The sequence below is a fragment of the Oncorhynchus clarkii genome, chromosome 12 (genome assembly GCF_045791955.1).
Source record: "Oncorhynchus clarkii lewisi isolate Uvic-CL-2024 chromosome 12, UVic_Ocla_1.0, whole genome shotgun sequence".
Classification (NCBI taxonomy): domain Eukaryota; kingdom Metazoa; phylum Chordata; class Actinopteri; order Salmoniformes; family Salmonidae; genus Oncorhynchus; species Oncorhynchus clarkii.
In genome coordinates this window covers 11,298,341-11,370,429 of record NC_092158.1, presented here as the reverse complement: position 1 = coordinate 11,370,429, position 72,089 = coordinate 11,298,341, and the positions used below count along the sequence as shown (strand labels likewise).

At 44.4% G+C, this 72,089-nt stretch overlaps 1 protein-coding gene across 2 annotated transcripts; it reads left to right on the top strand.

Moving 5' to 3' along the window:
* Positions 1-28,581: 28,581 nt before the first annotated feature.
* On the top strand, positions 28,582-62,223 carry LOC139421862 (zinc finger and BTB domain-containing protein 7C). 2 transcript variants are annotated; one of them, XM_071172990.1, is made up of 3 exons: positions 28,582-28,719; positions 57,994-59,337; positions 59,921-62,162. In XM_071172990.1, the coding sequence occupies exons 2-3, from the start codon at positions 58,022-58,024 to the stop codon at positions 60,669-60,671; spliced, it is 2,067 nt and encodes a 688-aa protein (XP_071029091.1). In that variant the 5' UTR covers positions 28,582-28,719; positions 57,994-58,021; the 3' UTR covers positions 60,672-62,162. The 2 variants fall into 2 exon arrangements, with proteins under 2 accessions (XP_071029091.1, XP_071029092.1); XM_071172991.1 differs by lacking the exon at positions 28,582-28,719 and adding an exon at positions 48,048-48,434 and having other exon boundaries at positions 59,921-62,223.
* Positions 62,224-72,089: the final 9,866 nt, after the last annotated feature.

The following is a 72,089-nucleotide window of genomic DNA, read 5'->3' as shown; positions in this document are numbered from 1 at the left end:
ACAAGTAGTTATGCAAAGCAATACATGTTAGTTGTGTGGTGTGTAAACGTAAGGCTATGGGTGTTAAAACTCACGTCTTGGTTTAGTGTTATTTGCCAGTGCGTTCGGTGAGGTTTGGGCGGGACACAGATCTGGCAGTGGGGTTGAGTGGGAGGGTCGGCCTCGGTTGGGTCGGCGAGGGAAGGAGTGAGGCTGCCCTGCCTGCCCATCTGCACCCATTCAATTGTAGGTTGTAGGTTGGTGCATCGTGCGGAGAGACTCAAACTATGATAAATAATGAGAACGGCGGTTCCTGAAATAGCCGCCCCCTCTTCTCTGTGGTCCGCTCTTGTGAAGCTCTCGTCCAGCCGTTACTTTCCAGCTGAACCCTCCCTTCTGCCTCCTCCGTTCTGGTTAGCATCCTGGCTAAATCTGTTGCCGTGTGCCTGTAATTAGGCCCTCTGTTGGAGAGCGCTCCATACACCAGCTAGGCTAAACACGGCTAGGCTATACACGCTGGCAGCTGGTTGGCTGAGGGGAAAGAGAGAACAACACACTGCCACTGGGGAGAGCCAGGAGAGGAAGCTGATTGGTTAACAAGGTGATGTGTCAAAGTTCAGAGGTGTCCATGTGTTTCCCGACCCTGGTCCTCCAGTACCACCAACCCTGGTCCTCCAGTACCACCAACCCTGGTCCTACAGTACCACCAACCCTGGTCCTCCAGTACCACCAACCCTGGTCCTCCAGTACCAGCAACCCTGTTTCTCCAGTACCACCAACAGTAGACATTGGAGGTACTGGAGGACCAGGGTTGGCGGTACTGGAGGAAAAGGGTTGGGGGTACTGGAGGACCAGGGTTGGCGGTACTGGAGGAACAGGGTTGGTGGTACTGGAGGACCAGGGTTGGTGGTACTGGAGGACCAGGGTTGGCGGTACTGGAGGACCAGGGTTGGCGGTACTGGAGGACCAGGGTTGGCGGTACTGGAGGACCAGGGTTGGCGGTACTGGAGGAACAGGGTTGGTGGTACTGGAGGACCAGGGTTGACGGTACTGGAGGAAAAGGGTTGGCGGTGTGGAGGTTGGAGGCGGTACTGGAGGTTGGAGGCGGTACTGGAGGAACAGGGTTGGCGGTGTGGAGGTTGGAGGCGGTACTGGAGGAACAGGGTTGGCGGTACTGGAGGAACAGGGTTGGGAAACACTGATGTGTATTATAGGCCTACATGTATTTCTGTAGAAGAAGCTTATCTACGAACTGTATCTCCCTCTCCTCCTCGCTTCCTCTCTCTCTCTCTCTCCCTCTCTCTCTCTCTCTCTCCCTCTCTCTCTCTCTCTCCTCGCTTCCTCTCTCTCTCCCCCTCTCTCTCTCTCTCTCTCTCTCTCCCTCTCTCTCTCTCTCTCTCTCCTCGCTTCCTCTCTCTCTCTTTCTATCACTCTCTTTCTCTCTCTCCATCACTCTCTCTCCCTCCCCTACTTCCCCAGTTTGCCACCCTTGAATACAGAGTAGGCAGTAGGCTGTGTGTGTTAAAGATTGTAGGAGATGTAAGAGCTTTGTACTTGCTATATAAAAACATCTGAGTGATATTACCTCAGTTCTCCGTCCTCCATCCGCCCAAAGGAAGAGAAGGGGCTAACTAGCTAGCACTGTGTGAAACACAGGCGGGGACTCATCTTTTTTCCATTCCCCTCACTAGTGATTCATAAATTGCATAAGAGAACATAGTGCGAGCCATGCTATGTCAGTCTGAACACTACTGAGACCCCGATGCTGCTGTCCTGTTATCAACCCTGCATTAAATTAATAGTAACCTCTTCTTCATTGACTTGCCTGTATAAATGTAGGTTAAATACTTCTTTTTTTTTTAAACACACGAGACTATAGTGACCAGTAAACAGAGCATCTCATCATGGAAGCACACATGAAATGAAGGGAATGTACTCATATGATGCCATTTCTGTATGGTAATGGTATTTCTAGAACAAATACAAGAGAACACCTCATGTATGTGCAAAGTGTACATGACTCACTTTAAACTGAGATGTTACGGGGTGTCCAAGGTTGCAGACAGATCTTGCAAAGTGCCAAACGGAGGGTTGTTCTGAGATGTAGTAACGTAGCTTTAATACAAGGTTTCTGTCAGTCCTCACACACACACACACACGCACACACACACAGACTGAGATGTTGTCCTCCCTGTGTACCGACCACAATATAGATATTAAGTAGAACAGAATACAGTGCATCTCAATGGGCCACATGACCTGGCCAGCACCAGTCAGTAATCACCTGCCAAGCCTCGTCCTCATGTGGCATGTAGTTATGCTTTCTGACAGGTTGTTTGATTCTGAAGGCAGATAAAAAGCACTGGGGCAAGTCATTTCTGCCAGCGCTGGCCTCGGTCCGGGTGGTTTGATAGAACCTGCCAGATCCATGCAGACACACTTGTTACCTTTCTATGACTGCTCTCTCTCTCTCTCTCTCTTTCTTTATTTCTTTCTCTCTCTCTTCTAATCTCTCTTTCTCCCCCTCTCTCTCTCTCTCTTTCTTTCTTTCTCTCTCTCTTCTAACCTCTCTTTCTCCCTCTCTCTCTCTCTCTCTCTTTCTTTCTTTGTTTCTCTCTCTCTTCTAACCTCTCTTTCTCCCTCTCTCTCTCTCTCTCTCTTTCTTTCTTTCTCTCGCTCTTCTAACCTCTCTTTCTCCCCATCTCTCTCTCTCTCTCTCTTCTAACCTCTCTTTCTCCCCCTCTCTCTCTCTTTCTCCCTCTCTCTCTCTCTCTCTTTCTTTCTTTCTTTCTCTCTCTCTTCTAACCTCTCTTTCTCCCTCTCTCTCTCTCTCTTTCTTTCTTTCTTTCTCTCTCTCTTCTAACCTCTCTTTCTCCCTCTCTCTCTCTCTCTTTCTTTCTTTCTTTCTCTCGCTCTTCTAACCTCTCTTTCTCCCCATCTCTCTCTCTCTCTCTCTCTCTCTCTCTCTCTCTTCTAACCTCTCTTTCTCCCCCTCTCTCTCTCTTTCTCCCTCTCTCTCTCTCTCTCTCTCTCTCTCTCTTCTAACCTCTCTTTCTCCCTCTCTCTCTCTCTCTCTCTCTGTCTCTTCCCCTCTCTTTCTCTTTGTTTCTTTGTTTCTCTCTTTCTCTCTCTCTGTCTCTCTCTCTCCATAGCTAGCTACTCCTCGCTCTCTTTGCCTGGCTATTTTAACAGCTTTCCACAGCTAACCCACAATCATTCACTGACCAGCCCAGCCCTCTACTCTCCTCCTCCCCATAATCATTATGTAGGATATTGATAGTCTACACTGATGATTATGTACTGAATATATATTATATTGTCCCCACGTGGTCACTTCAATCTGGAAAACATTAAACAAGTAATCATGGGTAACTGTTTGATAACGACTGAGGTAAGTTGAAGTCCTTGCCGAATGACCTACAGTGCTAGGTTATTTAATATTTTAATATTTTTTTCTACACACAATACCCCATAATGAGAAAGGAAGAACTGGTTATTAGACATTTTTACAAATATCACATTTACATAAGTATTCAGACCCTTTACTCAGTACTTTGTACCTTTTGACAGTGATTACAGTCTCAAGTCTTCTTGGGTATGACACTACAAGCTTGACACACCTGTATTTGGGGAGTCTCTCCCATTCTTCTCTACAGATCATTTCAAGCTCTGTCAGGTTGGATGGGGAGCGTCTCTGCACAGCTATTTTCAGGTCTCTCCAAAGATGTTCGATCAGGTTCAAGTTCGGCTCTGGCTGGGCCACTCAAGGACATTTAGAGACTTGTCCCGAAGCCACTCCTGCATTGTCTTGGTTGTGTGCTTAGGGTCGTTGTCCTGTTGGATGGTGAACCTTCGCCCCAGTCTGAGGTCCTGAGCGCTTTGGAGCAGGTTTTCATCAAGGATCTCTCTGGACTTTGCTCCGTTCATCTTTCCCTCGATCCTGACTAGTCTCCCAGTCCCTGCTGCTGAAAAACACTTCCACAGCATGATGCTGCCACCACCAAGCTACATCATAGGGATGGTGCCAGGTTTGCTCCAGACGTGACACTTGGCATTCAGGCCAAAGAGTTCAATCTTTGTTTCATCAGACCAGATAATCTTGGTTCTCATGGTCTGAGAGTCATTTAGGTGGCTTTTGGCAAACTCCAAGTGGGCTGTCATGTGCTTTTTACTGAGGAGTGGCTTCAGTCTGGCCACTCTACCATAAAGGCCTGATTGGTGGAGTGATGCAGATATGGTTGTCCTTCTGGAAGGTTCTCCCAACCCCACAGAGGAACTCTGGAGCTCTGTCATGGTGACCATCGGGTTCTTGATCACCTCCCTGACCAATTACACATTACAGAACAGAAAATGTTACAACAACCCCTTCTCAAAGGGTGATACTTCCTCTCATGTGGGGACAAATGAGTTGTGGCAATCACTTTCTTCTTTTCTGAAAAGTATGTTTAGTAGATTAGTGCAGCAGCTCTGAGAAAAATCTGTTGAGATAAAGGTGCTGTGATAGACCTCACCTTTCCTCTTGGGCCTGTTTCTAAACCACAACAATGAGGTGATGATACACTGAGGCCTGATAACAAATACTATAACATTTTAGAGTCTGTTTCTCTATTAACCCAGACTCACATCCTGTCTCCCCCACATCAGCATATTCTCAAACACAACAGAAAAAAACAGAGTGAATGAGTACATATAGAAAAAAACGAAACTTTGATCATCAAAGTATTGAAGTCACATATGTTTTTTAAGAAGAAGTTGACCTTTTTCATAGGATAGATACAGTATACTCCCTGTCTGGAAAGGGGAGTGACCTTCGTCTGTCAATTACAAGATTATGGGAGGGACTTCCATATGACTGATGATTGGCTGAGAGAAATTGATGATACAGTTATTGTGAGGGTTGTCTTGTTGAGGGTTGTCTTCAGTGCAGCTTTTGACATTATTGATCATAGTCTGCTGCTGGAAAAACGTATGTGTTATGGCTTTACACCCCCTGCTATAACGTGGATAAAGACTTACTTGTCTAACAGAACACAGAGGCTAAGGTGTTCTTTAATGGAAACCTCTCAAATATAATCCAGTTAGAATCAGGAATTCCCCAGGGTAGCTGTTAAGGCCCTTTGTTTTTTTCAATTTTTACTAACGACATGCCACTGACTTTGAGTAAAGCCAGAGTGTCTGTGTATGCGGATGACTCAACACTATACACGTCAGCTACTACAGCGACTGAACTGACTGCAACACTCAACAAAGAGTTGCAATTCGCTTCAGAATGGGTGGCGAGGAATAAAACTAAAAGCATTGTATTTGGTGACAAAACATTCACTAAACCCTAAACCTCAACTACATCTTGTAATAAATCATGTGAATGTTGAGCAAGTTGAGATGACTAAACTGCTTGGAGTAACCCTGGGTTGTAAACTGTCATGGTCAAAACATATTGATGGAACAGTAGCTAAAATTGGGAGAAATCTGTCTATAATAAAGCACTGCTCTGCCTTCTTAACAACACTATCAACAAGGCAGGTCCTACAGGCCCTAGTTTCTACCTTCTTAACAATACTATCAACAAGGCAGGTCCTACAGGCCCTAGTTTCTACCTTCTTAACAACACTATCAACAAGGCAGGTCCTACAGGCCCTAGTTTCTACCTTCTTAACAACACTATCAACAAGGCAGGTCCTACAGGCCCTAGTTTCTACCTTCTTAACAGCACTATCAACAAGGCAGGTCCTACAGGCCCTAGTTTCTACCTTCTTAACAACACTATCAACAAGGCAGGTCCTACAGGCCCTAGTTTTGTCGCACCTTGACTACTGTTTAGTCGTGTGGTCAGGTGTCACAGAATAGGACTTAAAATAGCAATTGGCTCAGAACAGGGCAGCACGGTTGGCCCTTGGATGTACACAGAGAGCTAATATTAATAATATGCATGTCTCCTGGCTCAAAGAAGAGCTTGACTACATCTACTTGTATTAATGAGAGGATTTGACACACACAGCACACAGCTCGGACACCCATGCACACCCCACAAGACATGCCACAAGAGGTCTCTTCACAGTCTCCAAGTCCAGAACAAACTATTGGAGACGCACAGTACTAAATAGAGCCACGACTACATGTAATTCCACATCAAGTAACTCATGCGACAGTGAAATTAGATATAAAAAACACCTTATGGATGCAGGGACTGTGAAGCAACACAAACATTGGCACAGACACATGCATACACACACACACACACACACACACACACACACACACGATAACATACGCACTATACATACATACACATGGATGTAGTACTGTAAATATGTGGTAGTGGTGGAGTAGGGGCCTGAGGGCACATAGTGTGTTGGGAAATCTGTGAGTGTATTATAATGTTTTTGAAATTGTATAAACTGCCTTAATTTTGCTGGACCCCAGGAAGAGTAGCTGCTGCCTTGGCAGGAACTAATGGGGATCCATAATAAACCCCAGGAAGAGTAGCTGCTGCCTTGGCAGGAACTAATGGTGATCCATAATATACCCCAGGAAGAGTAGCTGTTGCCTTGGCAGGAACTAATGGGGATCCATAATAAACCCCAGGAAGAGTAGCTGCTGCCTTGGTAAGAACTAATGGGGATCCATAATAAACCCCAGGAAGAGTAGCTGCTGCCTTGGCAGGAACTAATGGGGATCCATAATGAATACAAATATTTCCTCTTTCTTCCTGGTTATGTAACATGTTTGTCACATTGTATATCTAAATACTCTACATTAACTCCTCTTCATACATTCAAATAACTCCAGCCTGGTTTATATATTCTCTCTACCCCATGCAGTGACAGGGTTAAGTTGACAGAAGTGCTCCCTCCCTCCCTCCCTCCCTCCCTCCCTCCCTCCCTCCCTCCCTCCCTCCTGCAGCTGCCCACCCACCCACCCACCCACCCACTCCCTCCTCCTGCTACAGGGTGGGTAGGATGTACAGTATGTTGAGAGAGGAGTTCTGTGAAACTGTGTAGGAGAGGCTAAGAAAAACATTCCGGCCTGGCAGCAATATCGTTGAAGAGGAGGAGTGGAGGAGGGGGAGAACAAGGGAGAGAGAGAGGGTCGAGTTGGTGGATGGAGGGGTGGGGGGGGTGAGGCGAATGAGGGTGTGGGTGCGGGGGGTGAGGTAATATATCTCTGGGAGAGAGCGTGTGGTTAGATCACATTCCTCTCCCTGTCTTCTCATGCCGTGGGTTGAGGGCCTGACTGGGAGGGAGGGAGGGGGGGAGAGAGCTGCTCGTGTGAACCAGTCCGACCGCTCCAGGGGTGTAGCCTTGGCATGGCCTCACTTAGAACCACGGACACGCAGCTCTATTTCGGCTCTATCTTACCTCTTGCTCTCTCCTTCCACCTCTCTCTCTCTCTCTCTCTCTCTCTCTCTCTCTCTCTCTCTCTCTCTCTCTCTCTCTCTCTCTCTCTCTCTCTCTCTCTCTCTCTCTCTCTCTCTCTCTCTCTCTCTCTCTCTCTCTCTCCCTCTACTTCTTTTGTGAGTGAGGTATTGGTTTCCTAGCCAGACTTTGCCTGTGGTGGGTGTCGGCTTTTGCAAGTTCTATGGAGTTTATGGTACATGGCACAATGTCTACGGTACATACCGATACATAGCGTTTCTTGGCAGAGATGTGAACTTGACTGGTTTCACCCCTACTCCAATAGCAACACACCCTGTAAAACGTTAGAGTTAACACCAAGTCACAGAACTCTCAGGGACAGGGAGTTCTTAGGGTGCGTTCCACTTGATTTGTGTATCGGTTAAGGAGGATTATGTGCTTTGTTATAACCAATACCAACTCATGAAAGACATAGCCTACCAACTTCGGAAAGACGGCCAACTTCTGAAAAACAACCCTGTTAACCTCTGAAAGACATTCTTAACAGACTGAAAAGTCTAAATCGTGTTTTTTATGAAATTGGATAATATTTGGATGAAAAAAAGACCGAAGTGTGATGACTGTTGCTTCTACATTGATAAAGTTTGATCGTAAAGTGACTGGTCCCCTCCTCTGGGACAAACACTTAAGGAGACGGCATTATTAACCCCTGAGAATCGATTGGCGCACACACACACAAAAAATCCATCAGTTTAAGCTAGAGATATCTGTCTCAATCCACAACATCCGTCAGTTTCACACTTCCGCATCTGTGGTGAAAGATGGCTAGAGTGGTGTTTGTCAGACCATGAGACATCCTGAAAATCGGTCTTCTCACGAAAAACGTCTGTAGCGTCCAAACAGTTGAAACCTACAATCTATTACTAACTATTACCACTCTATATACCACTATATTACCACTCTATATACCACTATATTACCACTCTATATAACACTATATTACCACTCTATATACCACTATATTACCACTCTATATACCACTCTATGGAAAGGAGAGACTCTCGTGAACACGACGGTGTTCTCCATTTTACTCTATGACCCCCACAGGGGTCACGGGACTTGTCTAACGGTAACCGGTACTGTTTTCTGTAACGAATGGAAGTATGAAGGTAGTTTTGTGCCTAGCCAAAAAAAAGGGGTTAATATGTGTAAATATATATATAAATCCCTCTATATATATATATACAGTACCAGTCAAAAGTTTCTACATTGTAGAATAATAGTGAATCAAATCAAATCAAATCAAATTTTATTTGTCACATACACATGGTTAGCAGATGTTAATGCGAGTGTAGCGAAATGCTTGAAGTGAAGACAACATAACTATGAAATAACACATATGAAATCATGTAAACTCAGCAAAAAAAGAAACGTCCCTTTTTCAGGACCCTGTCTTTCAAATATAATTAGTAAAAATCCAAATAACTTCACAGATCTTCATTGTAAAGGGTTTAAACACTGTTTCCTATGCTTGTTCAATGAACCATAAACAATTAATGAACATGCACCTGTGGAGCGGTCGTTAAGACACTAACAGTTTACAGACGGTAGGAAATTAAGGTCACAGTTATGAAAACTCAGGACACGAAAGAGGCCTTTCTAATGACACTGAAAAACACCAAAAGAAAGATGCCCAGGGTCCCTGCACATCTGTGTGAATGTGCCTTAGGCATGCTGCAAGGAGGCATGAGTACTGCAGATGTGGTCAGGGAAATCAATTGCAATGTTCGTACTGTGAGATGCCTAAGACAGCGCTACAGAGAGTCAGGACGTACAGCTGATCGTCCTCACCGCATGTAACAACACCTGCACAGGATATGTACATCCGAACATCACACCTGCAGGACAGGTACAGGATGGCAACAAAAACAGCCCAAGTTACACCAGGAATGCACAATCCCTCCATTAGTGCTCAGTAGGCTGGAGAGAGGCTGGACTGAGGGCTTGTAGGCCTGTTGTAAGGCAGGTCCTCACCAGACATCACCGGCAACAACGTCGCCTATGGGCACAAACCCACCGTCGCTGGACCAGACAGGACTGGCAAAAAGTGCTCTTCTCTGACGAGTCACAGTTTTGTCTCACCAGAGGTGATGGTCGGATTCGCGTTTATCGTCGAAGGAATGAGGCCTGTATTCTGGAGAGGGATCGATTTGGAGGTGGAGGGTCCGTCATGGTCTGGGGCGGTGTGTCACAGCATCATCGGACTGAGCTTGTTGTCATTGCAGGCAATCTCAACGCTGTGCGTTACAGGGAAGACATCCTCCTCCCTCATGTGGTACCCTTCCTGCAGGCTCATCCTGACGTTACCCTCCAGCATGACAAAGCCACCAGCCATACTGCTTGTTCTGTGTGTGATTTCCTGCAAGACAGGAATGTCACTGTTCTGCCATGGCCAGTGAAGAGCCCGGATCTCAATTCTATTGAGCACGTCTGGGACCTGTTGGATCTGAGGGTGAGGGCTAGGGCCATTTCCTCTAGAAATGTCCGGGAACTTGCAGGTGCATTGGTGGAAGAATGGGGTAACATCTCAAGAACTGGCAAATCTGGTACAGTCCACGAGGAGGAGATGCACTGCAGTACATAATGCAGCTGGTGGCCACACCAGATACTGACTGATTTGGACCTCCCCTTTGTTCAGGGACACATTATTCCACTTCTGTTAGTCACATGTCTGTGGAACTTGTTCAGTTTATTTCTCAGTTGTTGAATCTTGTTATGTCCATACAAATATTTACACATGTTAAACGCAGTTGACAGAGAGGACGTTTCTTTTTTTGCTGAGTTTAGTAACCAAAAAACTGTTCAACAAATTATAATATATTTTATATTTGAGATTCTTAAAAGTAGCCACCCTTTGCCTTGATGACAGATTTGCACACTCTTGGCATTCTCTCAACCAACTTCATGAGGTAGTCACCTGGAATGCATTTCAATTAACAGGTGTGGAATTTGTGGAATTTCTTTCCTTCTTAATGAGTTTTAGCCAATCGTTTGTGTTGTAACAAGGTAGGGTTGGTATACAGAAGATGCCCTATTTGGTAAAAGACCAAGTCCATATTAGGGCAAGAATAGTTCAAATAAGCAAAGAGAAACAACAGTCCATCATTACTTTAAGACATGGAACATTTTCAAGAACTTTGAAAGTTTCTTCAAGTGCAGTCGCAAAAACCATCAAGCGCTATGATAAAACTGGCTCTCATGAGGACCGCCACAGGAAAGGAAGACCCAGAGTTACCTCTGCTGTAGAGGATAAGTTCATTAAAGTTACCAGCCTCAGAAATTGCAGCCCAAATAAATGCTTCAAGTAACAAACACATCTCAGCATCAACTGTTCAGAGGAGACTGTATGAATCAGGCCTTCATGGTCGAATTGCTGCAAAGAAGCCAATACTAAAGAACACCAATAAGAAGAAGAGACTTTCTTGGGCCAAGAAACACAAGCAATGGACATCAGACCGGTGGAAATCTATCCTTTGGTCTGATGAGTCTAAATTTGAGATTTTTGTTTCCAACTGTCGTGTCTTCGTGAGAGTCAGAGTGGGTGAACGGATGATCTCCGCATGTGTGGTTCCCACCATGAAGCATGGAGGAGGAGGTGTGATGTTGTGGGGGTGCTTTGCTGGTGACACTATCAGGGATTTATTTAGAAATCAAGGCACACTTAACCAGCATGGCTACCACAGAATTTTGCAGCAATACGCCATCTTATCTGGTTTGGGCTTAGTGGGACTATCATTTGTTTTTCAACAGGACAATGACTCAACACACCTCCAGACTATGTAAGGGCTATTTGACCAAGAAGGAGAGTGATGGAGTGCTGCATCAGATGACCTGGCCTCCACAATCACCTGACCTCAACCCAATTGAAATGGTTTGTGATGAGTTGGACCGCAGAGTGAAGGAAAAGCAGCCAACAAGTGCTTTATCATATGTGGGAACTCCTTTAAGACTTTTGGGAAAGCATTCCAGGTGAGGCTGGTTGAGAGAATGCCAAGAGTGTGCAAAGCTGTCATCAAGGCAAAGGGTGGTTACTTTGAAGGATCTAAAATATAAAATATATTCTGATTTCTTTAAAACTTATTTGGTTACTACATGATTCCATACGTGTTATTTCATAGTTTTGATGTCTTCACTATTATTCTACAATGTAGAAAATAGTACAAATAAAGAAAAACCCTTGAATGAGTCCGTGTGTCCAAACTTTTAACTGGTACTGTAGGTGTTTCAAAGAGCTGCCAGTCAAGGCGAGCTCATGAATATAAGCTCCCCACCCACTCAGCCTCTCTATTCAAACTTCCTGGTCATTAAAACAATATATATGTTTTTCTCAAATGTTGAGCATTTCTACCCCCCCCCCCCCCCCCCCCCCCATTTTATTTATTTATTTATTAATTAATATTGATATTTAATTACTCAAAAGGCTATTTTACATGGGAATCAGAATGACTTTTCGGGACCTTTAAACGTTTCCCAAACTTTTTGTTCAGTCTGTCATTTTACAAGTGTCTGTTGTGTGATCTCCAGAATTACTAAGTCTATAGAGAGGGAATAGTCAACCGTACCTGACCTGTATGTACACAACCATACTCTATTCCTCTCGGCTAACTGGACATTCCTTTCATATATACAGAGTTAGGTATATCAGCTTTTAGGGGGTTTTTTGCATCTTATTTGTGAAACAATCTTCAAAATGTTCTTAATTTTGATGTTTTGGTGCTTCTAGGACAATTCAGAAAGATGATTGAGGACCTTATTACTGATGAATGTGTTTGGTTTTATTGACTCTGTTTTTCTTTCTTTCTGTTTGCATTTTGTATTTCTATTTTGATGTGTGTATTTTCTGTCATTTCTGTCATCTAGGGGTAATCTGTAAAAGACGTCTCAGTATGACTCCCTGATAAAATAAAGCTTAAATAAAATACTCCTGACAACTATACCTACTCTTCTCTACCTACTCTACTCTACCTAACCTGTGCCCCCGCACATTGACTCAGTACCGGTACCCCACTGTATATAGCCTCGCTATTGTTATTTTACTGCTGCTCTTTAACTATTTTTTACTTTTATTTCTTATTTTTCTTTAGGTATTTTTCTTAAAACTGCATTGTTGTTTAAGGGCTTGTAAAGTAAGCATTTCACTGTAAGGTACCTGTTGTATTCGGCGCATGTTACAAATACAATTAGATTTGATTTGATAAAATGACACGACACCTACAATCTTAACATAGTCAGACAGCCTGACACCACTTTAATTCACATAAACCTGGTTAATAGTTACAGTGAGACTAGATAAGAATGTAGGAATTAAAGTGGTGGCAGGCTGTCTGACTAGATAAGAATGTAGGCACAGCGCTTCACAGGTAATGCCATCCCAAAGGCCAGGTTGTCTGATTACAACCTGCAGTCAATATCAGGTAAGGCCAGATGAGGCCAGGCGAAGGTGGGACAATCTTCAGGATCTCAGGTGAGGCTAGATGAGGCCAGGCGAAGGTAGAACAATCTGCAGAATCTCAGGTGAGGCCAGGGGAAGGTGGGACAGGACAGCTGGCAGGTACAGTATGGGAATGAGGAAGGCAAGGAGCAGGATGTTTGCCTTGGGTGTGTCTGTCAGCTCGACAACCTCCTGAGGCTCAAGGGCCTAACCTCACCCACCCTTGACATATACCCTACAATGATCTACCCCTACGCTCTCCCTACCACTGACCCACCCTTAACATATACCCTAAAATGATCTACCCCTATGCTCTCCCTACCACTGACCCACCCTTACCTTATACCCTACCCTGACCCTACCCCTACGCTTTCCCTACCACTTACCGACCCATACCATATACCCTACCCTGACCCTCACCCTACCCCTACACTACCACTCAACCACTCTTACCGTATACCCTACCCTACCCCTACGCTCCTCCTACCCCTCACCCACCCTTACCTTATACCCTCACCCTAGCGGGGTCGGGGGTATAACTGTGGCAACAAATCCCAAGCATGTGCAGACAATTAAAGAGTTTCTTTTCTCGTCTATAGGCTACACTCATTGCACAGAGTTAATAATAGCATTCTTCACCAAGTAACATTAGCCTATGGAAAATGAACGATTACCCCTCTGAAATGAAATCAAAAGTTCAGTACTATCTTACAACATTACAGAAAAACAGGCTTCATTTTTTTATCAATATCATGCAAATCATTACATGTGGTAAAAGCTCATTGCTAGTGAAAATGTGGGTATTAGTGAATGCAAATCAAATGTTATTTGCACAGAATACAACAGGTGTAGTAAACCTTACTGTGAAATGCTGAATACAACAGGTGTAAACCTTACTGTGAAATGCTGAATACAACAGGTGTAAACCTTACTGTGAAATGCTGAATACAACAGGTGTAAACCTTACTGTGAAATGCTGAATACAACAGGTGTAAACCTTACTGTGAAATGCTTACTTACAAGCACTTAACCAACAATGCTGTTCAAGAAATAGAATTAAGAAAATATTTACTAAATAAACTAAGGTAAAAAAAAAATATATTTTTAAAAGTAACACAATAAAAAATTACATAACAATAACGAGGTTATATACAGGGGGTACCGGTCAATGTCAATGTGCGGGGTATAGGTTAGTCGAGGTAATTTGTAAATGTTGGTAGGGATGAAGTGACAATACATAGATAATAATCAGCGAGTAGCAGCAGTGTAAAACCATGGGGGGGGTCAATGCAAAAAGTATGTGTGGCCATTTGATTAATTATGGCTTGGGACGTAGAAGCTTTTAAGGAGCCTTTTGGACCTAGACTTGTCGCTCCGGTACCGCTTGCCGTGCGGTAGCAGAGCGAACAGTCTATGACTTGGGTGACTGTAGTATTTGACCATTTTTGGGGCCCTCCTCTGACACCGCCTGGTATAGAGGTCCTGGATGGCAGGAAGCTTGGCCACAGTGATGTACTGGATCGTACGCACTTCCCTCTGTAGCGCCGTATGGTCAGATGCCGAGCAGTTGCCATACCAGGCGATGATGCAATCGGTCAGGATGCTCTCGATGATGCAGCTTTAGAACTTTTTGAGGTTCTGAGGACCGAAACCAAATCTTTTCAGTCTCCTGAGGGGGAAAGGTGTTGATGTGCCCTCTTCACTACTGTCTTGGTGTGTTTGGACCATGATAGTTTGTTGGTGATGTGGACCCAAGGAACATGTTCGGCTCTCATTTTCCTGTAGTCTGCAATCAGCTCCTTTGTCTTGCGCACATTGAGGGAGAGGTTGTTGTCCTGGCACCACACTGACATGTCTCTGACCTCCTCCCTATGGGCTGTCTCACCGTTGTCTGGGATTAGGCCTACCACTGATGGTGTTGGAGCCGTGTTTGGCCACACAGTCATGAGTGAACAGGAAGTACAGCAGGGGACTAAGCACGCACCCCTGCGGGGCCCCGGTGTTGAGGATCAGCGTGGCAGATGTGTTGTTGCCTACCCTTACCACCTGGGGGTGGCACGTCAGGAAGTTCAGGATCCAGTTGCAGAGGGAGGTGTTAAGTCCCAGAGTCCTTAGCTTAGTGATGAGGTTTGTGGGCACTATGGTGTTGAATGCTGAGCTGTAGTCAATGAACAGCATTCTCACATAGGTGTTCCTTTTTTCCAGGTGGGAAAGGGCAGTGTGGATTGAGATTGAGTCATCTGTGGATCTGTTGGGACGGTATGCGAATTGGAGTGGGTCTAGGGTTTCCGGGATGATGGTGTTGATGTGAGCTGCCATGACCAGCCTTTCAAAGCACTTCATGGATACCGACGTGAGTGCTACGGGGCGGAACCACCAAGACTCTTTATAGAACTGGCTGCCCGGACAAAATGAGCAATCGTGGGAGAAGGGCCTTGGTCAGGGAGGTGACCAAGAACCCGATGATTCCTCTGACAGAGCTCCAGAGTTCCTCTGTGGAGATGGGAGAACCTTCCAGAAGGACAACCAACTCTGCAGCACTCCATCAATCAGGCCTTTCTGGTAGAGTGGCCAGATGGAAGCCACTCCTCAGTAAAGGGCACGTGACAGCCCGCTTGGAGTTTGCCAAAAGGCACCTAGAGGACTCTCCATGAGAAAGAAGATTCTCTGGTCTGATGAAACCAAGATTGAACTCTTTGGCCTGAATGACAAGTGTCACATCTGGAGGAAACCTGGCACCACCCCTGAGGGGAAGCATCATGCTGTGGGATGTTTTTGAGCGGCAGCGACTGGGAGACTAGTCAGGATCGAGGGAAAGATGAACGGAGCAAAGTACAGAGAGATCCTTGATGTAAACCTGCTCCAAAGCGCTCAGGACCTCAGACTGGGGCGAAGGTTCACCATCCAGCAGGACAACGACCCTAAGCACACAGCCAAGAAAACGCAAGAGTGGCATTTAGACAAGTCTCTAAATGTCCTTGAGTGTCCCAGCCAGAGCCAAACTTTAACTCGATCGAACATCTCTGGAGAGACCTGAAAATAGCTGTGCAGCGATGCTCCCCATTCAACCTGACAGATCTTGAGAGGATCTGCAGAAAAGAATGGGAGACACTCCCCAAATACAGGTGTGTCAAGCTTGTAGGGGCATACCCAAAAGACTCTAGGCTGTAATCACTACCAAAAGGTGCTTCAACAAAGTACTGAGTAAAAGGTCTGAATACTTATGTAAATGTGATATTTAGGAGCTCTATGGATAATTCCTTCGACCTCACGGCTTGGTTTTTGCTCTGACACGCACTGTCAACTGTGTGCCTTTCCAAATCATGTCCAATCAATTGAATTTACCACAGGTGGATTCCAATCAAATTGTAGAAACATCTCAACGATGTTCAACACAAAAAAGGATGAACCTGAGCTCAATTTCGAGACTCATAGCAAAGGGTCTAAATACTTATGTAAATAAGGTATTTCTGTTTATATTTTTAATACATGTTTTCATTTTGTGTGTAGATGATGACATGTTTTCTTTATTTAATCCATTTAAAAATAAGACTGTAACGTAACAAAATGTGGAAAAGGGGAAGGGGTCTGAATACTTTCCGAATGCACTGTACATGTATACTTTCATATAATTATATGCTGCTACTGCACTGTACACTTTTCCACTCCAGTCACATGGGAAAACAATGTCCATACAAAATTGTGGCTATTTTTTTAAATGGTATTTTCAGTTATATTTTATATTTATATCTGCATGCCTCTTGTACTTGATTTAGTTCATGTTGTCCTTTTTATTAGGCCCTACGCTGTTATATATTTACAATTTCACTTATTTGCTTGCTTCCCTGTGTTACTAATTTGATTACTTTGTCACCTTTGTCACCATTGCACTACTGTGTGAGAAGCCTGCAAGTACATGACAATAACGTTTGATTTAGGTGGATTTGATTCGTCGTCACCAGTGGATCCACGTGACCAGGACTGGCCCTTGTTATCTGATATATTACACACATTAACAGTATTTTTCCACAAACCATTTTTAAATGGACATGGCATACAATGTATCTTAAATAATAAATATATAAGAAATAAGTGGTGTCAGGGTGTACGCATACCGCTGGCTTTGACGCTCCAACTGGCAGCTGTAGTGTACCCGGGAGGAGGGCGGCTGCCGCTTGACAAATTGTCATATTCGCGGGCGCCCGGTGAACGTGAGGCGATGGGCAAAAAAACCTGTCCCACGGCGCTCGACCACTTTGTAGGGATGCCGTTGTCCCGAGTGCTCATTGCAAATTGGGTCTTTGTCTGCTGTGTAAAGGGTTTTAATGTTTTCATCCTCCCAAGGGCCAGGAGTTTTTCCAGGAGTTAAAAAACAACAACGTATGACCTGATTAGAAAAAATATCTGGTCCCATCATACATAGCCTAAATAAAACCTTTTTGTTTATTCCACTGATTTATGACTATGTCCTAAACTACAACTAGGGTCCAGAGTTGGTTTGGTTACCTTACTACCAGATCAGGAAAAACTCTGGGCACCAGGAAAATAATCCCCCCCACCGCTCTGGAACCTGTGGTGCCACCTGTGAAATCAGAACACAATGTTTCAAATGAAAAAAACATATCCTATTTGTGATCTACATCAACAATAAAAAAAATGGTGGTGTGGATGGGCTTCCATAGTTCTACATGGCTCAGTGCAGCCAGCAGCTACTGCGACAATTTCAAAATGTAACAGGCTGTTACTGCAATTTCAGGTAAAAAAAACTAAATAAAACGAGTCTCAAATATCAAGAAAAGGTCTTTACATTGAGCTGTTTAAAAAACATGGCTCTACTATTTACCATTTACCAGTGCTTTACTTAGACATATATAGGTGCCCGGTAGCCTATTCATTTTAGGTGCCGGTAGGCTACTGTTTAAATGCACAGGATCTCAAACAATACTTTTGAGGCTACAGTAATGGTCTATGAGGAACAGGAGCTCAGTAGAAAATTGGAGGTGCCGGTAGCCTACTCAGCTCTGGTAAACTCCGGCCTAAATCAAGCACTGCCATTTACTTATAGCCTACTGAGTGTTGGCTCAACATGACTCAACTGTCGGGTGACACGACAAACTGTCGTGGTAGCGGTTGAGACCTAGCAAGTCCGCAAGTTTACATTTGAGTAATATGTGTAGCCGACGGGAGGCTATTTTTTACGAAAAGTGTAGCAAGTGTGAAACGGCTCTGTCTTTCTGCCTCTCACCGCTGCGCATATCAGCCAACCAGACCGAAAATTGATGATGTAGGCTAAATCAAGTGTTAATCGAACGTTATGCTGATGTGGCAGTACCGTTGATTTTTAAACTAGGTAGCTTGCTAGCTACACACACTCGAGCGGTGACTGTATTTCTCAGACAATGCATGTTTGGATACCGGGCGCGCGCAATCTCCATACAATTCAGACTGGGGAAAGGCGCAACCGGTCTCCCTGTCTCCGCAACCAACGGACGGGTGACATTTATACAAAAACTATTATACTGATTATTATAGACTGAAATGGCAATGGGGAATGTGCTCTGTAGAGGTAAAGTCCAATCTGTGCACGTGCTTGCCCTACACCTACCCCCTCCCTACCCCTCACCCACCCACCCTCACCTTATTCCCTACCCTGTCCCATCCCCTTACCATATATCCTCCCCTAACCCTATGCCTACCCTCTTTCTGCACCTCTCCCACCCACCCTTACATTACACCCTATCATAATCCCCCTACCCCTGTTCTCTCCATACCCCTCACCCACCTTACCACTACCCTCACCCACCTTAAAACTACCCTCACACACCTTACCACTACCCTCACCCACATTACCACTACCCTCACCCACCTTACTACTACCCTCACCCACCTTCCACTACCCTCACCCACCTTACCACTACCCTCACCCACCTTACCACTACCCTCACCCACCTTACCACTACCCTCACCCACCTTACCACTACCCTCACCCACCTTACCACTACCCCTCACCCACCTTACCACTACCCTCACCCACCTTATCACTACCCTCACCCACCTTACCACTACCCCTCACCCACCTTACCACTACCCTCACCCACCTTACCACTACCCTCACCCACCTTACCACTACCCCTCACCCACCTTACCACTACCCGCACCCACCTTACCACTACCCTCACCCACCTTAACACTACCCTCACACACCTTACCATTACCCTCACCCACCTTAACACTACCCTAACCCACCTTACCACTACCCTCACCCACCTTACCACTACCCTCACCCACCTTACCACTACCCTCACCCACCTTACCACGACCCCTCACCCACCTTACCACTACCCCTCACCCACCTTCCACTACCCACCCACCTTACCACTACCCTCACCCACCTTACCACTACCCTCACCCACCTTACCACTACCCCACACCCACCTTATCACTACCCTCACCCACCTTACCACTACCCTCACCCACCTTACCACTACCCCTCACCCACCTTACCACTACCCTCAACCACCTTACCACTACCCTCACCCACCTTACCACTACCCTCACCCACCTTACCACTACCCTCACCCACCTTAACACTACCCTCACACACCTTACCACTACCCTCACCCACCTTAACACTACCCTAACCCACCTTACCACTACCCTCACCCACCTTACCACTACCCTCACCCACCTTACCACTACCCCTCACCCACCTTCCACTACCCTCACCCACCTTACCACTATCCTCACCCACCTTACTACGACCCCTCACCCACCTTACCACTACCCCTCACCCACCTTCCACTACCCACCCACCTTACCACTACCCTCACCCACCTTACCACTACCCTCACCCACCTTACCACTACCCCTCACCCACCTTACCACTACCCTCACCCACCTTACCACTACCCTCACCCACCTTACCACTACCCCTCACCCACATTACCACTACCCTCACCCACCTTACCACTACCCTCACCCACCTTACCACTACCCCTCACCCACCTTACCACTACCCTCAACCACCTTACCACTACCCCTCACCCACCTTACCACTACCCTCACCCACCTTACCACTACCCTCACCCACCTTAACACTACCCTCACACACCTTACCACTACCCTCACCCACCTTAACACTACCCTAACCCACCTTACCACTACCCGCACCCACCTTACCACTACCCTCACCCACCTTACCACTACCCCTCACCCACCTTACCACTACCCTGACCCACCTTACCACTACCCCTCACCCACCTTCCACTACCCTCACCCACCTTACCACTACCCTCACCCACCGTACCTCTACCCTCACCCACCTTACCACTACCCTCACCCACCTTACCACTACCCTCACCCACCTTACCACTACCCCTCACCCACCTTCCACTACCCTCACCCACCTTACCACTATCCTCACCCACCTTACCACTACCCTCACCCACCTTACCACTACCCCTCACCCACCTTCCACTACCCTCACCCACCTTACCACTACCCTCACCCACCTTACCACTACCCTCACCCACCTTACCACTACCCCTCACCCACCTTACCACTACCCTCACCCACCTTAACACTACCCTCACACACCTTACCACTACCCTCACCCACCTTCCACTACCCTCACCCACCTTACCACTACCCTCACCCACCTTACCACTACCCCTCACCCACCTTACCACTACCCTCGCCCACCTTACCACGACCACTCACCCACCTTACCACTACCCCTCACCCACCTTCCACTACCCACCCACCTTACCACTACCCTCACCCACCTTACCACTACCCTCACCCACCGTACAACTACCCCTCACCCACCTTACCACTTCCCTCACCCACCTTACCACTACCCTCACCCACCTTACCACTACCCTCACCCACCTTACCACTACCCTCACCCACCTTCCACTACCCTCACCCACCTTACCACCACCCTCACCCACCTTACCACTACCCCTCATCCACCTCCCACTACCCTCACCCACCTTACCACTATCCTCACCCACCTTACCACTACCCTCACCCACCTTACCACTACCCCTCACCCACCTTCCACTACCTTCACCCACCTTACCACTACCCTCACCCACCTTACCACTACCCTCACCCACCTTACCACTACCCCTCACCCACCTTCCACTACCCTCACCCACCTTACCACTACCCTCACCCACCTTCCACTACCCTCACCCACCTTACCACTACCCTCACCCACCTTACCACTACCCCTCACCCACCTGCCACTACCCTCACCCACCTTACCACTATCCTCACCCACCTTACCACTACCACTACCCCTCGCCCACCTTACCACTACCCTCACCCACCTTACCACTACCCTCACCCACCTTACCACTACCCTCACCCACATTACCACTACCCTCACCCACCTTACCACTACCCCTCACCCACCTTACCACTACCCCTCACCCACCTTACCACTACCCTCACCCACCTTACCACTACACTCACCCACCTTACCACTACCCTCACCCACCTTACCACTACCACTACCCCTCACCCACCTTACCACTACCCTCACCCACCTTACCACTACCCTCACCCACCTTACCACTACCACTACCCCTCACCCACCTTACCACTACCCTCACCCACCTTACCACTACCCTCACCCACCTTACCACTACCCTCACCCACCTTACCACTACCCTCACCCACCTTACCACTACCACTACCCCTCACCCACCTTACCACTACCCTCACCCACCGTACCACTACCCTCACCCACCTTACCACTACCCACACCCACCTTACCACTACCCTCACCCACCTTACCACTACCACTACCCCTCACCCACCTTACCACTACCCCTCACCCACCTTACCACTACCCTCGCCCACCTTACCACGACCCCTCACCCACCTTACCACTACCCCTCACCCACCTTACCACTACCCTCGCCCACCTTACCACGACCACTCACCCACCTTACCACTACCCCTCACCCACCTTCCACTACCCACCCACCTTACCACTACCCTCACCCACCTTACCACTACCCTCACCCACCGTACAACTACCCCTCACCCACCTTACCACTTCCCTCACCCACCTTACCACTACCCTCACCCACCTTACCACTACCCTCACCCACCTTACCACTACCCTCACCCACCTTACCACTACCCCTCACCCACCTTACCACTACCCTCACCCACCTTATCACTACCCTCACCCACCTTACCACTACCCCTCACCCACCTTACCACTACCCTCACCCACCTTACCACTACCCTCACCCACCTTACCACTACCCCTCACCCACCTTACCACTACCCGCACCCACCTTACCACTACCCTCACCCACCTTAACACTACCCTCACACACCTTACCATTACCCTCACCCACCTTAACACTACCCTAACCCACCTTACCACTACCCTCACCCACCTTACCACTACCCTCACCCACCTTACCACTACCCTCACCCACCTTACCACGACCCCTCACCCACCTTACCACTACCCCTCACCCACCTTCCACTACCCACCCACCTTACCACTACCCTCACCCACCTTACCACTACCCTCACCCACCTTACCACTACCCCACACCCACCTTATCACTACCCTCACCCACCTTACCACTACCCTCACCCACCTTACCACTACCCCTCACCCACCTTACCACTACCCTCAACCACCTTACCACTACCCTCACCCACCTTACCACTACCCTCACCCACCTTACCACTACCCTCACCCACCTTAACACTACCCTCACACACCTTACCACTACCCTCACCCACCTTAACACTACCCTAACCCACCTTACCACTACCCTCACCCACCTTACCACTACCCTCACCCACCTTACCACTACCCCTCACCCACCTTCCACTACCCTCACCCACCTTACCACTATCCTCACCCACCTTACTACGACCCCTCACCCACCTTACCACTACCCCTCACCCACCTTCCACTACCCACCCACCTTACCACTACCCTCACCCACCTTACCACTACCCTCACCCACCTTACCACTACCCCTCACCCACCTTACCACTACCCTCACCCACCTTACCACTACCCTCACCCACCTTACCACTACCCCTCACCCACATTACCACTACCCTCACCCACCTTACCACTACCCTCACCCACCTTACCACTACCCCTCACCCACCTTACCACTACCCTCAACCACCTTACCACTACCCCTCACCCACCTTACCACTACCCTCACCCACCTTACCACTACCCTCACCCACCTTAACACTACCCTCACACACCTTACCACTACCCTCACCCACCTTAACACTACCGTAACCCACCTTACCACTACCCGCACCCACCTTACCACTACCCTCACCCACCTTACCACTACCCCTCACCCACCTTACCACTACCCTGACCCACCTTACCACTACCCCTCACCCACCTTCCACTACCCTCACCCACCTTACCACTACCCTCACCCACCGTACCTCTACCCTCACCCACCTTACCACTACCCTCACCCACCTTACCACTACCCTCACCCACCTTACCACTACCCCTCACCCACCTTCCACTACCCTCACCCACCTTACCACTATCCTCACCCACCTTACCACTACCCTCACCCACCTTACCACTACCCCTCACCCACCTTCCACTACCCTCACCCACCTTACCACTACCCTCACCCACCTTACCACTACCCTCACCCACCTTACCACTACCCCTCACCCACCTTACCACTACCCTCACCCACCTTAACACTACCCTCACACACCTTACCACTACCCTCACCCACCTTCCACTACCCTCACCCACCTTACCACTACCCTCACCCACCTTACCACTACCCCTCACCCACCTTACCACTACCCTCGCCCACCTTACCACGACCACTCACCCACCTTACCACTACCCCTCACCCACCTTCCACTACCCACCCACCTTACCACTACCCTCACCCACCTTACCACTACCCTCACCCACCGTACAACTACCCCTCACCCACCTTACCACTTCCCTCACCCACCTTACCACTACCCTCACCCACCTTACCACTACCCTCACCCACCTTACCACTACCCTCACCCACCTTCCACTACCCTCACCCACCTTACCACCACCCTCACCCACCTTACCACTACCCCTCATCCACCTCCCACTACCCTCACCCACCTTACCACTATCCTCACCCACCTTACCACTACCCTCACCCACCTTACCACTACCCCTCACCCACCTTCCACTACCTTCACCCACCTTACCACTACCCTCACCCACCTTACCACTACCCTCACCCACCTTACCACTACCCCTCACCCACCTTCCACTACCCTCACCCACCTTACCACTACCCTCACCCACCTTCCACTACCCTCACCCACCTTACCACTACCCTCACCCACCTTACCACTACCCCTCACCCACCTGCCACTACCCTCACCCACCTTACCACTATCCTCACCCACCTTACCACTACCACTACCCCTCGCCCACCTTACCACTACCCTCACCCACCTTACCACTACCCTCACCCACCTTACCACTACCCTCACCCACATTACCACTACCCTCACCCACCTTACCACTACCCCTCACCCACCTTACCACTACCCCTCACCCACCTTACCACTACCCTCACCCACCTTACCACTACACTCACCCACCTTACCACTACCCTCACCCACCTTACCACTACCACTACCCCTCACCCACCTTACCACTACCCTCACCCACCTTACCACTACCCTCACCCACCTTACCACTACCCTCACCCACCTTACCACTACCACTACCCCTCACCCACCTTACCACTACCCTCACCCACCTTACCACTACCCTCACCCACCTTACCACTACCCTCACCCACCTTACCACTACCCTCACCCACCTTACCACTACCACTACCCCTCACCCACCTTACCACTACCCTCACCCACCTTACCACTACCCTCACCCACCTTACCACTACCCTCACCCACCTTACCACTACCCTCACCCACCTTACCACTACCACTACCCCTCACCCACCTTACCACTACCCTCACCCACCTTACCACTACCCTCACCCACCTTACCACTACCCTCACCCACCTTACCACTACCCCTCACCCACCTTCCACTACCCTCACCCACCTTACCACTACCCCTCACCCACCTTCCACTACCTTCACCCACCTTACCACTACCCTCACCCACCTTACCACTACCCTCACCCACCTTACCACTACCCTCACCCACCTTCCACTACCCTCACCCACCTTACCACTACCACTACCCCTCACCCACCTTACCACTACCCCTCACCCACCTTCCACTACCCTCACCCACCTTACCACTACCCTCACCCACCTTACCACTACCCTCACCCACCTTACCACTACCCTCACCCACCTTACCACTACCCTCACCCACCTTACCACTACCCTCACCCACCTTACCACTACCCTCACCCACCTTACCACTACCCTCACCCACCTTACCACTACCACTACCCTCACCCACCTTACCACTACCCTCACCCACCTTACCACTACCCTCACCCACCTTACCACTACCCTCACCCACCTTACCACTACCCTCATCCACCTTACCACTACCCTCATCCACCTTACCACTACCCCTCACCGACCTTACCACTACCCTCACCCACCTTACCACTACCCTCATCCACCTTACCACTACCCTCACCCACCTTACCACTACCCCCACCCATATTACCACTACCCTCACCCACCTTACCACTACCCTCACCCACCTTACCACTACCCTCACCCACCTTACCACTACCCTCACCCACCTTACCACTACCCTCACCCACCTTACCACTACCCTCACCCACCTTACCACTACCCTCACCCACCTTACCACTACCCTCACCCACCTTACCACTACCACTACCCTCACCCACCTTACCACTACCCTCACCCACCTTACCACTACCCTCACCCACCTTACCACTACCCTCACCCACCTTACCACTACCCTCATCCACCTTACCACTACCCTCATCCACCTTACCACTACCCCTCACCGACCTTACCACTACCCTCACCCACCTTACCACTACCCTCATCCACCTTACCACTACCCTCACCCACCTTACCACTACCCCCACCCATATTACCACTACCCTCACCCACCTTACCACTACCCTCACCCACCTTACCACTACCCTCACCCACCTTACCACTACCCTCACCCACCTTACCACTACCCTCACCCTATCCTGAGCTGTTCTTATAAATTCATATTCTGTATTATGTCATGTTTTATGTTCTGTGTGGACCCCAGGAAGAGGAGCTGCTTTAGGTTCTGTGTGGACCCCAGGAAGAGGAGCTGCTTTAGGTTCTGTGTGGACCCCAGGAAAAGGAGCTGCTTTATGTTCTGTGTGGACCCCAGGAAGAGTAGGTTCCTTATGTTCTGTGTGGACCCCAGGAAGAGTAGGTTCTTCAGGTTCTGTGTGGACCCCAGGAAGAGTAGGTTCTTTATGTTCTGTGTGGACCCCAGGAAGAGGAGCTGCTTTAGGTTCTGTGTGGACCCCAGGAAAAGGAGCTGCTTTATGTTCTGTGTGGACCCCAGGAAGAGTAGATTCCTTATGTTCTGTGTGGACCCCAGGAAGAGTAGGTTCTTCAGGTTCTGTGTGGACCCCAGGAAGAGTAGGTTCTTTATGTTCTGTGTGGACCCCAGGAAGAGTAGGTTCTTTATGTTCTCTGTGGACTCCAGGAAGAGTAGGTTCTTTATGTTCTGTGTGGACCCCAGGAAGAGTAGGCTCCTTATGTTCTGTTTGGACCCCAGGAAGAGTAGGATCTTTAGGTTCTGTGTGGACCCCAGGAAGAGTAGGTTCTTTATGTTCTGTGTGGACCCCAGGAAGAGTAGGTTCTTCAGGTTCTGTGTGGACCCCAGGAAGAGTAGGTTCTTTAAGTTCTGTGTGGACCCCAGGAAGAGTAGGTTCTTTATGTTCTGTGTGGACCCCAGGAAGAGTAGGTTCTTTATGTTCTGTGTGGACCCCAGGAAGTGTAGGTTCTTTATGTTTTGTGTGGACCCCAGGAAGTGTAGGTTCTTTATGTTTTGTGTGGACCCCAGGAAGAGGAGCTGCTTTAGCAACAGTTAGTTGGGCTCCTAATAAAACACAGAAAAGAGTGAATGTCTTCCCTTTTAATGATCTATTCTCTGTCCAGTCGTTGTCCTTGGTTTGTGATCAGAATGAAAGGCCAACAGCGATTAGCCAGGCGTTTGAGACCTTGCTGAGGGGTTTTATGGTAATCAGTGTAGTAGTAGTGGGCCACTGCTAATTGCATTGTTTTAAATCACTGTGTTGAGAGGGACTCATTACGTTTTCAATGATATTTCAAATTAAAATGACTCAACGTATGAATGTGTTTGTAGAAGTTAAAACAAGCAACAATTGTGTAACAGCATATTTAATTTGAAGCAGACATTCTTGTTTGTGTGCTATTGTATTACTGTAAGTATTTTAATAGTGCACAGCACACCTGTTTTCTAAGGCTGGTTCTTCACAAGCAATGAAAACCAAACATCCGATTTTGGGGCCATTTAATTGCAGTGCCCAACCTGATACTTGGGCCCCTCCCTTGTACGCCTCTGTGCTTTGGGAGGGTAATACTGGGAGACGTAGATGTTGACAAATTTTCCAAAATAGTGGACACATTTACAAATTTGAGACAAAAATAAACAAGCAAGGAAACAAGAAAGATTTGTAGCTACTCTTTTAATACTGTACAGCTAAAAAGAAGAACAAAAACTCAGTATGAGGTCTGAGGCGCGACCTTGATCGACCCAAAGAATATAGGTATGCAGTAGGTCTATACTTGGTAAGCATTGACATCACTAATTACACCTTTTCATTATGTTCTCAATACGAGTCTAAAGAGCCTTCACAATGATGTGTGTTTCTACCTGCCACCAGGTACCAACCGACACACACCAGCACACACCCAACGCGATCACACAATCAGCCCACCACACCACAGCACACACCCTGACCCAACATAAAAAGAAAGATAGCCCACCACACCACAGCACACACCCTGACCCAACATAAAAAGAAAGATAGCCCACCACACCACAGCACACACCCTGACCCAACATAAAAAGAAAGATAGCCCACTTATGTCATTGCCTTTCTTCACTGTTATTTGCCTTTGTAATATTATATTGCTTAATTCCTGGCAGCAAGGGCTTTGTATTGAGCCCCTACCACAACCCTAGACAACCCCAGTCCTAGCCCCAGTTCCAGAGCACCAATTTCAGCCTAAGCTCCAATCCCAAACCCAGTCCCAGTTCTAGAGACCCAGTCCCAGTTCTAGAGACCCAGTCTCAGCTACTATTTCAGTTCCAGCCCCAGTCCAAACATACCCCAGTTCTATTCCCAGCCAAAGTCCCAGACCAGACCCACCTGGGTTTCAGAACCAGCCCTAGCCCCAGCTATTGTTTCAAACCCAAGCCACAGACCTGGCCATAGCACCAAGCCTTATCATAAACCCAAACAAATCCAGTTCTTGTCCCAGGCCCAGCCCCAATGCCATTACTGTGTGAGCAGGTTGATTTGTAGGCTTGGCCTGTGTGTGCGTTACTCTCCTACCCTCCTCACAGCACAGGTGGACGTGTGGGGAACACTGCCAAATAGTTGGGCCTGGAGAGAGGGAGGGGTTTTGGTAGGTAGGTGGGTGGGTGTTCACATTTTAACTGTTGGTAATGCTCAATTTCCCCACACTTCCTAAATCAGTGACACACCTTCAGAGCAAAGTCGAGCTCTTCTGTCTCTGTCTACCTCTCTTTGTTTCTCTCTCACTTTCGCATGCCTGCCACAGAGGACAGGACTCTGCTTCCTGACAGACAGGGACTGAGAGTAGCGTGAGAAGAAGAAACTGAAATCCAAAACGCCTATCTGCTAAAAGGTCAGTAAACATCTTTCGTTCACACCAACTCATTATTAAAGATGTCTGTTGTAGTGAGTAGAGTTCCGTGTTCACATTATGATACATCCTCAGGGTTTATTTTACATTATAGGGTCTGCATGTACCCCACACTTACTGCCTAAACTGTGGCTGGTCTCATTTCAACAAGTCTCTCCTTTACTAGAAAGTCAAACTGTACAGAGGAAGCAGTACAATTGATGATGACTTGTTGACTAGATTGCAGTGCAGTCACTCTGTTGTGTGTTGGTTATTGTCAGAAGCATGTAATGTCTTAGTAATTACATCACAAAATCATGCACATGAATGCACTTGTGGTAATATAATGCCTTGGCATGACAGTGACATCTCCTTGTTGTCTTGAGACTTCCTCAAGAGCATCTTCAATGGAATACTGGAATGGGTTTGAAAAAGGCTAACATAATAATAAAGTGACCGAATAGCACTTTCAAACAGTTATATCAGAAAATTATACAACAACATTTTAGTAAATCTTACAGATTTTACATAACAGAAATGTATATATTTTTATTAACCACCCGCAACAACATTACACCCTCATAATCGTGTATAAATGTCATTATGCCCAGAAATAGAGAGAATCCAGCGGGCCGGCTCTCAATGGACAAGGCTATATCAGGCTATATTAGGTTATATCATTCTATATCAGGTTATATCAGGTTATATCAGGTTATATCAGGCTATATCAGGCTATATTAGGTTATATCATTCTATATCAGGTTATATCAGGTTATATCAGGCTATATTAGGTTATATAATTCTACATCAGGTTATATCAGGTTATATCAGGTTATATCAGGCTATATTAGGTTATATCAGGCTATATTAGGTTATATGATGTTAATTCAGGCTATATCAGGCTATATTAGGTTATATCAGGCTATATCAGGCTAGATTAGGTTATATCATGCTACAGTGCCTTGCGAAAGTATTCGGCCCCCTTGAACTTTGCGACCTTTTGCCACATTTCAGGCTTCAAACATAAAGATATAAAACTGTATTTTTTTGTGAAGAATCAACAACAAGTGGGACACAATCATGAAGTGGAACAACATTTATTGGATATTTCAAACTTTTTTAACAAATCAAAAACTGAAAAATTGGGCGTGCAAAATTATTCAGCCCCCTTAAGTTAATACTTTGTAGCGCCACCTTTTGCTGCGATTACAGCTGTAAGTCGCTTGGGGTATGTCTCTATCAGTTTTGCACATCGAGAGACTGACATTTTTTCCCATTCCTCCTTGCAAAACAGCTCGAGCTCAGTGAGGTTGGATGGAGAGCATTTGTGAACAGCAGTTTTCAGTTCTTTCCACAGATTCTCGATTGGATTCAGGTCTGACTTGGCCATTCTAACACCTGGATATGTTTATTTTTGAACCATTCCATTGTAGATTTTGCTTTATGTTTTGGATCATTGTCTTGTTGGAAGACAAATCTCCGTCCCCAGTCTCAGGTCTTTTGCAGACTCCATCAGGTTTTCTTCCAGAATGGTCCTGTATTTGGCTCCATCCATCTTCCCATCAATTTTAACCATCTTCCCTGTCCCTGCTGAAGAAAAGCAGGCCCAAACCATGATGCTGCCACCACCATGTTTGACAGTGGGGATGGTGTGTTCAGGGTGATGAGCTGTGTTGCTTTTACGCCAAACATAACGTTTTGCATTGTTGCCAAAAAGTTCAATTTTGGTTTCATCTGACCAGAGCACCTTCTTCCACATGTTTGGTGTGTCTCCCAGGTGGCTTGTGGCAAACTTTAAACAACACTTTTTATGGATATCTTTAAGAAATGGCTTTCTTCTTGCCACTCTTCCATAAAGGCCAGATTTGTGCAATATACGACTGATTGTTGTCCTATGGACAGAGTCTCCCACCTCAGCTGTAGATCTCTGCAGTTCATCCAGAGTGATCATGGGCCTCTTGGCTGCATCTCTGATCAGTCTTCTCCTTGTATGAGCTGAAAGTTTAGAGGGACGGCCAGGTCTTGGTAGATTTGCAGTGGTCTGATACTCCTTCCATTTCAATATTATCGCTTGCACAGTGCTCCTTGGGATGTTTAAAGCTTGGGAAATCTTTTGTATCCAAATCCGGCTTTAAACTTCTTCACAACAGTATCTCGGACCTGCCTGGTGTGTTCCTTGTTCTTCATGATGCTCTCTGCGCTTTTAACGGACCTCTGAGACTATCACAGTGCAGGTGCATTTATACAGAGACTTGATTACACACAGGTGGATTGTATTTATCATCATTAGTCATTTAGGTCAACATTGGATCATTCAGAGATCCTCACTGAACTTCTGGAGAGAGTTTGCTGCACTGAAAGTAAAGGGGCTGAATAATTTTGCACACCCAATTTTTCAGTTTTTGATTTGTTAAAAAAGTTTGAAATATCCAATAAATGTCGTTCCACTTCATGATTGTGTCCCACTTGTTGTTGATTCTTCACCAAAAAATACAGTTTTATATCTTTATGTTTGAAGCCTGAAATGTGGCAAAAGGTCGCAAAGTTCAAGGGGGCCGAATACTTGCGCAAGGCACTTGCGGTTATATCAGGCTATATCAGGCTATATCAGGTTATATCAGGTTAATTCAGGCTATATCAGGCCATATCATCCCATATCAGGCTATATCAGGCTATATCATGTTATATCAGGCTATATCAGGCTATATCAGGTTATATCAGGTTAATTCAGGCTATATCAGGCTATATCATCCCCTATCAGGCTCTATCAGGCTATATCAGGTTATATCAGGCTATATCAGGCTATATCAGGCTATATCAGGCTATATCAGGTTATATCAGGCTATATCAGGCTATATTAGGTTATATCATGCTATATCAGGTTATATCACTGACTGACAGATTCATATCAATGACTGACAGATTCAATTATTCATCTAGAATTATTGTGCCCCCGTCACATTGCATAGACATCTGTTGTAGATGCACGCTAGTCTGAGATTTCCTTTCAAACCATAAGTGAGAATGAGTTTGGATCAGGGCTCCTTCATTCTCCCTACATGTCAGTCATTAGTCAATGATTGATATCTGATGATGATTACACCAGCAGACCCACCCTGCAGAGAAAGGTGTGTGTGTGTGTGTCAACACTCGAAAAGGGTTACTTAAGCAATAAGGCCCGAGGGGGTGTGGTATATGGTCAATATACCACGGCTAAGGGCTGTTCTTATGAATGACACAACGCGGAGTGCCTGGATACAACCCTTAGCCGTGGTATATTGGCCATATACCACAAACCGCTGAGGTGCCTTATTGCTGTTATAAACTGGTTACCAATGTAATTAGCACAGTAAAAATACACGTTTTGTCATACCAATGGTATACGGTCTGATATACTACGGCTTTCAGCCAATCAGCATTCAGGGCTCGAACCACCCAGTTTATAATTGTGGATAGCCAACATGTGCCACCGTAGCGCACCACACCTCTGTCTATTGAATATAACTACCAGGGCTCTTTCATTTCAGTCACTCACCGGGACAACAAGGTTTATCACAGTTGAACCTGATCCCAGAGGTTGTTTTGTTACAGCATTCCGGATACATTTACCCTGTGTGTTAACAATACAACCCAGGCACAGCCAGCCTCTTTCGCGTGTGTGTGCGCAGCAACAGGCAGTACAATGGGAATGCAACAGGTAGTACAATGCTCAGACAGGCATGTTTACAGTGGAGTACCAACATCCCACATGGCAACAACCCTGCCATGTCTCTTTCTACCCTCCCCTGCCTTTGACTCAAAACCACAAGTATGGCCGCCGGGCACTTCAATCCATCCCGCAAGACATATATATATTTTTTAAATACTTATTTAATATATATATATATATATATATTTTTTTACACATTTTTTCTCCCCAATTTCATGGTATCCAATTTGTAGTAGTCACAGTCTTGTCCCATCGCTGCAACTCCCGTACGGACTCGGGAGAGGCGATGGTTGAGAGCCGTGTGTCCTCCGAAACACAACCCAGCCAAGCCGCACTACTTCTTGACAATGCCCATCCAACCCAGCCGCACCAATGTGTCGGAGGAAACACCGTACACCTGCCGACCGTGTCAGCGTGCATGTGCCTGGCCCGGCACAGGAGTAGCTAGAGCGCGGTGGGACAAGGAATTCTCAGCCTGCCAAACCCTCTCCTAACCCGGACGAAGCTGGGCCAATTGTGCGCCGCCTCATGGGTCTCCCGGTCACAGTCAGCTGTGACACAGCCTGGGATCGAACCCGGGTCTGTAGTGACGCCTCTAGCACTGCGATGTAGTGCCTTAGACCGCTGCACTACTCGGGAGGCCCCTGCAAATTGATTTTAACTAACAATTGGTCCCCCAAAAAATGCGTCCCTCCGTTGAATTTCAAAATCCCAAAGTGGCCATCGAGCCAAAATGTTTGTCCACCCTGATCTAGACGGTCATTTAACAATAACAGTACAAGCTACACGATAATCCATTCATACAATACTGAGGTGTAATAATAGCAGCTAAATTATCATCCATAGTCCCATAGTGGACAGATAAATTATCATCCATAGTCCCATAGTGGACAGATAAATTATCATCCATAGTCCCATAGTGGACAGATAAATTATCATCCATAGTCCATAGTGTTTTAATGCCTGCTGAGGCCCTGTCCTATAGTGTTATAATGCCTGCTGAGGCCTTGTCCTATAGTGTTATAATGCCTGCTGAGGCCTTGTCCTATAGTGTTATAATACCTGCTGAGGCCCTGTGGCCCTGTCCCATAGTGTTTTAATGCCTGCTGAGGCCCTGTGGCCCTGTCCTATAGTGTTTTAATGCCTGCTGAGGCCCTGTGCCCCTGTCCTATAGTGTTATAATGCCTGCTGAGGCCCTGTGGCCCTGTCCCATAGTGTTATAATGCCTTCTGAGGCCCTGTCCCATAGTGTTGTAATGCCTGCTGAGGCCCTGTGGCCCTGTCCTATAGTGTTATAATGCCTGCTGAGGCCCTGTCCCATAGTGTTGTAATGCCTGCTGAGGCCCTGTGGCCCTGTCCTATAGTGTTATAATGCCTGCTGAGGCCCTGTCCTATAGTGTTATAATGCCTGCTGAGGCCCTGTCCCATAGCGTTATAATGCCTGCTGAGGCCCTGTCCCATAGTGTTATAATGCCTGCTGAGGCCCTGTGGCCCTGTCCTATAGTGTTTAAATGCCTGCTGAGGCCCTGTGGCCCTGTCCTATAGCGTTATAATGTCTGCTGAGGCCCTATCCTATAGTGTTATAATGCCTGCTGAGGCCCTGTGGCCCTGTCCTATAGCGTTATAATGTCTGCTGAGGTGTAGTGTTATAATGCCTGCTGAGGCCCGTTCCTATAGTGTTATAATGCCTGCTGAGACCCTGTCCTATAGTGTTATAATGCCTGCTGAGGCCCTGTCCTATAGTGTTATAATGCCAGCTGAGGCCCTGTCCCATAGTGTTATAATGCCTGCTGAGGCCCTGTCCTATAGTGTTATAATGCCTGCTGAGGCCTTGTTCTATAGTGTTATAATGCCTGCTGAGGCCCTGTGGCCCTGTCCTATAGTGTTATAATGCCTGCTGAGGCCCTGTCCCATAGTGGTTATAATGCCTGCTGAGGCCCTGTCCTATAGTGTTATAATGCCTGCTGAGGCCTTGTTCTATAGTGTTATAATGCCTGCTGAGGCCCTGTCCTATAGTGTTATAATGCCTGCTGAGGCCCTGTGGCCCTGTCCTATAGTGTTATAATGCCTGCTGATGCCCTGTGGCCCTGTCCCATAGTGTTTTAATGCCTGCTGAGGCCCTGTCCTATAGTGTTATAATGCCTGCTGAAGCCCTGTGGCCCTGTCACAGTAACATGACGAGAAACTAGCTCATGGTCTGCGGGCTTTAAGGGGCTGTCTCTGCAGTGTGTGTGAGTGTGTGTGAGTGGTCATGTGTGAGTACCATCCTCTTCCACCTCCTCATCAGGTTGTGTTGTGTGTGAGTAAGCAGCCATCACAGAGCAAAGCAGCTGAACAGAGGAAGTGGGAGGATACTTGAAAAGGGTGGGAGGAGACTTGAAGAGGGTGGGAGGAGGCTTAAAGAGGGTGGGAGGAGGCTTGAAGAGGGTGTCGTGGGTGGGAGGTCTGATCACTGCCAAAAAAGCAAGTTTGGGGGATTTGTGTACTCTGTGTTACTCACGAACAAACGCCGTTTTCAAATCGTCAGGCATACACTCACACACCCAGAGCTCTCACCCTCCCTCTCTTTCTGTCCCTCTATCTATTTCTGTTCCTCACACACACACACACACACACACACACATACACACACACACACACACACACACACACAAACACACACACACACACACACACACACACACACACACACACACACACACACACACACACACACACACACACACACACACACACACACACACACACACACACACACACACACACACACACACACACACAACCTATCTCTCTCCCCTTCTCTCTATTCAATTTAAATTTAGCTATCTTTCTCTCTCTCTCACTCTCACTCTCACGCTCTCCTTCTTGCCTCATCTCTCTCTCTCTCTCTCTCTCTCTCTCTCTCCCTCTTGCCTTCTCTCTCTCTCTCTCTCTCTCTCTCTCTCTCCCTCTTGCCTTCTCTCTCTCTCTCTCTCTCTCTCCCTCCCTCTTGCCTCTTCTCTCTCTCTCCCTCTTGCCTCTTCTCTCTCTCTCTCTCTCTCTCTCTCTCTCTCTCTCTCTCTCTCTCTCTCCCTCCCTCTTGCCTCTTCTCTCTCTCTCTCCCTCTTGCCTTCTCTCTCCTTCTCAATTCAATTCAAATTGCCAAAACAAGTGAAATAGATAATAAACAAGTGAAATAAACAATAAAAAAATTAACAGTAAACATTACACTCACAAGTTTCAAAAGAATAGACACATTTCAAATGTCATCTCTCTCTCTCTTGCCTCTTCTCTCTCCCTCTCCATCTCTCTCTCTCTCTCTCTCTCTCTCCTTGCTCTGAAGATTGAATAGACTGACATGCAATAGTGTATGGCTTAGTCAATCACTTGAGACAGTTTCCCTCCAATCCTTGTCCTCGACTCACACCGTCTTTCCCCCAATGCTAAAGGAATCTAAAATGATATACTGGTAATAGGCTAGTGTGAACCAAGTCTTTATACGGCCAAAAAACAACAACAAAAATATCATGGATCAGTTTAGGGATTTACAGTAAACTGCTTATAATAATTTTATCTGAACTAGAATATCAAACCTCAAATATGAATGTTGTACAGTAATTGTCTTGAACACAAAGCATACTGTATGTGACATGATGGTGATAAAGTCCTTGAGAAGAGAATCTTTCTACTGTTAGTTATGTAGGAGTTTCCTGTGTGGACAAGCGAGCTCATCATAAATAGTCCTGGTAACCACTGGCAACCCCCTGAGCAGAGCTCACTTTCCACCTAGCCTCTCCTAGCCTGCACAGTCACGACTCTCAGACGATCAAGTGAAATGAACTCAAAGTAAATCAACAAGACAACAACAGACTGGAAGAACAGAAAATTAGACCACATAATTTGGTACGTCTTTCGAAGATCTGTGTTGAAGAAGTGGGTCTTACCAACCTGTGTGATGCGGGACATGGGGAGGGAAGGGATGTCCGTTTAAAGAAGACGTGAGTGTGTGGGCTGTAGTGTGTGCTGTACTTCGGAAGGCTGCAGTGATCTTCCCACCCACCCCAGACACACAGCAACTTGTATGGGTCTGGTTCATGAAAGCAGATTACTCTACAGTACATTCCCATGCTCAGAGAGACATGCTGACAAAACATTCCCATGATCAGAGAGACACAGTGACAGTCTGAAGATTGACACGGGACAAGGCTAGCCACTAGACTAGGATGGCCCAACCTGTACAGTATCTGATAGACACAGAGCACCTGCTACGGGCCAGACTGTGTGAGTGCATGTTTTAGAGTGTGGGTGGGGGCGCATTGTGCATACTTGTATACACGGATGTCTGTGTGTGACCATGTGCGTGCCTGTACTGTACTATATGTGCCCACTTGTGTCTATCTCTGTCTGTGTGCATGTGTGTTTCTCGCTGTCTGTTGTGTACCGGTCTCTGTGTGCCTGCACTGTAAGTGTGTGTGTACCTTGGCGTGACAAGCATCTGTCTGCCCTGCCCTACAGCCTGGCTGCTTTTAATTAGGAGGTGCCAGAGCGCCCCAGGGCAGACAGAGGCTCTCCGCCTCTCCCTCCTCTACTCTCGTCTCTCCTCCCTCCTCCCTCCTCTCCTTCCTCGTCTTCTCCTCTCTCTTCTACTCTCCTCCCTCCTTTCCTCTCTCCTTCCTCCTCTCTCCTCCCTCCTCTCCTCTCTCCTCCTCCCTCTCTTCTCTCCTCTCCTCCTCTCCTCTCTCCTCTCATCTCCCCTTGTCTCCCTCCCTAGTCTCCCTTTTCTGTCCTCTCCACTTCCTCCTCTATCCTCCTCTCCCTTCCTCCTCTCTCCTCTCTCCTCTCATCTCCCACCTTTCATCTCTCCTTTCCTCTCCCCTCCACCCCCTTATCTCTCCTCCTCTTCTCTCGCTCCTCTCCTCTATCCTCCTCTCCATCCCTCCTCTCCCTACTCTCTCCTTTCTCCTCCTCTCCCTCATCCCACTCTCTCTCTTCTCCTCCTGCCCCTCCCTCCTCTATTCATCTCCCTCTTATCCTCCCCCTCCTCCTCCCCCTCTCCCTCATCCCACTCTCCCTCTTATCCTCCCCCTCCTCCTCCCCCTCTCCCTCATCCCACTCTCTCTCTCTTCTCCTCCCCCTCCCCTCCCCCTCCCCTCTCTCCTCCCTCCATTCCTCAGCCTGGCCTCCCCCTCGTTATCATCAGCAGAGCCAGGAGATGTCCTCACTCACCCCACAGACCCACACACTGGAAGCACACACACACGCACGCACGCACGCACACACACACACACACACACACACACACACACACACACACACACACACGCACACACACACACACACACACACACACACACACACACACACACACACACACACACACACACACTATGACCACCTGTGAAATAAGCCAGCCAAAGTATAGCTATCTCTCTGTCTGGCTGGTTATACTCATATATGGTTGTGAGTAGATTGTGTATTACAGTACATCTCTCCAGAACATGTATATTTCTGGTAATTAAAAAAAACTCCCAACCAGATTAGGATGTTTAGAAACAGACAAAACAAGAGGAATAGTTTCAGTATGTCAGCAGAAAAACAGCTCTGAGCCTGAACTCATCCTGAATAGTGGGCTACTTAGAGGTGAGCTGGTCTAATGACCTTGCTGTGTGTGTGTCTACTGTACTGTACTGCCTGTAAGCTGTCCTTGGAGATGGTTTTTAAGGAGGTCTGTCTGTCTGGTCTGGCAGGTGGGAGATGCGGGGTCTATCTACAGTGGGCATAATAGCTGGCAGAGCTGAACTGTGTGGGGGGGGGGGGGGGGGCTCCCCCCCTGCCTCGGCCCACGTCTGCTTCTTTTCCACAGCAACCTTGTCCTCCAGACAACAAGAGCCACATGGTGTGGAGTGGGTTGGGGGGTTGTGGCAGGTGGGGTGGTGGGGGGCAAGATGGCTGGCCTCTGGGTTGGCCTACTCTTACCCATGAAACTGCACTAGCAGCAGAACAGCCCAAACCCACAAGCCTCATTGGTTTACTTTAAGTGGCTGTAGAACAGATTTCTTTCCCCTTTGACCCCTACAGTACAAACAGTAACAACGCAAACAGAAACACACATTTAGGCCTAAAGGCCTTGTCTCCCTTCAAATCAGTTCAGCTGTCGATGATCGAGAGAGCCTTGTTTGCTTAACTAATTTTATGTAAGATCTATGCCAGTCTCTGTGCCAGTCTGCCCCTCCTCATGGGTAAGAGATTGAGAGCCGATCTGCTGCTGAGAGCTGAGTATGGCATGCTGGGAACACAGCGGGTGGAAGCAAACAGGTACTGCAGTGCCCAACACTTACTCAGACCCAGCCTCCTGTGCAGTGTGAACAGACTGCACGAACCCTTAAAGACAAGTCCAACTGAGATGGAGCAGTATTTAACCCCTTGTTAGGGAAGCTCTTCAGAGATGGACCAGTATTTAACCTCTTGTTAGGGAAGCTCTTCAGAGATGGAGCAGTATTTAACCTCTTGTTAGGGAAGCTCTTCAGAGATGGAGCAGTTTTTAACCTCTTGTTATGGAAGCTCTTCAGAGATGGACCAGTATTTAACCTCTTGTTAGGGAAGCTCTTCAGAGATGGAGCAGTATTTAACCTCTTGTTAGGGAAGCTCTTCAGAGATGGAGCAGTATTTAACCCCTTGTTATGGAAGCTCTTCAGAGATGGACCAGTATTTAACCTCTTGTTAGGGAAGCTCTTCAGAGATGGAGCAGTATTTAACCTCTTGTTAGGGAAGCTCTTCAGAGATGGAGCAGTATTTAACCCCTTGTTAGGGAAGCTCTTCAGAGATGGAGCAGTATTTAACCCCTTGTTAGGGAAGCTCTTCAGAGATGGACCAGTATTTAACCCCTTGTTAGGGAAGCTCTTCAGAGATGGAGCAGTATTTAACCCCTTGTTAGGGAAGCTCTTCAGAGATGGAGCAGTATTTAACCCCTTGTTATGGAAGCTCTTCAGAGATGGACCAGTATTTAACCTCTTGTTAGGGAAGCTCTTCGGAGATGGAGCAGTATTTAGCCTCTTGTTAGGGAAGCTCTTCGGAGATGGAGCAGTATTTAACCTCTTGTTAGGGAAGCTCTTCGGAGATGGAGCAGTATTTAACCTCTTGTTAGGGAAGCTCTTCGGAGATGGAGCAGTATTTAGCCTCTTGTTAGGGAAGCTCTTCGGAGATGGAGCAGTATTTAACCTCTTGTTAGGGAAGCTCTTTGGAGATGGAGCAGTATTTAACCTCTTGTTAGGGAAGCTCTTCAGAGATGGAGCAGTATTTAACCCCTTGTTAGGGAAGCTCTTCAGAGATGGACCAGTATTTAACCCCTTGTTAGGGAAGCTCTTCAGAGACTTGCGGAGAACAAACATTAGAAGATTATAGGAAATACTTGTTAAGTTTTTAAGCATTAAAACAAACCTCAGATATGTGTCGCTAGTAACTAATTTGACAAATTTTTGTTATTTGTTTTAAAAATCTATACACAGTGCCTTCAGAAAGTATTCACCCCTAACCATATTCAGCCTGAATTCAAAATGGATTAAATATACTTTTTATAGTTTTATTATTTGTATTTATTAATTTGATTTACCTTTATTTAACCAGGAAGGGCTCATTGAGATTTAAAATCTATTTTTCAAGAGCGTCCTGGCCAAGATAAGGAGCACCAAGTCATTACAAAAATTACAGACAAACAACATGAAAAACTACAAGTAATCTAGTAAAAACCATAGAATTCTCACCCATCTACACACAATACCACATAATGATAAAGTGAAAAGATGTTTTAGATTTTTTTCGCAAATTTATTGAAAATGAAATACAGAAATATTGAATTAACTTAAGTATTCACACCCCTGAGTGTTAGCATCACCTTTGGCAGCGATTACAGCTGTGAGTCTTTCTGGGTCTGGGTCCCTCTCTGTTTATATATACCAAGACTCCCTCTCTGTTTATATATACCAAGACTTCCTCTCTGTTTATATATACCAAGACTCCCTCTCTGTTTATATTTACCAAGACTCCCTCTCTGTTTATATATACCAAGACTCCCTCTCTGTTTATATATACCAAGACTCCCTCTCTGTTTATATATACCAAGACTCCCTCTCTGTTTATATATACCAAGACTCCCTCTCTGTTTATATATACCAAGACTCCCTCTCTGTTTATATATACCAAGACTCCCTCTCTGTTTATATTTACCAAGACTCCCTCTCTGTTTATATATGCCAAGACTCCCTCTCTGTTTATATATACCAAGACTCCCTCTCTGTTTATATATACCAAGACTAATATTTAGTGGCTTTCCTGTTTATATATACCAAGACTCCCTCTCTGTTTATATATACCAAGACTCCCTCTCTGTTTATATATACCAAGACTCCCTGTCTGTTTATATATACCAAGACTCCCTCTCTGTTTATATATACCAAGACTAATATTTAGTGGCTTTCCTGTTTATATATACCAAGACTCCCTGGCTGTTTATATATACCAAGACTCCCTCTCTGTTTATATATACCAAGACTCCCTCTCTGTTTATATTTACCAAGACTCCCTCTCTGTTTATATATACCAAGACTCCCTGTCTGTTTATATATACCAAGACTCCCTCTCTGTTTATATTTACCAAGACTCCCTCTCTGTTTATATATACCAAGACTCCCTCTCTGTTTATATATACCAAGACTCCCTCTCTGTTTATATATACCAAGACTCCCTCTCTGTTTATATATACCAAGACTTCCTCTCTGTTTATATATACCAAGACTCCCTCTCTGTTTATATTTACCAAGACTCCCTCTCTGTTTATATATACCAAGACTCCCTCTCTGTTTATATATACCAAGACTTCCTCTCTGTTTATATATACCAAGACTCCCTGGCTGTTTATATATACCAAGACTCCCTCTCTGTTTATATATACCAAGACTCCCTCTCTGTTTATATATACCAAGACTCCCTCTCTGTTTATATATACCAAGACTCCCTGTCTGTTTATATATACCAAGACTCCCTCTCAGTGTACTTAAACTCTCACAATGTAGGCTACAACACATTGCAACCACCAGGAATAAGGCTGCGGTCTCGCTGGACACTCCTAAGGGGACGTTGGCCTACGGTATGCATGAGGACAAGTCTATCTTGCTACAGAATGTGAGGAAGCATGTGAGCATTCAAGTACTAACATAACACATGTTCCTATAACGACACAATAATTCACTATAAACAGACCCATCTAGGTTTTGGCAAGAACATTTTTGGGATGTTGATTTGACTTAAACGATATAGGGTTGTTTAACAAGCTTTATTCTGCTATGCCAAACGCCAACTTGTACCATTTTAGTAGTGACCTTGACATGAGTAGAGGTCTATCATAGAGAATGGGGAGATCTGAGTTAAACATCCTTATGTAACTAACTCGTATTACTTGTTGTTATTGGCAGAGAGGTTTGGAACTCTCTTTCTTATTGGTCTACTAACTCATTTACCTCTTGGTGATGTCACCATGGAAGGCCGAAACTCCCACCAAAACAGGCTGAAATTTCAGGCGGTCTTTTCAAACAGCTCTTACACTGAAAGGGCATTATCATCATTTTCACAATTTCACAGTATTATTCCAACCTCATAGTGTACATAAATCTCAGGAAAATACATATTTTTTGACTGCACTGGGTCTATAATAACATAATATCAATGGAATTGAAACATATTTGTTTAACAAGATTCATTTGACTAAACCAAACTCTGGTACCACATAAAAACAACAACATTCAGAACCTGTTTAGATTCTAATTTTGATGAGCGAAATTGCAAGAATTGACCAAAATCCTATAATACTGGTCATTACATATTAAGCAATAGGGTTGATCTAGGAAATGATGTCCTAATGGGCCAGTCTGTCAGTAACAGAAGCTATCCTGTGAAAGTGTCCTGTCATGGTAAAACAAGGGGCTTGTAAAATTCAGGAAACACTGGGAGAGAATGAGATCTACATTGTTATGTTTGTCCTGGCTGTGATGCCATAGACACCGAGCAGTGAGTTCATTGTTATGAGACAAGAAAAAATGACTTCCTTTGCCATCTCACTTTTTCATTGCCTTAAAGTTCAGTGAAGCCCACCCCTCTGAGAGTGTGTGAGGTTTTTCAGTCTCTCTATTGCTCTCTTTCACTCTCTCTTGCCCACCTATCAAAGTCCACATGCCAGACAGATACTTTCCCTTTCTAAATTGAAGAAGCGGGTGACCACATCTTTTCTCTTTTTTTTCTGTTCTATGTCAACACCCTGGTCTTAGGAGTCTGTCCTCCACCTCTACAGACGGGCTGAGCAGTATAATATAGCTGAGCAGTATAATATGGCAGATCAGTATAATATAGCAGAGCAGTATAATATAGCAGAGCAGTATAATATAGCAGAGCAGTATAATATAGCAGAGCAGTATAATATAGCAGAGCAGTATAATATAGCATATAGCAGAGCAGTATAATATAGCAGAGCAGTATAATATAGCAGAGCAGTATAATATAGCAGAGCAGTATAATATAGCATATAGCAGAGCAGTATAATATAGCAGAGCAGTATAATATAGCAGAGCAGTATAATATAGCTGAGCAGTATAATATAGCAGAGCAGTATAATATGGCAGAGCAGTATAATATAGCAGAGCAGTATAATATGGCAGAGCAGTATAATATGGCTGAGCAGTATAATATAGCTGAGCAGTATAATATAGCAGAGCAGTATAATATAGCAGAGCAGTATTATATAGCTGAGCAGTATAAAATAGCAGAGCAGTATAATATAGCAGAGCAGTATAATATAGCTGAGCAGTATAATATAGCAGAGCAGTATAATATGGCTGAGCAGTATAATATGGCAGAGCAGTATAATATAGCATATAGCAGAGCAGTATAATATAGCAGAGCAGTATAATATGGCAGAGCAGTATAGCAGAGCAGTATAATATAGCAGAGCAGTATAATATAGCAGAGCAGTATAATATAGCAGAGCAGTATAATATAGCATATAGCAGAGCAGTATAATATAGCAGAGCAGTATAATATGGCAGAGCAGTATAATATAGCAGAGCAGTATAATATAGCTGAGCAGTATAGCAGAGCAGTATAATATAGCAGAGCAGTATAGCAGAGCAGTATAATATAGCAGAGCAGTATAGCAGAGCAGTATAATATAGCAGAGCAGTATAATATAGCAGAGCAGTATAATATAGCAGAGCAGTATAATATAGCTGAGCAGTATAGCAGAGCAGTATAATATAGCAGAGCAGTATAGCAGAGCAGTATAATATAGCTGAGCAGTATAGCAGAGCAGTATAATATAGCAGAGCAGTATAGCAGAGCAGTATAGCAGAGCAGTATAATATAGCAGAGCAGTATAATATAGCTGAGCAGTATAATATAGCAGAGCAGTATAATATAGCAGAGCAGTATAGCAGAGCAGTATAATATAGCAGAGCAGTATAATATAGCAGAGCAGTATAATATAGCAGAGCAGTATAATATAGCAGAGCAGTATAATATGGCAGAGCAGAATAATATGGCTGAGCAGTATAATATAGCAGAGCAGTATAATATAGCAGAGCAGTATAATATAGCAGAGCAGTATAATATAGCAGAGCAGTATAATATAGCATATAGCAGAGCAGTATAATATAGCAGAGCAGTATAATATAGCAGAGCAGTATAATATAGCTGAGCAGTATAATATAGCAGAGCAGTATAATATAGCAGAGCAGTATAATATAGCAGAGCAGTATAATATAGCAGAGCAGTATAATATAGCAGAGCAGTATAATATAGCAGAGCAGTATAATATAGCAGAGCAGTATAATATAGCAGAGCAGTATAATATAGCATATAGCAGAGCAGTATAATATAGCAGAGCAGTATAATATAGCTGAGCAGTATAATATAGCTGAGCAGTATAATATAGCAGAGCAGTATAATATAGCAGAGCAGTATAATATAGCAGAGCAGTATAATATAGCATATAGCAGAGCAGTATAATATAGCAGAGCAGTATAATATAGCTGAGCAGTATAATATAGCAGAGCAGTATAATATAGCAGAGCAGTATAATATAGCTGAGCAGTATAATATAGCAGAGAAGTATAATATAGCAGAGCAGTATAATATAGCAGAGCAGTATAAAATAGCAGAGCAGTATAATATAGCAGAGCAGTATAATATAGCAGAGCAGTATAATATAGCATATAGCAGAGCAGTATAATATAGCAGAGCAGTATAATATAGCATATAGCAGAGCAGTATAATATAGCAGAGCAGTATAATATAGCAGAGCAGTATAATATAGCAGAGCAGTATAATATAGCAGAGCAGTATAATATAGCTGAGCAGTATAATATGGCGGAGCAGTATAATATGGCAGAGCAGTATAATATGGCTGAGCAGTATAATATAGCAGAGCAGTATAATATAGCATATAGCAGAGCAGTATAATATAGCAGAGCAGTATAATATAGCAGAGCAGTATAATATAGCAGAGCAGTATAATATAGCAGAGCAGTATAGCTGAGCAGTATAATATAGCAGAGCAGTATAATATAGCAGAGCAGTATAATATAGCAGAGCAGTATAATATGGCAGAGCAGTATAATATAGCAGAGCAGTATAATATGGCAGAGCAGTATAATATAGCTGAGCAGTATAATATAGCTGAGCAGTATAATATGGCAGAGCAGTATAATATAGCAGAGCAGTATAATATAGCAGAGCAGTATAATATGGCAGAGCAGTATAATATAGCTGAGCAGTATAATATAGCTGAGCAGTATAATATGGCAGAGCAGTATAATATAGCAGAGCAGTATAATATGGCAGAGCAGTATAATATAGCTGAGCAGTATAATATAGCTGAGCAGTATAATATAGCAGAGCAGTATAATATAGCTGAGCAGTATAATATAGCAGAGCAGTATAATATAGCAGAGCAGTATAATATAGCTGAGCAGTATAATATAGCAGAGCAGTATAATATAGCAGAGCAGTATAATATGGCAGAGCAGTATAATATAGCAGAGCAGTATAATATAGCAGAGCAGTATAATATAGCTGAGCAGTATAATATAGCAGAGCAGTATAATATGGCTGAGCAGTATAATATGGCAGAGCAGTATAATATAGCAGAGCAGTATAATATAGCAGAGCAGTATAATATAGCAGAGCAGTATAATATAGCAGAGCAGTATAATATAGCAGAGCAGTATAGCAGAGCAGTATAATATAGCAGAGCAGTATAATATAGCAGAGCAGTATAATATAGCAGAGCAGTATAATATAGCAGAGCAGTATAATATGGCAGAGCAGTATAATATAGCAGAGCAGTATAATATAGCAGAGCAGTATAATATAGCAGAGCAGTATAATATAGCAGAGCAGTATAATATAGCAGAGCAGTATAGCAGAGCAGTATAATATAGCAGAGCAGTATAGCAGAGCAGTATAATATAGCAGAGCAGTATAATATAGCTGAGCAGTATAATATAGCATATAGCAGAGCAGTATAATATAGCTGAGCAGTATAATATAATAGAGCAGTATAATATGGCAGAGCAGTATAATATAGCAGAGCAGTATAAAATAGCAGAGCAGTATAATATAGCAGAGCAGTATAATATAGCAGAGCAGTATAATATAGCAGAGCAGTATAAAATAGCAGAGCAGTATAATATAGCAGAGCAGTATAATATAGCAGAGCAGTATAATATAGCAGAGCAGTATAATATAGCAGAGCAGTATAATATAGCAGAGCAGTATAATATAGCAGAGCAGTATAATATAGCAGAGCAGTATAAAATAGCAGAGCAGTATAATATAGCAGAGCAGTATAATATAGCAGAGCAGTATAAAATAGCAGAGCAGTATAATATAGCAGAGCAGTATAATATAGCAGAGCAGTATAATATGGCAGAGCAGTATAATATAGCAGAGCAGTATAATATAGCAGAGCAGTATAATATAGCAGAGCAGTATAATATAGCAGAGCAGTATAATATAGCAGAGCAGTATAATATAGCAGAGCAGTATAATATAGCTGAGCAGTATAATATGGCAGAGCAGTATAATATAGCAGAGCAGTATAATATGGCAGAGCAGTATAATATAGCAGAGCAGTATAATATAGCATATAGCAGAGCAGTATAATATAGCTGAGCAGTATAATATGGCAGAGCAGTATAATATAGCAGAGCAGTATAATATAGCAGAGCAGTATAATATAGCAGAGCAGTATAATATAGCAGAGCAGTATAATATAGCAGAGCAGTATAATATAGCAGAGCAGTATAATATAGCTGAGCAGTATAATATAGCAGAGCAGTATAAAATAGCAGAGCAGTATAATATAGCAGAGCAGTATAATATAGCAGAGCAGTATAATATAGCATATAGCAGAGCAGTATAATATAGCAGAGCAGTATAATATAGCAGAGCAGTATAATATAGCAGAGCAGTATAAAATAGCAGAGCAGTATAATATAGCAGAGCAGTATAATATAGCAGAGCAGTATAATATAGCAGAGCAGTATAATATAGCAGAGCAGTATAATATAGCATATAGCAGAGCAGTATAATATAGCAGAGCAGTATAATATAGCAGAGCAGTATAAAATAGCAGAGCAGTATAATATAGCAGAGCAGTATAATATGGCTGAGCAGTATAATATGGTCTCACTGCTGTGATCTCTGACTCAAACTGAAGAACCTGTCACCTCTCTGATCGTCCTAAGTAGACTTTGAATCACTTGCAGGAAGTCAAACAAGGGATCATATAATTAAATGTCATTTAATTAAATACATATGCAGTTCAACTCTTTAGTTTCTGTTTTGGATTTAGTCTTGTACAAAATGTATTTATATTTTTACATACAAAATATTTATTAAAATATGTATTCGTACAACATCTTCTAAAAATGATCCAATAAATCCGAGTGAGCGACGTAGTGGAGTTTGACTAGATATTAATCAACAGGAAACAGACAGGTTGTTAAAGAACAGATTGGAGAGCTGCTCCAGATTATAAACTCAGATTAGCATAGCGTGTCTCCAAGCCCATAGTGAGCGTTTACGAACGGACTGAGTTTGTGGTGTGATGGAGCTACAAATAGAATATCCTTTAAGGGTGCGAAAAGGTTGAATGACAGAAAATTGTTCGAATTGAGACCGTAGTCACTGAAGGGCTACAGGACTGTAATGTATCACGTCTTATTTGACAAAGTAAAACATACCAATCACATTTTGGGGTTTTAATCTTAAATCTTGAAGTTGTTGCTTCACCTCTGATTTCTGTTGTAGTGACCAGTGGAGGTTCATAAATAGCATTTTTTAAATATAATTTTTTACATTTCTTTCCTTAATTTTTTTGTTATACCCTAAACCCTTACTGCTTCACCCCTCTCCTTCCATAATGCAATTCACTCTAACAAAACAACAAATTCATTTTGTCTGACCTAAATCAGAGGGTGTCTGAGCCATGAGTTTATAACACACTGTGCTTAACTTGTGTTGTGGAGGAGGGCTGGGGTATTATTATCTTTCAGCTACCCACCCTGCTATAAAAACTAGTGGTGCAACATCTCCACATAGCAGTAATGCTGCTCTGCTCTCCCTCCCTACTGTGAATCTGACAAGCCTGCCTTCCCTGCCTGCCGTCTCTCAACTCCTCTGTTGCTCTGCTCACCAGCCTGTTTACGTCTGCCAGGGACACACACACCTCTCTCCGCTCCGGTCCGGTCTGGCGGTCCACTGTTAACCTCCTTTAGCTGCTACTTGTCTTTGTATTGGTTTTTGGAAGTGTTGGATATTTCCTGGTTTTTGTGAATGGGCGGCCGATGCGAGGTGGCTGTGACTGTGAATGGACTGACTGACTGTCAGCTCTGGGTACACTATTCTGAAGAGGCAATGTGACAGGTCTCTGGACACCACTGGTAGACTCTGAATTATAAACAAACGGAAAGAAAGGAATTAAGAAGGTAGGTAAATGAGGATTCCGTTTAGAATTCTAAGGATTCTTGTTTTTCAATTCTGCTGACTTGTGGCATGCTGAAAATTCTGTATCTAGTTTGGATACGTTTGTGTTTGAGTGAGTGTGCCTGCTTATTGCTGCAGTGAATGAGTCTTTCTTTTCTACAGTACATGTGTACACTGCACCTGTTCAGTGTGTGTATGTATGTGTTTGTGTATGTGGAGTTAGGTATGTTTTAGGTGTTTAGAGCGCTGTCTGTTGTGTTGTATTCCTCCCAGGTGCAACACTCTGAAAGTGCCTCATCTCCAGGTGTGGATACATTCATTTATGACTCACATAATTGTTTGGGATAGCACTATGAGACACCGTCTTGAGAAAATGAGGTTGCCAAGACCTCTTTCGCAATAAAAATGTGGAGACAACATGAACAGGAATTTATTTTACTGGGTAGAAGAAATGTTAAATACAGTATTTTGGCTTTAACGTTTTAAAATCTTATTGTATTCTCCTGATGGGGTTTCATTGAATTCATTATTTAGTCAAAACACACACTTGCGCTGGTGGATTTGTGGCAAAAAAAAGCTGAATAAAATGTGTAAGAGAATTGAACTCTTACATAGCACTGGGGCTAAGATATAACTCCTAAAACAAAAGTTTTTTTAACTTGAAGTAGGAGAGTGTTGAGAGAATAAGAACTGAGGGGTATCGAAGATGACTGTTTGTGACACTCTTATCCCCTCAAAACATAGGGATTAGGCTAGCTTGTTTTACAACAACTGTTTGTTGTCTACTTTTTTTTAAATTATTGGAGTACTGTATATATATAAAAGAGATGTTGAAACATTCAAGTCAAATTAGCTACAAGGATTTGTTCTACAGAGGAGCAAATATGAAAATATATTTTGAAAAGCCATAATCCGTTGACAGTAGCCTCATCTGCTATCTGGTTGACTCTTAATGAGACTGTCTGAATTATAATTAATTTGTCATAAATCACTTAAACTCACAACAGGAGGACAGGTTGTGAGGATTGATCAAAGTGGTTGTCAAGGAGACACCAACAATTCTTTAAAAACGACCATCTCTGCCATGGGATCATCAATCATTTAATTAAAAGCATCAGTGGTCAAAATTGAACTCATTAATTTAAATTTAAATATTGCATTATCATAAGTATATCATCAGTAAATTCATATCTATGAATGATTTATAATGGTTCTATAACTGAATAATAGTAGCCAATTAACTAATTATAAACCCTTTATTAATACAAACTTATTGTAAAGGATGATATCTTGCTAAATCATATTTAATATAGTTGATACTCTTTTGAATAAAAAGTTACCAGAATGGATTCAATGAAACCAAAGGTTGTCCTCTGAGACCTAATAAAGTACCAAAACAATGTATTGACTGGTGCAGATAATGGTGTGAACCTCGGGGCTCTCCTGGAGGCTCAGTGGATGGCTCCATAATAAACTCCTATAGGATTGGTCTTTATTTAAACAAACAAACTGCACGATTGGCTTATAGGTTTAATGAGCTTTCAATTCACTAGTGCAAAACATTGACTGTTTCTAGTACATTCTCATTACACATTCCATAAACAAAAATAAATGGTTGGAATTAACATAAATATTCAGATTGTCAATATGTTTTTCTGTAGCGCACCAGCTGATAATATGTATGCTATACTGTAGGTAAAAGTATGCATCAGAGATGTCTCAATATACAGTATACAGTATCAACTATTTATATATTTAAATTAATTTGTCCTCCCCAATAATTCACTATTTCTATATGAACATTTTGTCTATAGAAAAAAGCCACTTCATCAACTGTATGTCACAGGTGTCGTCGATCCAGACGAGTCGTTTCATATCAATATCCTTTATATTCTGTGACTCTAGTCGTTTCATATCAATATCCTTTATATTCTGTGACTCTAGTCGTTTCATATCAATATCCTTTATATTCTGTGACTCTAGTCGTTTCATATCAATATCCTTTATATTCTGTGACTCTAGTCGTTTCATATCAATATCCTTTATATTCTGTGACTATTCAGTTAAGAATAAATTTGATTTAAAACAATCAACAACAAAAAACACAAAATCATAAATGAAGCATATATAAGTTATGAACTTTGTTTGAGTGTATCTGTGGATGGCTCTGTGTTTACCTGTAGTAATATTATTGGGAGTCTGATAGTGTACGACAATCTATATATATATTTTTAAATCAGTGGTGGAAAAAGTACTCAATTGTCATACTTGAGTAAAAGTAAAGATACCTTCATAGAAAAAATGGCTCAGGTAAAAGTCACCCAGTAAAATACTGCTTGAGGTAAAGTCTAAAAGTATCTGGTTTGAAATGAACTTAAGTACATTGGTGGAAAAAGTACTAAATTGTCATACTGGAGTAAACATTACAAGTTAATAGTAAATGCTATGTAAATGCTATAGTAAATGCTATGTAAATGCTATAGTAAATGCTATGTAAATGCTATAGTAAATGCTATGTAAATGCTATAGTAAATGCTATGTAAATGCTATAGTAAATGCTATGTAAATGCTATGTAAATGCTATGTAAATGCTATAGTAAATGCTATGTAAATGCTACAGTAAATGCTATGTAAATGCTATAGTAAATGCTATGTAAATGCTATAGTAAATGCTATGTAAATGCTATAGTAAATGCTATGTAAATGCTATAGTAAATGCTATGTAAATGCTATAGTAAATGCTATGTAAATGCTATAGTAAATGCTATGTAAATGCTACAGTAAACGCTATACATCAAATTCCTTTTATTGAGCGAACCAGACGGCACAATGTATGTTTTTTGTTTATTTTTACGGACACACAGGGGCACACCAACACGCGGACTTCATTTACACACACAGTGTTTGTGTTTAGTGAGGCCGCCAGACAGGGATGACAGTTTACACACACAGTGTTTGTGTTTAGTGAGGCCGCCAGATAGGGATGACAGTTTACACACACAGTGTTTGTGTTTAGTGAGAGTGAGGCCGCCAGATAGGGATGACAGTTTACACACACAGTGTTTGTGTTTAGTGAGGCCGCCAGACAGGGATGACAGTTTACACACACAGTGTTTGTGTTTAGTGAGGCCGCCAGACAGGGATGACAGTTTACACACACAGTGTTTGTGTTTAGTGAGGCCGCCAGATAGGGATGACAGTTTACACACACAGTGTTTGTGTTTAGTGAGGCCGCCAGATAGGGATGACAGTTTACACACACAGTGTTTGTGTTTAGTGAGGCCGCCAGATAGGGATGACAGTTTACACACACAGTGTTTGTGTTTAGTGAGGCCGCCAGATAGGGATGACAGTTTACACACACAGTGTTTGTGTTTAGTGAGGCCGCCAGACAGGGATGACAGTTTACACACACAGTGTTTGTGTTTAGTGAGGCCGCCAGATAGGGATGACAGTTTACACACACAGTGTTTGTGTTTAGTGAGGCCGCCAGATAGGGATGACAGTTTACACACACAGTGTTTGTGTTTAGTGAGGCCGCCAGATAGGGATGACAGTTTACACACACAGTGTTTGTGTTTAGTGAGGCCGCCAGATAGGGATGACAGTTTACACACACAGTGTTTGTGTTTAGTGAGGCCGCCAGATAGGGATGACAGTTTACACACACAGTGTTTGTGTTTAGTGAGGCCGCCAGACAGGGATGACTGTTTACACACACAGTGTTTGTGTTTAGTGAGGCCGCCAGATAGGGATGACAGTTTACACACACAGTGTTTGTGTTTAGTGAGGCCGCCAGACAGGGATGACTGTTTACACACACAGTGTTTGTGTTTAGTGAGGCCGCCAGATAGGGATGACAGTTTACACACACAGTGTTTGTGTTTAGTGAGGCCGCCAGACAGGGATGACTGTTTACACACACAGTGTTTGTGTTTAGTGAGGCCGCCAGACAGGGATGACAGTTTACACACACAGTGTTTGTGTTTAGTGAGGCCGCCAGACAGGGATGACAGTTTACACACACAGTGTTTGTGTTTAGTGAGGCCGCCAGATAGGGATGACAGTTTACACACACAGTGTTTGTGTTTAGTGAGGCCGCCAGACAGGGATGACAGTTTACACACACAGTGTTTGTGTTTAGTGAGGCCGCCAGATAGGGATGACAGTTTACACACACAGTGTTTGTGTTTAGTGAGGCCGCCAGATAGGGATGACAGTTTACACACACAGTGTTTGTGTTTAGTGAGGCCGCCAGATAGGGATGACAGTTTACACACACAGTGTTTGTGTTTAGTGAGGCCGCCAGATAGGGATGACAGTTTACACACACAGTGTTTGTGTTTAGTGAGGCCGCCAGACAGGGATGACAGTTTACACACACAGTGTTTGTGTTTAGTGAGGCCGCCAGACAGGGATGACAGTTTACACACACAGTGTTTGTGTTTAGTGAGGCCGCCAGACAGGGATGACTGTTTACACACACAGTGTTTGTGTTTAGTGAGGCCGCCAGACAGGGATGACTGTTTACACACACAGTGTTTGTGTTTAGTGAGGCCGCCAGACAGGGATGACTGTTTACACACACAGTGTTTGTGTTTAGTGAGGCCGCCAGATAGGGATGACTGTTTACACACACAGTGTTTGTGTTTAGTGAGGCCGCCAGACAGGGATGACTGTTTACACACACAGTGTTTGTGTTTAGTGAGGCCGCCAGACAGGGATGACTGTTTACACACACAGTGTTTGTGTTTAGTGAGGCCGCCAGATAGGGATGACAGTTTACACACACAGTGTTTGTGTTTAGTGAGGCCGCCAGACAGGGATGACAGTTTACACACACAGTGTTTGTGTTTAGTGAGGCCGCCAGACAGGGATGACTGTTTACACACACAGTGTTTGTGTTTAGTGAGGCCGCCAGACAGGGATGACTGTTTACACACACAGTGTTTGTGTTTAGTGAGGCCGCCAGACAGGGATGACTGTTTACACACACAGTGTTTGTGTTTAGTGAGGCCGCCAGATAGGGATGACTGTTTACACACACAGTGTTTGTGTTTAGTGAGGCCGCCAGACAGGGATGACTGTTTACACACACAGTGTTTGTGTTTAGTGAGGCCGCCAGACAGGGATGACAGTGCTCTTTATTGGTATACATGTGAATTGGACCATGTTGCTGTCATGCCTGAGCATTCGAAATGGGACAAATACTTTTGGGAGTCATATTTTCTTCAGGAATAAGTTAGGAATAAGTTGTAAAAAATATAAATATTAAAGTAAAGTCCAGACACTCCCCCCCAAAAATATGTTTTACTTTAAGTCCTTTACACCACTGAAACAATTAATAACCAACTCATTCTAAACACAGGCTGTAAGTAAGTTTGGCTCTAAATGCCATTGTACAATGTTCTGAGTTAACTAAGTCTCCCAGCTAACACATTTAATATGCTATATACGGCATAGCTCAGTCCAGACAAGTGTTTCCCCCAGACAGTGGAGCTTGGTGGCCCTTGGTAGCCTTTGGGGGAGCTTGGTGGCCTTTGGGAGAGCTTGGTAGCCCTGGGGTCACTAATCAGAGGTGGTGATGGGGAGTTTGGAACACAGAAAAAGAACTATGTTACCGTTAGCCCCTGTCTGTCTGGCCCCTGGCAGCCTCTAATGATGACACTGCCTGCCACAGCACTAGAGGTGAGCGAGGACACAGTGTCAGTGGTGATTTGGGATGGGGGGTACATAGTGACTGAGGGGTCGGAGGGAAGCAGAGGAGCTGTGGATCCTGGATAGACCAACCTGCTCTCTCATTTGACATCCTCTTCTGCTTTTCAAAACCTCATGTTCTTCCTGCTCATTAGCAATGATATACAGCACTATTAGGATTATTATAATTCAAATCAGGTAAAAAAAAATACATGTTTTAATCCAAAACAGTATGTGATAGTCTTTAATTTTATTTATTTTTTTACATATTTGATTGTAATAGTTGCCTTGTAAGCATTACCTGGGACTATTTGACATTACCTGGGACTATTTGACATTATCTGGGACTATTTGACATTACCTGGGACTATTTGACATTATCTGGGACTATTTGACATTACCTGGGACTATTTGACATTATCTGGGACTATTTGACATTATCTGGGACTATTTGACAAAGCAGAGTGGAAAAGCTACTCTATGGGCTCTATTGAGAATTAACACTGGATCGATGCTGTCTTTCCATGGACTGACAGACAGACAGGACAGGCAGAGACTGCCAGAGCAAATCATACAAAAATAAGGGGTTATCAGGCCCTTTGACAAAAGTTTACAAATGTCCCCACCCTGAGGGAGGGAGGGAGGGAGGGAGGGAGGGAGGGAGGGTTAAATTAAGGAAGACGTTGTGTGATGAAACAGTGATCTATGCAGGACTGTGAGGTGGGAAAGCAGTGCTCTCCTCTCCTCTCCTCTCCTCGCCTCTCCTCTCCTCTTCTCCTCTCCTCTCCTCTCCTCTCCTCTCCTCTCCTCTCCTCTCCTCTCCTCTCCTCTCCTCTCCTCTCCTCTCCTCTCCTGTCCATGTGGCACATCCTCCTCAGATCCTCTCCAGGACATAGTAATTAGCCCGGGTGTGTTAGCGTTAGCTAGCGTTAGTGCTGGAGCAGAGAGAGAGAAAGAGTGGGGTGGAGTGTTGGCTACTGCCTGGCTAGCAGCCCATGTTCCCAGGGTGGGGGAGACAGGCTAAATCCTAAACGGCACCCAATTCCCTATATAGGGCACCACTTTTGAGCAGCCCATTGGGCTCTGTTCTAAAGTAGTGCATTATAAAGGGAATAGGGTGCCATTTGAAAACAGATAGAGACCAACAGCGGCCTCCCTCCCAGGTCCTCTCAGGCCCCTCTCTTATCCACTCTGTTGTTCTAAGCGCCACACCAATTGTTTGACTTGGCTGGGTATTCCAGGGAGGGGCTCCTGGTCCTACACAGCGCTGGTTTTAATGCAGCCTGTCAGGGAGGGGCTCCTGGTCCTACACAGCGCTGGTTTTAATGCAGCCTGTCAGGGAGGGGCTCCTGGTCCTACACAGCGCTGGTTTTAATGCAGCCTGTCAGGGAGGGGCTCCTGGTCCTACACAGCGCTGGTTTTTATGCAGCCTGTTAGGGAACATTGATGGTCATTCGATACCTTTTTCTCTCACTCTCTCTCTCGCTCTCTCTTTCTCGTTCTCTCTCTGTCCCCCCTCCTCTCTCTCTTTCTCTCTCTCTCTCTCTCTCTCTGTCCCCCCTCCTCTCTCTCTCTCTCCTCTCTCTCTCTCTCTCTCTCTCTCTCTGCCCCCCTTCTCTCTCTCTCTGTCCTCCCTCCTCTCTCTCTCTCTCTCTCTCTCTGCCCCTCCTCCTTCTCTCTCTCTCTCTCTGCCCCCCCCCTCTCTTCCCTATGTCTGTCCTCTGTGTTGAACGAATGCTGAGTGTTACACTTACGGAAATCTGGTGAAGTCAAGACCCTAAAGCCCACGAATCCGATCCCTCTTGTCTCCTTTCCTTGTATTGTTACAGAGCTGACCTTTGACCCTTTGACATGCCATCTCTTCCTTACCAAGACCTAGAAGATGATTAGGTCCCTTGTGTCAACATCAGCTGCTTCCAAGAATAATGTTAATATGGTACAGCAGATGAAAGATATGCTAGACCTTATTGATCTAATGTCCATGAAGGTTATTAGTACTGTATGGATACATATTTTATAATGAAGCAACTTGCTCTTTCTATGAACTGACAGAACAGAAACAATAATCTCACTGAATTCCACTTCGTCTTTTGTTTCAAGTTGCTCATCAAAGATTCTTCATCCTCCACTGTAACTTATATATTCGCCTATAGGTCTTCCACTGTCTACATCTGTACCATAATCATAGCAACTGTTCCTTAGCAACAAGATCGAGAACACATTTGATTGGTAACTGAGCACAATGCCACCTGGAAATTAATTACGGAGATGTTTTAAATATTTATCCCGTGTGACGTATAGAGAGAGTGTTAATATGGGGTCGGAAACTCATAGCGTACATACACGGATTCTTCTGTAATGTTAACCATGGACCATTGAGATCCAATCACACAATGCAGCTGTGGCAAGAAGCCATGTGAAAGCCTCTATCCACATACCCGTTCTAACCGCTGAGGAGCGGACAGCTAAGTTTACCCTCTATTCATAGACAAGACATGAATGGGTGAGAAACTGTCCCAAACCGTTTTTTTCACTCACTGTAAACATGACCTAGAATGAACAAGACCATTTAGGATAGCATTCAACACCACTTTGACTATAATCAAAAGACAATGAATGGATCGTTAGCCGTGGTCCGTGCAGCTCTGTTCTGTCTCTGTGTGCTCTGAATTAACTTGCCTGGTGAAAGAATGTTTTATACATTTTATAAATTAAATTAAATGTTTAACTCTTTGCCACTGGGTTTCTGCTCCCTCTTTGGGATCTAGGCAGGGTTACTGTAAAGCTCTTTTGGATCTAGGCAGGGTTACTGTAAAGCTCTTTGGGATCTAGGCAGGGTTACTGTAAAGCTCTTTGGGATCTAGGCAAGGTTACTGTAAAGCTCTTTGGGATCTAGGCAGGGTTACTGTAAAGCTCTTTGGGATCTAGGCAGGGTTTCTGCTCCCTCTTTGGGATCTAGGCAGGGTTACTGTAAAGCTCTTTGGGATCTAGGCAGGGTTACTGTAAAGCTCTTTGGGATCTAGGCAGGGTTACTGTAAAGCTCTTTGGGATCTAGGCAGGGTTACTGTAAAGCTCTTTGGGATCTTGGCAGGGTTACTGTAAAGCTCTTTGGGATCTAGGCAGTGTTACTGTAAAGCTCTTTTTGATCTAGGCATGGTTACTGTAAAGCACTTTGGGATCTAGGCATGGTTACTGTAAAGCACTTTGGGATCTAGGCATGGTTACTGTAAAGCACATTGTTATCTAGGCATGGTTACTGTAAAGCACTTTGGGATCTAGGCATGGTTACTGTAAAGCACATTGTTATCTAGGCATGGTTACTGTAAAGCACATTGTTATCTAGGCATGGTTACTGTAAAGCACTTTGGGATCTAGGCATGGTTACTGTAAAGCACATTGGGATCTAGGCATGGTTACTGTAAAGCACTTTGGGATCTAGGCATGGTTACTGTAAAGCACTTTGTTATCTAGGCATGGTTACTGTAAAGCACTTTGTTATCTAGGCATGTTTACTGTAAAGCACTTTGGGATCTAAGCATGGTTACTGTAAAGCACATTGGGATCTAAGCAGGGTTCCTGTAAAGCACTTTGGGATCTAGGCATGGTTACTGTAAAGCACTTTGGGATCTAGGCAGGGTTACTGTAAAGCTCTTTGGGATCTAGGCATGGTTACTGTAAAGCACTTTGGGATCTAGGCAGGGTTACTGTAAAGCTCTTTGGGACAACTGTTGCTGTAAAGAGGACTATAAATATGTAATAAATGTGATGTTTTGTCCCTGTGCTATAAATCAGTATATTGCCTGATTTAACAGAACTGTCTACCTTCATACACTATTAGTTCATGTCTGTCTCCCTGTTCTGTAGATCAGTGAGAGGAGAAGGAGAGTCGAGGATGGGCCACAGTGAAGATGACCTGATTGGGATTCCGTTCCCCAACCACAGCAGTGATGTCCTGTGCTGCCTTAACGAACAGCGCCGCGCCGGGTTGCTCTGTGACGTGGTGCTCATCGTACGCGACCAGGAGTACCAGACCCACCGCTCGGTCCTCGCCGCCTGCAGCCTGTACTTCAAGAAGCTCTTCACCGTGGCCTCGGACGGAAGGGACAAGCACAGTGTGTATGAGATAGACTTCGTGGCCCCCGAGTCACTGACGGCCATCTTGGAGTTCGCCTACACATCTACGCTAACGGTGACGGCGTCCAACGTGAAAGAAATTCTTGGAGCGGCTCAGATGTTGGAGATCCCCTGCATCGTCACCGTCTGTCTGGAGATTATGGACTCTGGCAAGGGAGGAGGAGGAGAGGGAGATGAGGAGGAAGACGAAGAGGAGGAGGAACAGGAGGAGGAGGAGGAGGAGGAAGAGTCGAGGAAGGACGAGCAGGAGGTTCATGAGGAGGACAACGCCAGTGAGTGGTCAACGAGGTCGTCAGAGAGTCAGGACCAGGCCGAGTCGGAGAGAGGAGCACCACCCAGTACCTCACAGTACCAGCACCAGTATGAGCTGCAGAGGAACAGGAAGTGCACAGACAAAGACTCTCAGTGTGAGAAACCCAGCCCGGAGCATGAGCGCATGGAGAGCCGAGCCCTCAAGGACTTTTCCATTGAGTCTCTGCTACAGGAAGGGCTGTACCCTAAACTGCCATCAGTCCTGGACAGGAGGGACAACTTTTCCCCTCTGCTCCCTGGCTTCTACCCTCCCATGTGGGCTGCAGAGTTCCCAGGATTCCCCCCACAGGTCCTAGACCCCAGCCACCACGCCCAGACCCCGACCCTCCACCGTTCCTCCCACCCTTCTCAACTGGACAACCGACCCTTAGACCTGGCCGTGAAGAGAGAGGTCGTCAAGGAGGAGCTGAAGGCGGAAGTCCATCCCAGCATGCTCCACAGTGACTTCCTGAAAGACTTAATGACCTCCGGCCTGGGAGTGGGGGTGGTACGGTCCGAGGGGCCTCACCTCCACCCGGGTCAAATAAAGCAGGAGGAAGACTTCCGCTCATACCTGAGCTTCCTGAGTGCATCAAGCCACCTGGGGGCACTGTTCCCTCCCTGGCAGATGGAGGAGGAGAGGAAGATGAAGCCCAAAGCATCCCAGCAGTGTCCCATCTGTAACAAGGTGATCCAGGGAGCAGGGAAACTACCCAGACACATGAGGACTCACACAGGAGAGAAACCATACATGTGCACCATCTGTGAGGTGCGCTTCACCAGGTATGACAAACACTCTTGATACTGTAGGTCTGACCATCTTCTGCAAGGAGATTATAAAAGCCAATAAACACAGTAACTGACACACACAGTATCCGTTAGTGATGCCACGTATGTGGATAAGTGGCTAAGTGATTAGGTAAAAGTGTTGCCTGATCATATTCTAAGATAATAATCAAAATGCCTACATGTAAAAAAAAGATATCAATCATTAACACGTGAAATTGAGAGGTTTTTTTGGACAAAGATTATAGTATTACGGTAAGGGAGTGTTTTTGTGGTTAAGGCGTTTGATTTGTATCCTCTCATCTGAATATCATCCGAGACCTAAAAAGTGGAAACCCCCTGTCTTTCTTTCTAGTCACTTCCTGCCTCTGCTCTGGCATGATTGTTTCACCTGGCACATTTAATACGTACCCCAGAGTATACCCACCAACAATGCTTTCATCTCTGATACATCTTTCAGAACACATACAGTTGAAAGGACAACACATTGAAAAATATATATTTTGACCTCAATGGGACAACCTGATAACATAAAAGTGAACTAAAGTAAATAATATAAGCTTCTATTTTTTCTTTTCAGGCAAGACAAGCTGAAGATCCACATGCGGAAGCACACAGGAGAGCGGCCCTACGTCTGCCTCCACTGCAACTCTAAGTTTGTCCACAACTACGACCTGAAGAACCACCTGCGTATCCACACAGGGGTGCGGCCCTACCAGTGTGAGCACTGCTACAAGAGCTTCACACGCTCAGACCACCTGCACCGACACATCAAGAGGCAGAGCTGCCGCGTCTCACGCCCTCGACGAGGCCGCAAGCCCGCCGCCTGGCGTTCAGCCAACAACTTCCTGCAGGGCCCTCCTGACTCGGCCAATCACCACGAGGATGGCAAGGGCGGCTGCCGGCTCCTGCCCTCCTCCCATCGAGGCGTTAGAGGTCACGGTCTGGGCCTAGGGGAGAGAGAGAGACAGGCCCTGGGTGGTAAGGGCCTGGGCTATAAGGACTTGGACAGTGACAGCAGAGAGAGCCGGGAGGGCAGGGAGGCCAGAGAGGGCCGGGAGGGCCGGGAGGCTAGAGAGGGCTGGGAGGGCCGGGAAGCTAGAGAGGCCAGAGAGGGCCGGGAGGCTAGAGAGGCTCGGCATCACCAGTCAGACAGGAAGCATGTGGTTGACAAGGTGGAGCTGGAGAGACAGAGGGGCGTGTTCACCTTTGCCCTGGCAGGGCCTGGGGGGGGAGTCCTTACCCACCCTCCATTTTACACCCCGACCCCTGACCCCTGGACCATTAGACTGGAGAACCACGCCTCTCCCATCCCTGAGCCGACCAACTGACACAGATTAAAGATGATAGAACAGAGACAGTGCCGGCCAACTGACACCTGAACAGAGAGAGAGCCGGCCAACTGACACCTGAACAGAGAGAGAGCCGGCCAACTGACACCTGAACAGAGAGAGAGCCGGCCAACTGACACCTGAACAGAGAGAGAGCCGGCCAACTGACACCTGAACAGAGAGAGAGCCGGCCAACTGACACCTGAACAGAGAGAGAGCCGGCCAACTGACACTTGAACAGAGAGAGAGCCGGCCAACTGACACCTGAACAGAGAGAGAGCCGGCCAATTGACATCTGAACAGAGAGAGTGCCGGCCAACTGACACCTGAACAGAGAGAGAGCCGGCCAACTGACACCTGAACAGAGAGAGAGCCGGCCAACTGACACCTGAACAGAGAGAGAGAGAGCCGGCCAACTGACACCTGAACAGAGAGAGAGCCGGCCAACTGACACTTCCAACAGATAACTGATGCTTCATCTCAGACTTCTAAGAACAATACAGAACAGAAAGTTCTCTGCCTGATAGATGTTCCACCTGCTGTTTAGAGATACAAGGATATTAGGCTGAGGAGATGAGAGTTTGAGGGGAGTGATGTCTGGGAATATAAATGTATAGAAAACAGGGGAATTACTGGAAAACAGTTGATTTTAGACATCTCAGATCAAAATCACAAGGATTTTTATAAAAACATTTGATTTGTAGAAATAAAACTGGATGAATAGATTTTGTATGTTGCAAAAGTACACACACACAAAATAATACTCTCAGGACATTATATAATTGTTTATCTTTGGATTGTAATTGTTTATCTTTGGATTCACTACAATCAATGTAAATGTGTAATTCATAGTATACTTAATATTAGCAATAGGTTGTTTCTCAAATTCACAGTCTACAAAAAAATAAACCGATATCAGCCGTTATTTATAAACGACAAACAGATTCCAAATCCATCCAAAGTTGTAGACCAACATCAGTTCTAATGGGCAGGCTAGTGTAAGCCAACGAAGAACATTCAAAACCAGGACAAATTATTCACTTGACTTAAAAAAATATATATAATATAGATCCAAAACTTGTTTTCACCCTTGTATTGCCTTGTTCTCAGGTTTTGTAAATATCTACAAAATGTTTTAAAGATTTTGACCATAGTAATATTGATTACTGTTGTATTATACTTTTTTTTATCATCGATAACCCATCCAAAGGTGTGCCGTTTGATATTTCACACATTTTTCACAAGCCTTGTGTTACATATGGTATCTGTGTTTCTTCTAAAGACCAAGACGTGTACGATTCGTTAGACTGATATACACTGAATTATTGCTTTAGCTATGCCCTGCTCCTGATTGGAGCGTTAAGACCTTGAAAGAGGATTCTACCCTATGTTCATATAGTGCTCTTAACTGATCTATGTACAAATATTGCTATTCAGAATTGTTTGAATTGAAATGAAATGGGAAACTATTTTCTTGCTATTTATGCATATTTAAATGAGCCTTGGCTATATTTAGCAAATATGTTGTTTTATAAAGACACTAAATGTTGTACTCCTGTGAGTCTAGGAGTCTCATTATCCTACTTTTCTGTTGTGTGCGTGTGTGTGTGTGTGTGTGTGTGTGTGTGTGTGTGTGTGTGTGTGTGTGTGCGCGCCTTTGTTGCAAATCTTTCATAAATGTAAATATAGTTTAGATTCCATTTTAGAGAACGGATATTTGACACACAATTAAATTAGGACTCTATTCAATCAGATCTGCTTTAGCTGACATCTGTATAGTGGCTGTTTTGGCAGTGTCTGAGGTGGAGCTGTCAAATCCACAAGCAGCTCCTAGTGTCATACCTAAAGCGGACAAGGCCGTTGGCTGCATGGAGTCACATTAAGAGAAATCCCATGCAGTCTTGTTTACAAATTGGAACACTGGAATGTGATGTAATCTACACCTCCATTAGGATGATAGATGTAATCTACACCTCCATTAGGATGATAGATGTAATCTACACCTCCATTAGGATGATAGATGTAATCTACTCCTCCATTAGGATGATAGATGTAATCTACACCTCCATTAGGATGATAGATGTAATCTACACCTCCATTAGGATGATAGATGATAGATGTAATCTACACCTCCATTAGGATGATAGATGTAATCTACACCTCCATTAGGATGATAGATGTAATCTACACCTCCATTAGGATGATAGATGTAATCTACACCTCCATTAGGATTATAGATGTAATCTACACCTCCATTAGGATGATAGATGATAGATGTAATCTACACCTCCATTAGGATGATAGATGTAATCTACACCTTCATTAGGATGATAGATGATAGATGTAATCTACACCTCCATTAGGATGATAGATGTAATCTACTCCTCCATTAGGATGATAGATGTCATCTACACCTCCATTAGGATGATAGATGTAATCTACACCTCCATTAGGATGATAGATGTAATCTACACCTCCATTAGGATGATAGATGATAGATGAAATCTACACCTCCATTAGGATGATAGATGTAATCTACACCTCCATTAGGATGATAGATGATAGATGTAATCTACACCTCCATTAGGATGATAGATGATAGATGTAATCTACACCTCCATTAGGATGATAGATGATAGATGTAATCTACACTTCCATTAGGATGATAGATGATAGATGTAATCTACACCTCCATTAGGATGATAGATGATAGATGTAATCTACACCTCCATTAGGATGATAGATGATAGATGTAATCTACACCTCCATTAGGATGATAGATGATAGATGTAATCTACACCTCCATTAGGATGATAGATGATAGATGTAATCTACACTTCCATTAGGATGATAGATGATAGATGTAATCTACACCTCCATTAGGATGATAGATGATAGATGTAATCTACACCTCCATTAGGATGATAGATGATAGATGTAATCTACACCTCCATTAGGATAATAGATGATAGATGTAATCTACACCTCCATTAGGATGATAGATGATAGATGTAATCTACACCTCCATTAGGATGATAGATGTAATCTACACCTCCATTAGGATGATAGATGTAATCTACACCTCCATTAGGATGATAGATGATAGATGTAATCTACACCTCCATTAGGATGATAGATGATAGATGTAATCTACACCTCCATTAGGATGATAGATGATAGATGTAATCTACACTTCCATTAGGATGATAGATGTAATCTACACCTCCATTAGGATGATAGATGTAATCTACACCTCCATTAGGATGATAGATGATAGATGTAATCTACACCTCCATTAGGATGATAGATGTAATCTACACCTCCATTAGGATGATAGATGTAATCTACACCTCCATTAGGATGATAGATGTAATCTACACCTCCATTAGGATGATAGATGTAATCTACACCTCCATTAGGATGATAGATGATAGATGTAATCTACACCTCCATTAGGATGATAGATGTAATCTACACCTTCATTAGGATGATAGATGATAGATGTAATCTACACCTCCATTAGGATGATAGATGTAATCTACTCCTCCATTAGGATGATAGATGTCATCTACTCCTCCATTAGGATGATAGATGTAATCTACACCTCCATTAGGATGATAGATGTAATCTACACCTCCATTAGGATGATAGATGATAGATGAAATCTACACCTCCATTAGGATGATAAATGTAATCTACACCTCCATTAGGATGATAGATGTAATCTACACCTCCATTAGGATGATAGATGAAATCTACACCTCCATTAGGATGATAGATGTAATCTACACCTCCATTAGGATTATAGATGTAATCTACACCTCCATTAGGATGATAGATGATAGATGAAATCTACACCTCCATTAGGATGATAGATGTAATCTACACCTCCATTAGGATTATAGATGTAATCCCCCATTAGGATGATAGATGTAATCTACACCTCCATTAGGATTATAGATGTAATCCCCCATTAGGATTATAGATGTAATCCCCCATTAGGATTATAGATGTAATCCCCCATTAGGATGATAGATGTAATCCCCCATTAGGATGATAGATGTAATCCCCCATTAGGATGACAGAAACCCTCATTATTTTGTTTGATGATTTTAAATGTGAGCGTCATTATTTAGCCTTCACTTTCTCATTCTGAACTTCAAACAGGTGTGGCTGCTCATTCTACAGCTCCAATGCAGTTACGGTTTTGACACCTCCGAAACATCCGCTATGCGGGTTCAAAACAACAGTAATGTGAGTGCAAAACATCCGCTATGCGGGTTCAAAACAACAGTAATGTGAGTGCAAAACATCCGCCATGCGGGTTCAAAACAACAGTAATGTGAGTGCAAAACATCCGCTATGCGGGTTCAAAACAACAGTAATGTGAGTGCAAAACATCCGCTATGCGGGTTCAAAACAACAGTAATGTGAGTGCAAAACATCCGCCATGCGGGTTCAAAACAAAAGCAATGTGAGTGCAAAACATCCGCTATGCGGGTTCAAAACAACAGCAATGTGAGTGCAAAACATCCGCTATGTGAGTGCAAAACAGGATCTTTGTGGGTGCCAAACATCAGCTATGCGGGAGCCAAACATCAGCTTTGCGGGTGCAAAACATCAGCTTTGCGGGTGTCGGGTATCGCTGAATTATGCTTTGTTAGATTGAATCTAGACCTAGATTAGGCCTATGGAATTTTGACAAGTAAATAATGTATGTGCTCTGATCGTTTCTAATACTGCAAACCTGTTTATTAAATCACCACATTTTATTAAACACTTTAGTTAATGTTCCGTACATCAGATCTTCATCTGAATTAGATTTATATCTTTTAACTTTCCTCCATTCCTCTCATTTCTCCTCGCCCCATTTTTCTCAAAACTCATTGGAGAAGGTCAGACGGGAGGGATCTTGGACGTTCTATGAGGAATCACAAAAATACAGATTGAGAAAGATCCAGTGAAGTGTTTTCATTTTTTTTTTTTTAACTAAGCTAGTAGGTTAAGAACACATTCTTAATTACAATGACGGCCTACATCGGCCAAACCCGGATGATGCTGGGCCAATTGTGCGCCGCCCTATGGGATTCCCAATCACAGCCGGTTGTGATACAGCCTGGAATCAAGTCAGGGTTTCTGTAGCGATGTCTCTATCACTGAGATGCAGTGCCTTAGACCTCTGCACCACTCGGGAGCCCCACAACAAGTGACCAACAAATTTGGTTAATTAAATCATCTGCTTTTGGCAATCAGGTACAGTACACTTTCTGGTCTTGTCTTCCTAATGGACAAGCAAGTAGCGTTTTGTTCGGTTAGATTACTCATTGGTTAATACTGCATGGTCGGAAATAGAAGCACAAGCATTTCGCTACACTCGCATTAACATCTGCTAACCATGTGTATGTGACAAATAAAATTTCATTTGATTTGATTATTTACAGACACAGACAGTAATTTCCTCTCGCCAATTTCTAGACTTTCATCAATCTGTAGCTCTCCATTGCTCTCTACTGGATGATTGACTGTACTACAGTTTTAATACACGTTTATAAACTAGATCTCGCCCTGTGGTGCAGCTGTGCCCCATTAGAGGGTGATACTCTATCACTTTTGATTTGAGAATACAAAGCACAGCAAGCACTGCTAGGTCATAGGCTACACTCCGCTAAACTCCCAAAATAAGTTTTGCAAAGAAAAACGATATTGATTTGAATAACAATCATTTATGAATAAACGGTTTTAGCACTGTTTCTCAATTTTTATAGACATTGATGTTTACTTTACTCTGTCTGCAACAATATTAGCACCGGCATGTCATTTTCCCGAGAAATATGACGGTCGACCCCATCTTTAAAAAATGTTTTTTGTTTGTTTGTTGGAATCACATGCATGTAATTATGTTATATCTTATCATAACATGTGGTACCAGAGAAGACTTTTGTGTATGCACGGTGAAACTAAACAGATACTATAGGAATACCAGTAGGCTACATGTTGCTGTGAGGCTGACCCTATGGGAACAGAAACCACATCATACCTGTGCTGCAGTTGATGTTGTTTTTTGAGCAACGAGGGTCTGCATTGGGGCTGTCTAAGACCTTTATCCTTGGTATTAATATTTTCAGTTAGAAAATAGTTTTGAAGCTATAATAGATTAATTACTGTTTTTTTTTCTTGTTTTGTTATTGCGCAACAGCAAGCTCTAGTAACACTGGAATATATACTGAATATGTATAAACACAACATGCAACAATTTCAAGCATTTTACTGAGTTACAGTTCATATCAGGAAATCAGTCAATTAAAATAAATTCATTAGGACCTAATCTATGGATTTCACATGACTGGGAATACAGATATGCATCTGTTGGTCACAGATACCTTAATAAAAAGTAGGGGCGTAGATCAGAGAACCAGTCAGTATCTGGTGTGACCACCATTTGCTTCTTGCAGCGTGACACATCTCCTTCACATAGAGTTGATCAGACTGTTGATTGTGGACTGTGGAATGTTGTCCCACTCCTCTTCAATGGCTGTGGAATGTTGTCCCACTTCTCTTCAATGGATGTGGAATGTTGTCCCACTCCTCTTCAATGGCTGTGCGAAGAGCTGGATGTTGGCAGGAACTGAAACACGCTGTCGTACACGTTGATCCAGAACATCCCAAACATGCTCAATGGGTGACATGCCTGGTGAGTATGCAGGCCATGGAAGAACTGGCACATCTTTAATTTCAGCTCTTGGAACATGGAACCAATAATTTACATGTTGCATTTAGATTTTTGTTCAGTGTAGAATATTCTGTCCTTGAAAAAAAAAAACACTGAAAGTATGGGATGTACTGTACAGTGTTGAAAGGTACTTACTGTCACGACTTCTGCCGAAGTCGATGCCTCTCTTTGTTCGGGCGGTGCTCGGTGGTCGACGTCACCTGTCTTCTAGCCATCATCGATCCATTTTTCATTTTCCATTGGTTTTGTCTTGTCTCCCTACACACCTGGTTCCAATCCCATTCATTACCTGTTGTGTATTTAACCCTCTGTTTCCCCTCATGTCCTTGTCAGAGATAGTTTGTTTTTTCATGTTCGTGAAGGTTGTATTGGTGCTCGATGGGTCCTGTGTTATGCACGTGAGTGAGGACCCAAAAGCGGTTTAACAAAAACAGAGTCCTTTAATGTCAAAACACAGGGAAGACATAGATCCTCTTCAGATTAATATAATGGCAAAATAGACAACCCCCTGAGAGGGCGACAAATGAATCATAAAGTCCTTCTGATATTTACAGAAGAGTCCCCCTTCTTAGCAGCAGAGGAGAATAGCTGGGTTAGAGTCCCCTTCTTAGCAGCAGAGGAGAATAGCTGGGTTAGCGGCGACAGACTGCTGGTCTCTCTGGGTAGGCGCGGGTCGTAGAGGACAGAGGTACCTGATCACACGTAGCATCAGATGAACAGGCAGATTCCGACAGGACAGGACAAGGGTGAAGCAAACGAGACGATAGTTTGGTTCTGGCATGAGAAACTCAAACGAGAATCTGACAAAGACAGAAGCAGGAACAGAGAGAGAAATAGAGACCTAATCAGAGGGAAAAAAGGAACAGGTGGGAAAAGGGTGAACGAGGTAGTTAGAGAAGATGAGGAACAGCTGGGGGAAGGAGAGGAAGAGAAGGTAACCTAATACGACCAGCAGAGGGAGACGAAGTGAAGAGAAAGAACAGGAACAAGACATAATATGACAATACATGACATCCTGCTTTTATTATGTACTATGGTTTTGGAGCTGTGTTTTTGTTAAGTTATTAAACTACTCCATTGATACCAAGTTCGATTCTCCTGCGCCTGACTTCCCTGCCACCTATTCACACAACGTGACACTTCCAGAGTAACTAATTCAAATCCTTTAAATACATGTTTTAATAAGAGAACATTTTAACAATATTGCTATTATTATTGTGTGGAAATTGTTGGTAACTTTAACACAGCGTCTCCACAGCCCGAAGTCTTCCCTCTAAAATAAGGAAAAGACATCAACTTTCCACCATTACACAGCTTCCCCCAAATTCCCCAAACCTACTTACACATGATTTGATAAGCCCTGTTCACATTCACAACGTTCATTACTAATCCATATCTTTATTGTCCAGGGGTAACCAGTCCAGACACTCGGCTTTAGACAAGTATGCCAACTACACAAAGCTTCTCCTTAGAAGTGTGTGTTCCAAATGGAACCCTATTCCCTATATAGTGCACTACTTTTGACCAGAGCCCTATGCACATAGTGCAATGTAGGGAATAGGGTGCCATTTGGGAGGCATGAAAAGTCATAACAACACCATAGCCTGACTGGGAAGACGGACGTCATTGAAAATAGAAACAAATGTTAAATAACTTGTCCGTTTTTGAGTATGCAATGCATTCAGAAAGTATTCAGACCCCTAGAATTTATCCACATTTTGTTACGGCCTTCTAAAATTGCTGAAATAGTTTTTTTTCTGTGGTGTTGTCAGTCTACACACAACACCACATGACAAACATGTTTTTAGACATTTTTGCAAATGTATTAATAAGAAACTGAAATATCACATTTACACAAGTGTTCAGACTCTTTACCCAATACTTTGAAGCACCTTTGGCAGTGATTACAGCCTTGCTTCTTCTTGGGTGTGGCGCTACCAGCTTGGCACACTTGTATTTGGAGAGTTTCTCCCATTCTTCTCTGCAGATCCTCTCAAGCTCTGTCAGGTTGGATGGGGAGCGTCGCTGCACAGCTATTTTCAGGTCTCTCCAGAGATGTTTGATCTGGTTCAAGTCCGGGCTCTGGCTGGGCCACTCAAGGACATTCAGAGACTTGTCCCGAAGCCACTCCTGCGTTGTCTTGGCTGTATGCTTAGGGTCATTGCCCTGTTGGATGGTGAACCTTAACCCCAGTCTGAGGTCCTAAGTGCTCTGGAGCAGGTTTTCACCAAGGGTCTCTTTCTACTTTGCTCCGTTCATCTTTCCCTCGATCCTGACCAGTCTCCCAGTCCCTGTCTCCCAGTCCCTGTCGCTGATAAACATCCCCACAGCATGATGCTGTCCCCACCACCATGCTTCACCGTAGGGATGGTGCCAGGTTTCCTCCAGACTTGGCGCTTGGCATTCAGCCCAAAGAGTTCAAACTTGGCTTCGTGTTTTATTTCATTTTTTATTTCACCTTTATTTAACCAGATAGGCTAGTTGAGAACAAGTTCTCATTTACAACTGCGACCTGGCCAAGATAAAGGAAAGCAGTGTGACACAAACAACAACACAGAGTTATACATGGAATAAACAAACAAGTCAATGACACAGTAGAAAAAAAAGAAAGTCTATATACAGTGTGTGCAAATGGCGTGAGGAGGTAAGCCTATAAATAGGCCATAGTAGTGAAATAATTACAATTTAGCAGATTAACACTGGAGTGATAAATGAGCAGATGATGATGTGCAATCAATTGAATATACTACAGGTGGACTCCAATCAAGTTGAAGAACATCCAAGATGGCGTAGCAGTCAGACGTCTTTGTCTTTGTCTTGTCTCGTCCCATGTATATATATTTTCATATATTTTTCTTCGCATTCTTTTTAATATTTTTCCTAAACCTCAACTTCAAAATACTCTCCTGCAACCCGCCTCACCAATGTGGTGTGGATCGTTTTTTTTTTTCCTAAAGTATTTCTATTTACCTCTGAACTGGATTATCTCAACTGAAGTTAGCTAGCTAACTAGCTACCAGCTATCAGTCGGCTAACCTTTAGCTCGAAAAGCTCTCGCCAGTTCGTACAACGCGTTTCAAACCAGAGCATACCGGACCTATTTTTCTCTCCATATCCCCAGATTCCTACCGCAAACTCTGAACTGCTACAGACCTACTGTATATCTATTCTACCCTGCCTTTTTAAGGTGTTTGTAAGCCAAGTTAACAAACAGATTACCGACCATTTCGAATCTCACCGTACCTTCTCACTATGCAATCTGGTTTCTGAGCTGGTTCTGGGTGCACCTCAGCGACGCTCAAGGTCCTAAATGATATCATAACCGCCATCGATAAGATACATTACTGTGCAGCCGTATTCATCGACCTGATTAAGGCTTTCGACTCTGTCAATCGCATGATTCTTATTTTCAGACTCAACAACCTTGGTTTCTTAAATGATTGCCTCGCTTGGTTCACCAACTACTTCTCCGATAGAGTTCAGTATGTCAAATCGGAGGGCCTGTTGTCCGGACCTCTGGCAGTCTTTATGGGCGTGCCACAGGGTTAAATTCTCGGGCCGACTCTCTTCTCTGTGTACATCAATGATGTCGCTCTCGCTGCTGGTGATTATTTGATCCACCTCTACGCAGACGACACCATTCTGTATACTTCTGGCCCTTCGTTGGACACTGTATTAACTAACCTCCAGATGAGCTTCAATGCCATACAACACTCCTTCCGTGGCCTCCAACTGCTCTTAAATGCAAGTAAAACCAAATGCATGCTCTTCAACCGATCGCAGCCCGCACCTACCTCATTTGCACATGCTGTATATAGATTTCTCTACTGTTTTATTGATTGTATGTTTTGTTTATTCCATGTATAACTCTGTGTTGTTGTATGTGTCGAACTGATTTCCTTTATCTTGGCCAGGTCGCAGTTGCAAATGAGAACTTGTTCTCAACTAGCCTACCTGGTTAAATAAAGGTGTTCTCAACTAGCCTACCTGGTTAAATGAAGGTGTTCTCAACTAGCCTACCTGGTTAAATAAAGGTGTTCTCAACTAGCCTACCTGGTTAAATGAAGGTGTTCTCAACTAGCCTACCTGGTTAAATGAAGGTGTTCTCAACTAGCCTACCTGGTTAAATAAAGGTGTTCTCAACTAGCCTACCTGGTTAAATGAAGGTGTTCTCAACTAGCCTACCTGGTTAAATAAAGGTGTTCTCAACTAGCCTACCTGGTTAAATAAAGGTGTTCTCAACTAGCCTACCTGGTTAAATAAAGGTGTTCTCAACTAGCCTACCTGGTTAAATAAAGGTGTTCTCAACTAGCCTACCTGGTTAAATAAAGGTGTTCTCAACTAGCCTACCTGGTTAAATAAAGGTGTTCTCAACTAGCCTACCTGGTTAAATAAAGGTGTTCTCAACTAGCCTACCTGGTTAAATAAAGGTGAAATAAATAAAAAATAAAAATAAAAAGTTGTAGAAACATCTCAAGTATGATCAACGGAAACAGGAAGCACCTGAGCTCAATTTTCAGTCTCATAACAATAAGGCATTTCTTTTTTTTCTCTCTTTTTAAAAAAATATAAATTAGCAAAAACTTCTAAAAATCTGTTTTTGCTTATGGAGGATTGTGTGTAAATTAATGAACATTTTTAAAAATAGAATTTAATCATTTTTAGAATAAGGCTGTAATGTAACAAGA

Excerpts from the sequence above, each read along its gene's own strand:
- LOC139421862 (XM_071172991.1), top strand. The coding sequence starts at position 58,022 with ATGGGCCACAGTGAAGATGACCTGATTGGGATTCCGTTCCCCAACCAC. Across the intron at positions 59,338-59,920 it reads TGTGAGGTGCGCTTCACCAG|GCAAGACAAGCTGAAGATCC; the intron begins GTATGACAAACA and ends TTTTCTTTTCAG.